The 72089-nt window shown below is 33.6% G+C and overlaps 2 protein-coding genes across 2 annotated transcripts in view; one reads left to right on the top strand and one right to left on the bottom strand.

The window, feature by feature from the left end:
• The first annotated feature begins 23811 nt into the window (after window positions 1-23811).
• Window positions 23812-61111, top strand: LOC111050827 (ejaculatory bulb-specific protein 3). The gene is made up of 3 exons (XM_022337187.2): window positions 23812-24219; window positions 58407-58477; window positions 60049-61111. The coding sequence occupies exons 1-3, from the start codon at window positions 23985-23987 to the stop codon at window positions 60310-60312; spliced, it is 570 nt and encodes a 189-aa protein (XP_022192879.1). The 5' UTR covers window positions 23812-23984; the 3' UTR covers window positions 60313-61111.
• A 10407-nt stretch (window positions 61112-71518) lies between these two features.
• The window catches only part of LOC120349838 (zinc finger protein 239-like), a 2094-nt gene continuing 1523 nt past the window's right edge, over window positions 71519-72089 (bottom strand). The window contains exon 2 of the mRNA XM_039420933.1: window positions 71519-72089. This exon is cut by the window's right edge and continues 407 nt beyond it. Within this exon, the coding sequence (XP_039276867.1) occupies window positions 71556-72089 (534 nt within the window). The 3' untranslated portion in view covers window positions 71519-71555.

The raw sequence follows: 72089 nt of genomic DNA, 5'->3' as shown, positions 1-72089 counted from the left end.
TCCAGCCAAGTATATTTATGAAGCATGAGCATCAGCTTAAAACACAAGAGCAGCATAATTTTTTCGAAACTCCACTCCCATCCCATCATATCGTGAGTTTCAATATCTGTACTTAAAATTTCAAAACAGCATTTGTGTTGAAATTCATTAGTAATAGTATGGATAAAAAACTGTTGTTAATGACCTCTAATATCGTTTTCTCTTATATCTTTATCATATAGTTTTCTATTGATTTTCCTGGATAAAGTTGCTCACAAATTCCTCTCCTCACATGAATTTTGTTTGCATGAAAATGTTTGAAATTAGTGAAAAAACAAAGATATGAGTTAGGAAACAATGAAAGAATGTGAATCAGAGAAAAAATTATTCTTTTGTTCCTATCGGATGTTTCACGACATAACAAGTTTGCTCAATCTGAATTAATTGATATAGCTTTTATTACATAACTGATCGATTTTACACGTTGTTGACACGGATGGTCTGATTCATGCTATTTCTTTTGGAATATAACAATCAACAAAACTTAACAATTTTACAAAAAGAACAGTTTCTCGAACATTATGCGCTCTTAATTTTCATTCATGATTTCCCCACTTTTCTCAGCTCGCATATACCTCCAAGTTGAAGTAGTTTTATTTCGGTTGGGTTTTCAACTGTACAGACGTATCGGACATGTGAAACGTTATCTTAGTGGCCAGCCTTGTTCAACATCGTTCTTCATATTTTCATAATCTGATTTTCCTAATCCTGTTTCTCTATTCTCCTATGATCACGTTGAATTGACCTTTCGTCAATTACATCTCGCGATACGTCACACAGTTGTCTACGCTATTGCAACCACAACAAATATGTTTCAATTGCCAATATTTACAACAATTTCAATTCTCTTCACCATAATGTAAACATATAAGCTAGTTAGCTACTATGCCCGTCACAAATAAACATATTATCTACTGTACCCGTCAGAGTTAACTTAATACCGTTTATTGGATAAACATTTTATCGAAACTAGTTACACAAATTATGTTTGTCACGTGAATGACTGCGAGATTTACTTTAAACTGTCTGCATTCCTTATAAATAGCATCAATGTTTCATGCTACCCCTTCAACAAATGCAGTATATAGTGACAGTCAAACCTCGTCATTTTCTAGTTATCACTAGTCAGCAGTGTTGACCTACTTGTCACGTTCGCAACATTTTCTCCATTAAAACAACTCAAATTAATAAATTATCTCAATTTGATAAATTAAAATCTCTGAGTTCAACATTCTTTCCAACTGGAATAGATTATTGACAACTTTTGAACAAATAAGTTACGTTGTGAATCACGTGTGTCTGTAGCTTTCCATTACGACAGTTTAGCAGCAATTATTTGAAAATGTGGAAACGCTTTCCACCATTTAGTTATCGATGATGATAATAATAAGCGTTTGAACTGTTGACTATCGGTTTTGCAGCCATGCTGCACCAGATTTTTTAAGTGAATAGTTCTATGTTTGATTCGAAATTAGAATAGGATTCAACGGAATTCATAAAAAATTTACTGTTTAAATAAGTTTGATTCGATGAACCAAAAAGTTTTTTCTTTTAGCACTGCTAATTGGAACTAGGGTAAGGTGATTGGTTCTGCAGTTGGCATAATAGCCTCGGATTAGCATTAGAGATAAAGTACGGTAGCTCGGTACTCGGTGATCGTTGAGGCTAGTCCAGCTCATCAACAGTTATGCAATTTGAAATAATGTCTTTGTCGTTCAAACCCATAACGTTCAATCCATTAATTCAATATTTTCATATTTCATATAAACAAGTATAATCAATTAATAGTTTTGGAAGTGCCACTAGCCACTTATTCATTGAAAATGCGAGGAGCTACTTGGGCCTAAGCTTGTTACACCTCACGATGTTTAGCTTCTCTTACTCACATCGAGAGAAATTACTTTTAACACCTTTGTTACAAAGTTTTGCAATCATCAATCTATATCATAGGTGAAATCTATTTCACGAAAGCATGCTCCTGTAAAATAATTTTTATTAAAATAAAGTGGATTTTTTGACAACATTTCAAGTCTCTTCAATCATAGGTAAATTTGAATTCAAGATACAATATAGGCCTACTACAAATGGAGCTATATGATTGGTAGTTGACAGCTGAGTAGTGTGAATGATCCACCCACGTTAAGCATGTCTTCGTCTCGGCCAATGATAGCTCTTCACCTTTTGTTATTTTGAGCCAATCATGTGGCTCCATACTTTTCTACTTAAAATTTCATTTTTCTAACGGTTAATAATTGATAACCTAAAATTAATTATTACCAAGTCTTTATGTTCTCTTTTCATAATAATTTATATTTGGGCTATATCTCTGCAATATCACTCCCACTTCTATATAACAAGTGAAACACATTATATATGACTAATGTTCAATTTCGAAGATGTTCAAATGTCAATAAACTGGAGAAGTATTTCAGTGCTATTCCAAAGTTTCAAGGATTTAAAGCTTCTGGTGATGATGTTGGATTTTGAAGCCTCATGCACTGTAACTATGAAACTATAAGACTCACTCAACTAGATAACATGTGTAAGCAAGATATGGAACGGCGGGAGGAGCCTCCACCAGAATATGCCACCACGATGTGCCTACACCAAATATGTAAGGGGAAAAAACTATGATAACAAGAAAAGAACAGAATAACTAGAACTTTAATTAATGAATCTTTAACATATATACATTTGAACAAAACAAGATTATTTTGATTATAAGACAATATTTGATATGAATTAATGGGGAAAACACTCGCTTGCTGCTAATGAGGATTCAATGTTTGTGGCTATGAAAATTTAAGAACAATGATTCAGTAGTCACCTACCTTTTTGAAATGGCTTCCCACTTTGGCATCCACTGGTATTTCGCGACTTTAGTATTTAAAAAAAAGAACAAATATTAACTGAACCAATGAATAGGCTCAGAACCCGTCTCCCTTAACAATACAATTATTTTTATACTGCCCGATCTGTGACAGAATAATTGTACTATTAAATGAACCGAAATCTAGCCTTTTTCACTGGATCAGCCGGACATAACTATCAGTCCTATCGAACGAGCTCACACACCGACCAAAGTAAAATTTTGAGTATTAGATATAAGCTCAGTCAATGCCAAACATGAAACCATTTCAAGTACATGTACAAGTCCCTGATGATCTGAAACAAGGAAAAATTTTGCCAATTTTCAAGAGCGGTGATTCTGAAAGAGTTGAAAATTATAGACCCATTAGTATTCTAAATGTAATAAGTAAATTTTTGAAAGAGTAGTTTTAAATAGAGATTGTGTAGCAACTGAAATAATTTAAAGTCGTTTTCTCTATGCATTATGGTCACTCAATATCTGTCTCAGGTAGATAACTAACAATATTGATACAACTATAGATAATTTTCTGATACACACTCATCTTCATCATCCGTACCATTTCCAATAATATTCCAGCCAAGTATATTTATGAAGCATGAGTATCAGCTTAAAACACAAGAGCAGAATAATTTTTTCGACACTCCACTCCCATCCCATCATATCGTGAGTTTCAATATCTGTACTTAAAATTTCAAAACAGCATTTGTGTTGAAATTCATTAGTAATAGCATGGATAAAACCAATGCACCTAGAATACATTATTTATTCTAGGTAACTTGGATAAAACACTGTTATTAATTACCTCTTATATCGTTTTCTCTTATATATTTATCATATAGCTTTCTATTGATTTTCCTGGATAAAGTTGCTCACAAATTGTTTTCCTCGCATGAATTTTGTTTGTATGTAATTGTTTGAAATTTGTGAAAAACTGAGATATGAGGTAGGAAACAATGAAAGAATGTGTATTAGAGAAAAATTTATTCTTTTGTTCCTATCGGATGTTTCTCTACATAACAAGCTTGCTCAATCTGAATTAACTGATATAGCTTCTATTACGTAACTGATCGATCTTTCACGTTGTTGACACGGATGGTTTGATTCGTGCTATTCCTATTGGAATATAACAATCACAAAACTTGACAATTTTAAAAAAAGAACAGTTTCTCGAACATTATGCGCTCTTAATTTTCATTCATGATTTCCCCACTTTTCTCAGCTCGCATATACCTCCAAGTTGAAGTAGTTTTATTTCGGTTGGGTTTTCAACTGTACAGACCTATCGGACATGTGAAACGTTATCTTAGTGGCCAGCCTAGTTCAACATCGTTCTTCATATTTTCATAATCTGATTTTCCTAATCCTGTTTCTCTATTCTCCTATGATCACGTTGAATTGACCTTTCGTCAATTACACCTCGCGATACGTCACACAGTTGTCTACGCTATTGCAACCACAACAATATGTTTCAATTGCCAATATTTACAACAATTTCAACTCTCTTCACCATAATGTAAACATATAAGCTAGTTAGCTACTATGCCCGTCACAAATAAACATATTAGCTACTGTACCCGTCAGAGTCAAGTTAATACCGTTTATTGGATAAACATTTTATCGAAACTAGTTACACAAATTATGTTTGTCACGTGAATGACTGCGAGATTTACTTTAAACTGTCTGCATTCCTTATAAATAGCATCAATGTTTCATGCTACCCCTTCAACAAATGCAGTTTATAGTGACAGTCAAACCTCGTCATTTTCTAGTTATCACTAGTCAGCAGTGTTGACCTACTTGTCACGTTCGCAACATTTTCTCCATTAAAACAACTCAAATTAATAAATTATCTCAATTTGATAAATTAAAATCTCTGAGTTCAACATTCTTTCCAACTGGAATAGATTATTGACAACTTTTGAACAAATAAGCTACGTTGTGAATCACGTGTGTCTGTAGCTTTCCATTACGACAGTTTAGCAGCAATTATTTGAAAATGTGGAAACGCTTTCCACCATTTAGTTATCGATGATGATAATAATAAGCTTTTGAACTGTTGACTATCGGTTTTGCAGCCATGCTGCACCAGACTTTTTAAGTGAATAGTTCTATGTTTGATATTAGAATAGGATATTCGAAATTAGAATAGGATTCAACGGAATTCATAAAAACAATTTACTGTTTGAATACATTTGATTCGATGAACCAAGAAGTTTTTTCTTTTAGCACTGCTAATTGGAACTAGGGTAAGGTGATTGGTTCTGCAGTTGGCATAATAGCCTCGGATTAGCATTAGAGATAAAGTACGGTAGCTCGGTACTCCCGTTGTTCAGGTGATCGTTGAGGCTAGTCCAGCTCATCAACAGTTATGCAATTTGAAATAATGTCTTTGTCGTTCAAACCCATAACGTTCAATCCATTAATATTTCATATAAACAAGTATAATCAATTAATAGTTTTGGAAGTGCCACTAGCACTTATTCATTGAAAATGCGAGGAGCTACTTGGGCCTAAGCTTGTTACACCTCACGATGTTTAGCTTCTCTTACTCACATCGAGAGAAATTACTTTTAACACCTTTGTTACAAAGTTTTGCAATCATCAATCTATATCATTGGTGAAATCTATTTCACGAAAGCATGCTCCTGTAAAATAATTTTATTAAAATAAAGTGGATTTTTTGACAACATTTCAAGTCTCTTCAATCATAGGTAAATTTGAATTCAAGATACAATATAGGCCTACTACAAATGGAGCTATATGATTGGTAGTTGACAGCTGAGTAGTGTGAATGATCCACCCACGTTAAGCATGTCTTCGTCTCGGCCAATGATAGCTCTTCACCTTTTGTTATTTTGAGCCAATCATGTGGCTCCATACTTTTCTACTTAGAATTTCATTTTTCTAACGGTTAATAATTGATAACCTAAATTATTACCAAGTCGTTATGTTCTCTTTTCATAATAATTTATATTTGGGCTATATCTCTGCAATATCACTCTCACTTCTATATAACAAGTGAAACACATTATATATGACTAATGTTCAAATTTCGAAGATGTTCAAAAGTCAATAAACTGGAGGAGTATTTCAGTGCTATTCCAAAGTTTCAAGGATTTAATGCTTCTGGTGATGATGTTGAATTTTGAAGCCTCATGCACTGTAACTATGAAACTATAAGACTCACTCAACTAGATAACATGTGTAAGCAAGATATGGAACGGCGGGAGGAGCCTCCACCAGAATATGCCACCACGATGTGCCTACACCAAATATGTAAGGGGAAAAAAACTATGATAACAAGAAAAGAACAGAATAACTAGAACTTTAATTAATGAATCTTTAACATATATACATTTGAACAAAACAAGATTATTTTGATTATAAGACAATATTTGATATGAATTAATGGGGAAAACACTCGCTTGCTGCTAATGAGGATTCAATGTTTGTGGCTATGAAAATTTAAGAACAATGATTCAGTAGTCACCTACCTTTTTGAAATGGCTTCCCACTTTGGCATCCACTGGTATTTCGCGACTTTAGTATTTAAAAAAAAGAACAAATATTAACTGAACCAATGAATAGGCTCAGAACCCGTCTCCCTTAACAATACAATTATTTTTATACTGCCCGATCTGTGACAGAATAATTGTACTATTAAATGAACCGAAATCTAGCCTTTTTCACTGGATCAGCCGGACATAACTATCAGTCCTATCGAACGAGCTCACACACCGACCAAAAGTAAAATTTTGAGTATTAGATATAAGCTCAGTCAATGCCAAACATGAAACCATTTCAAGTACATGTACAAGTCCCTGATGATCTGAAACAAGGAAAAATTTTGCCAATTTTCAAGAGCGGTGATTCTGAAAGAGTTGAAAATTATAGACCCATTAGTATTCTAAATGTAATAAGTAAAATTTTTGAAAGAGTAGTTTTAAATAGGTTATTGATGCACCTGGAAGAAATCAATTTCATATGTGATGAACAGCATGGGTTCCAGAAAGGGAAATCTACTAAGACTGCAATAGTATCCCTTGTTGAAAGACTAATAGATATAATAGATTCAGGTGAGAAGGCAGCCGCAGTATTTCTTGATTTATCCAAAGCTTTTGATTGTGTGAACCATAGAATATTATTGGAAATACTAAAAACTATAGGTGTGAATGGTATAGAACTAAAATGGTTTGAATCATATCTCATAGGTAGAAACCAGTGTGTTGAGCTTACCAAGGTGGATGGGAATGAAATAGTAAAAATTATATCTCAAAAACTGGAGGTCCAGGCTGCAGTACCTCAAGGCTCAATTCTGGGTCCCTTACTGTTTCTGTTGTATGTGAACCAATTACCAAAAGAGTTAGAAGATCACAGAGCTCTGTTGTTTGCTGATGACATATCGCTTATCTTTAACAATTATCTATTAGATAGTTTAGAAATAAATGCTTTTACTGGAGTACAGTCAATGAGTCAATTGTCCAATTCTTGAAGCAAATGCAATTAACAATAAATAGTAAGAAATGTCAATTCCTACAATTCAAAAGTAAATATAATTCAGTAGAGGATAGAGAAATAAATGTGTTTGTAGAGGAAAATTAATTAGACCAAGAAGAGAAAGTAGCATTCTTGGGAATTTTATTGGATAGGAAATTAACATGGCATCCTTACATTGGGAGGATATGTAATAAGATATCCTCTGGGGTATTTGTCCTGCGGCAGCTTGCTAGGCTGAATGATAAAAAAACTACTGTTAACTGCTTACCATGGACTTATACTATCTCATATTAGGTATGATATTTTAGTATGGGGTAATTCATCTCAACAAAATATGGACAGAGTGTTTAAGATTCAAAAGAAGGCACTCGGATGTATAGAGAAAGTGAATAGGTTAGACTCTTGTAGGCCTTTATTTAAAAAGCTTGGTCTATTAACTGTGCCATCTTTGTATGTATATGAAGTTGTAATGCATGTGAAAACGAGTGGTGTGATCCAGAATTCAGATGTTAATGAGTATAATACGCGAAACAGAGCAGATTATCATATAATGGGTCACAATAGTAGGTTATTTGAACAAAAACCAGATTATATTAGTAGGAAATTTTATAACAAGCTACCTCAAATCTTGAAAAGTAATGATGATTTGAAAACGAATATGAAGATGAATAACAAACGTGTCGCACAAGCGACACGTTTGTTATTAAAAACAAAAGAGAAGCTACATTAATTTTGACAACAAATGAATTAAACAATCTTTCTGTCGATGACAAAAATTGTTCAAGGACAAAACCACTGTTCATTAAACTTTTACAATTTAAATCTAAAATCCTGATCAATATGATATAAATATATGATTCATATATATGTACCTTATGACCAGGTAACCATCACACATCCCGCTGAAAGACTCGTCCCTGAGTCTGTAGTCTAGAGGGGAACAAAAAAATAATAAATAATAATTTAACAAAATAATATACTCCGGAAACAAACGTGTGCCTGAATGACTTGATAATGCTACTATACATTGAAATCAAACATTAACATAGAAAGGTAGGTTACTCAAACTGATTACAAGCCACGCTTACAGCAACATAATCAATATTCAATAATATCCAAGTATTGATTTCCAATAAAAAGTAATGGTTATTAGAATAAAACGTCTAGATCACGTTGTACACTTGGAAGCATGTTACTTCTCCAAGATTATCTAGGAATGCAGATTTCTGTTGAAAAAGTTCAAAAATGGACGGCTGGAACATTTCCAATGTCGGCTTCAACAGGTCTATGCCAATAGTTCAGCATAAAAAGTGGATTCAGTTGGCATACAGTAGGAACATTACATAGCGAATTACAGCATTACATCGATCTTTGTTTCAAAGCAATGAATTCTGAATATTTTTACACTCGTTTATAGAATGCAGAGTTCAGCATTTCAAAACGAATTTGTTTTTCCATGCTTGAAGCAAAGAGGGTATAAGTTTCTATATTAATTTGTAGTTTCTTTTTTCTATGCTAGCTAGAAAGAACTGAGCCTACAGAAGAGAAAATCATCAAATCCATGGAATATGATGAGAAATATTGTTTTTTAATTATTGGAAAAATAACGAGTCATTTAGATTCAAGTACTTGTATTATTCTTTTTTGTATTTTTAAGAAAGTCTGTTTATGAAGAAAAAAGTATTCTAGATACAAATTATTATTGTAAGAAGGTAGATGTATTCTTGGCTTGAATTTCTTGAAGTACAAGATAAAGTACAAAATATGGAAGCTGCAAATTTTATTAAAACAAGCGACTCATTGCGCTGTACACTGTTCACGCTTTGAATCACTTTTGCGTTGAAATGGGGTTTGGCTGGAACGCAGCTTGAATTCAAATTTGAGGTTGAAAGGCTGAAAAATATTACAATCACTGTCGCGCACTGGTTGGATTGAGTACACGAGAGTCTTATACTCTATAGTATATCTTGTAATCTATAGTATTATTGAAATAACGAAATAGAATCTGAACCACTTGCATTTTAATCCATGTAACAACCTGTAATCTGATGCACCTGAAGCGTACCTAAACCTGAATAATTACCTCTATTTTGTATTCTACTTTTTTCAATAATCTTGTGAAACAAATATTCATAAATCCGGAAGCTACCTCAAGGAAATGCTTCAAATCACATACTATAATAATTTCCCCATTGTTTTATAAGTTTTCTGTACAGTTTAAAACTTCCTACTCACAGTACATTAAACAGTGACGATTTCCATCGTAAATTATAAATCCAATTAAGAAATGAACTTCCCGACGTCGTAATATTGTTTCAAGTGTATGTGATCCATGGTGGCATAATTTTTTAACATTCACTTACGACCCTGAGATTTGGCACGGTGCTGCATTCCATACGTAATTTCAGCATTGAACTGTATCTGAGATGATTGAAACAAACGTAATTTCTGTATTGAACTGCTTCAAATCCAAATCATCTATCATCTTTCATTGAGTAGTACATTTTTGTGAGCTGTAATGATTTTGTAACCGCATGAAATTCCAATAGCACTTTATGATTGCGGTATTTTTAGGATGATTGGCCTCTCACTTGTCAATTGTCTGCTTGACTTCAATCTATGAGTACCTAATAATCCAATAGCAAGCTAATTGAGAAGGAAGTAGAAGTAGCTTGTAACAAGTGATGTTGATTATGAGTTTTGTGATTTTTATATACGTGGTTTTGATCGAATTGGTTTGTTACGCTTCCGGTCTAGATGCACTTATTCCGGAAAACTGTTTCCCTTTTTTTAAGGAAGAAAACAATAACACAAAGACTGTAATGATTCAAATTATTCTATTTCGTTCAAAGATACGATTGGCTCTCGTCTTTTAGAGAGAGAGAGAGAGAGGGAGAGAGAGAGAGAGTTTAGAGATAGATCGGATGGGTTGAAGCACTTACGGTTAATTTTAGTTCGTTATTTAGTGATTTAGAGAATGGAATTTGAAATAGGTAGAATACTTTTTGATTACTCCTTCCACAAATAATAAATGCGATTTGTGTTTTTGAATTGTACAAAGATTCAAATTCTTCTACTCCATAAAGCCTCTCTCACAAGCCTCCTCCTCAAATTCAGCACCCAGCCACCATCTTCTAAATTTATGGGACACCTGCAAAACAAATTGCGAGTCGTCATGATAGCATTTCCAATATTTCGTGTCATGTCGCACCCCATCAAGAGTTTCAAATGAACCATTACAAAGTCCTCGTCAATTTAGATGTAGTTGATAAGTGATAATAATGTGGAATATCATCTGTTCTATTTTTGGTTTTGAAGCATCTAAATTTGAAAATCTACTTTATGAACATATTAAAGAACTGAAAATTTTGTGAAGTGAAGAGCTACAAGACTTAAACTATTTCGGACTATGTGCAATTCGGGAGAGAAAAATTACAAGTTTATCTTTATTCTCTCTCCTTATCATTTTAATGATCTACTTACTATATGAATGGATAAAGTTGAGAAATCTATCCATATTCAATATTGTTTTATAATTATTATAGAAATTACTGGTACCCTCTTCATATTTTTATATAAACACAACTTTAATTAAACAATTCAAGTAACCCTTTTGAAATAGTTCATTAATCAATATATTTCATTCTTGTTTCCATAAAAAATTCTTCACAAAAAGTTACTGCACTTTATAAAAAGCTGTTTGCGAGTTACTGTACTTGCTTCAGTTGCTGAAGTCCTGCATCTAATGAATCTCTGATGTGCTGTGCAAAAAAGGAAGCATCCTACGGTGCCATTTCATTCTGCCAAAGTGTGAACTTTCCCTCAAAAACCAATGATATTCTTTCTCTGCTCAGCATAACAGAAGTTAGTCCCAGCCATCAAATCTTGATTTTTGGAAGCAATTCATTAATAAAATAAAAACACTACAGTTATTGCAAAAACGTTTTACCAAATCTATACCGATTCTATCCTTTTTTGTCTGAACCAATGCCCTTCCATAATTTCTTCAGTTTTTCATCCGATATCAACTCGAGATAGGAAACTCACATTTGAAAACTTGAAACAAAACGATGAGGGGTGGATCATGCTTTCCATAGTGAGATCGCTTATAAGCTGTCATCATTTGTTTAATTGAAGAACTAGATGTTATTATTCATTATCAATTAGGTTCAAACCTTAAAGTGAATGTTCTGGAGTCAAGATGGGTTTTCTTTTATGCGTAATGGTTCGACGACTAGTCAAGAATCTTTTTATCGCTTTGGGAATGTTCACTATTTCGCAGGCTGCGAACATTGGGGTTTCATTAATGATGATCATTCAAAGATATAATTACTCTCTTATCAAATTATATCGTCAATCATTCAAAGTTCGGAATGTGGGATCCAAGATAGAATCAGCTAATAGAATTTGAATATATACTTTAATTTTATACTTAGGGTCCTTATACCATGAGGATCCGACAATATGATATTCAATAGAATTGAATTCAAAATGTCGAAAAAAATGGCGGATAATCACTAAAAAAACATGTTTTTCACGGTTTTCTCGAAAACTGCTCCAACGATTTTCTTCAAATTCAAACCATGGATAGCAAATTCAAACCATTTATAAGCCCTATCAACTGACATGAGTCTCATTCTGGGAAAATTGCAGGAGCTCCGTAATATTCTTGAGAAAAATGGCGGATAATTACTAAAAAACATTTTTTTCACGATTTTCTCAAAAATGACTTGACCGATTTTTTTTCAAATTCATACCCTGTATAGTTATTTATCAGCTCTATCAACTGGCATGAGTCTCCTCTCTGGGAAACTGGTGGACCACCCCATCCTTGAGAAATGGACTTTGTAGCCTCCTTCTCGTGCATGAGGTAGGTAGGTAAAGCAGTTCATAAAAATCTGGTGTGGCGCACTCACACAACTTTCCTTGCCGTTATGAAAATTGATCAACTGACGCTAGTGTTCCCGCGCATCTATTACAAGATTACTATTCAAAGATTTGAGCCAGCTGGTGACAGGGCAATAACGCTGGAGACACACATGAGGTCTGCTATCTCTTCATAGTGAGTGATTTAATAGAATCAACAATAATTTGCAATTGAATAATCACATTTTCTCGAATTTAAAGCTTATTTTCAATTTTAGGTGAAAATGTTACTGAACATTAATTGTAGAGATTTTCATGCTCAATCTACTCCACTTGATTTTTTTTTTGTTTCAATTGTACCTGAAGCCTGATAATTGGGAATCTATCTGCATTGATGGGGCGGAGCTCCTGAAATTTTTACAGATATGGGACTTGTGGCGTTGATAGCTTATCGATGACTATTTTAGGTATGAATTTGATCAAAATCGTTGGAGCCGTTTCCGAGAAAATCACGAAAAACCCTGTTTTGACAACATTTTCGCCATTTTAGCCGCCATCTTGAATTGCATTTTTTTGATCGAAATTGTTCGTGTCGGATCCTTATAGTGAAAGAACCTTCAGTTCCAAATTTCAAGTCATTCCGTTCATTGGGAGATTAGATATCGTGTACACAGACGCACATACACTCATACACACACACACACAACACACACACACACACACACACACACACACACACACACACACACACACACACACCACACACACACACACACACACACACACACACACACACACACACACACACCACACACACACACACACACACACACAACACACACACACACACACATACAGACCAATACCCAAAAACCAGTTTTTTGGACTCAGGGGACCTCGAAACGTATAGAAATTGGGGTACCTTAATTTTTTTCGGAAAGCAATACTTTCCTTACCTATGGTAATAGGGCAAGGAAAGTAAAAAGAACACATAGTCGAGATATTTCATCTGTAGAACAGCTGTTTTGACGACTCTTGAAAAAATCATCGAATTTCACAATTTACACAAAGGAAATGTACTCTGAAATCAATATTACATATACAGAAGTCTGATCGTAGTTTCAAATATGTTGCCGCCAATCGTCATTATGTTATTCCCCTAAATTATTCTCGTTCAAGAATGTGGCTTACAGTTCAATGAGCAAGGAAAGTTGTGTGAGTGTACCACACCAGATTTTTCTGAAATGTTATACAATCGGCCATTGACCCGTTGCAAAACTCAATTCCTGTCATGTTTGACTGGTTGAAGGTAATTCAGCTAATCTGTATAGGAAGTAAGATTGCAATTCCTGTTTACCGAGTGGATAATACTCTTCTACTGTAGGCCTAATACATTACTGCTGCCAAGTTCAAGGGAGAAAGCAATAGGCCAACTAGTGCAACACTGCCAGACTGCGACCAGACGACGTGCAGTACGTGATTCTATATGCCAAGAGAAAGTCGACACTCAACAGTATAACTGGCTGCTAAGTTCAATGCCAATGCTATAGTAAGATTCTCTTCAAACTGTCAGCATTCCATATCTAGAATGTCAATGCTGACAGTCCAAAGAGACGAATCTCACTCTAGCTGACAAGTACGCTAAAAATTATTGACCTCTAGCTCTTCAATATATTCACAAATTTTAATTGCAGAAAAAGTTAATTATCAATACATCCATGTATTTATTTCATGTAAGGAAATTTAATAAACGAAATTCAGTTATTTCACATCACTATCAATAGTAAACTATTCAAATAACCTTCACTGCAGCATATGGACTGAATAATACAAAATTCATTTGCTAGAAAAATAAATATATCTCGTGAATGACATTTCTAGAAGGAGAAGAAGATGGGATTCAAAATTGAAAATCACTGGAGTGAATTTGCAGTTCGTTACTGTTTGCTAGCTACGCAACAGAAGAACCAATATTATTGATTATTGTTAGAGTGTTTTGGGCTTAATACCTGTGTTCTTCAATAAATAAATAAATAATAAATAAATAGATAAATAGATAAATAAATAAATGAATAAATAAATAGATAAATAGATAAATAAAAAAATTAATTAATTAATCAATATAAATGAAATAATTAATTTATTTATTAATAGCAGCACGACACTTATCTATCCTATTACGAATGGACCTGTCCGTGAAAACTGCCACTACTCTTGCTCCCTGCAAGCCCTTGCACATGGATAATAGTGGCGTCCACTAGGCCTGGCCATTAAGGTGGACACTAGCATCTTGTCTATTATCTCTGTGAGAAGGGAGTATCTGTCTCCCACATATGGCATTTCCATTTTTCTAGTATCCTAGATGACACTTCCCACTACTGGCAGCTATTAGTAGACACAACTATTTTCTGTTTTCAAGGGGTTTTCACACAGTGTCCAGTAATCTCCTACAGTGAGAGTAACTTCATTAAGAGGAAGCAATCTATCAATGAGGAATTCTGACAGATTGGAGTGAATCTCACTTCAGAGATGCTGCATTCCAAGGGCACCCAATTATGGAGTATGAATGGCTAATGAATATTTATTGATACTGAACTTGTATGTAATCACATAGTGGACTCTCAATTTTGCTCACGGCTAATCTTTTATAATAGAGATGAGACCGGATATTGGATATTATAAGGAACCTGCATCAGGTTCTCCACTTCCAATCAACCATTAATCTAGATTCATCAGAAGTTTAAATTTCTTTCGGCACAGATTGGTTCAGATATTGTTGATTGATTCAGTACGTATTTGGGCCAATTCTTTGAATATTGTTTTTGCATTTTCTCTCTCTCTCCCTCCCCAAATTTTAAATGTTTTCTTTTTTTAAAGGGTTGTGTCGAAGAGAGGACCAGGAGTCCTAACTCCGCCCTAATAAAGGCAATTAATCAATCAATCAATCTTTTTACCTCACAAACATTTTCTCTCTATCTAAATATCCAAATATTACTCCTCTCTTCACTCTCTCTCTCACTCCACTACCCTCTTTCTATCTCGATCATGAATCTCTAATCTCCCCGCTGTAACTTTCGTTTTGTTTTTGTTTTCAATTTCCAACCACTCTTCCGTTTCAACCATTCTTCTTCTTCGTTCAAGTGTTTTTCCTTCTTACTGGAACCTCTTCATCCTCTTGATCCTGACTGATTTTATACATAAATTTAATAAATCAGATTCACCAAGTAATATATGTTTACAATTTACATGACTCAATAATGAAATTTCATAATTGATTGAGATATTCAAGTAGTTCATTATATTTTTCTTCATAGCTTACAACCGATTTGGCAACATTACGGAGTTGGAAAAGCATGGAACTATCTGCTTTATCTAATGACATACAAGGATATCAAACCAATATTGGTTAGGGTGGCGACTATAAGACGTAAATCTCATTCTATGTAATTCAAAGTAAACATCCAAATTAACACTTATCTACTTTCTCTTCTCTATGCACACAGTTGTTTAAGAAAGTTGTACATGGAATCGTTGTATTTGTCTAGGAAACGCATACTAATTGCAAATTGACATTTCGCCCAGCAATATTGTAAACTCAGAAATTAAGTTTTAAGACAAATATCAAGATTTTATTTTAAAAAATGAACAACTTCTTCGCGAATGCTCCTGTAAACTGGTTCAGCCTATCTGGCAGCTGAGTAGCTTTCAAATTATTATTGTTTTTACTGGGAAAAAAGGCTCAAACGACATTATTTCGTTTTGCCTGGTGAAGTTGTGAGGGTGAATCTTGATTATATTTTGTGCTGACCATTCAAGGTCGGCAGGATTGTTAGCAGCCAGACACAATTATTGTTGAGAGAGTGCTTGTTAGCACTTCAACTGAGAGAGAGGATAAGAGATTGTGAGAGAAAGAGAGAGTGAAAGAAAATGTGAGAAATGTGAGAGAGAAAGAGTGTTTGTAAGAAAGAGAGTGTGTGTGTGGGGTGAGAAGGAGATGTGAGGGGGTTGAGAGCGAAAAACGGAAACTTATATGCAGATTCACTCACGAACCAACTTGATTTGGAGTCCTTTTACCGCGAAGGCACCTCAGGTGCCCAGGATAAAAGGAACTTGGGGGAGCCACTTACAAAAAATGGTGGGAGTTTTTCAATTGAAAATTGCAAGATAACATTATTCTCTTGACAGGATTATGTCAGATGTTAGTTGATAGAACAATCTTTTCAATACTTCCAATGTTTTTCGTCTTAATTTTACAAGAGTTTTGTTGATCTTGGTATTTTTTCATTTCTTGGCTGCTCTATGGGAGACATTCGGATTATTATACAAATGATAAAGAGACTTATCAAAATGAAATGTAATTGAGAATAGTGTCTTTGAGTAGCCTTTAAAGATATTCTCAGAAGTATATTTTTACATGTATGTATTATATGAAATGGTCAAAATATACAAGTATACTCAGAATTCGGGGTGGAGTTTCATTTTTATTCAAAAGTATAAGGGAGCCAAATACAACAGCAAAAAAGTGAATACAAAAAGAGACCTCCAAAGAAGAACTTGAGTTCTGAATGCAGTTTGATATCAATGCAGAGAGCTTGATAGTAATAAGAACAAAACTTTCTCGGGCAGTAATTGACAAAAAACAGAGATTTCATTAATAGTATTCAAATAAATTTATAAACTTGAACGAAAAACACTCACGATGTTTAATTTAAAGCGTTTCTTATCAAAATAACCGTTAACTGGATGTAAAGCAAAACAGAGCGAGCTAGAATGCATGGCTATTGCTACCTGATATATTGCACTTCCAAGCCTTCAGCAAAACGAGAACACTGATCAAGTTATTAAACGGCAAACCAACTTAACAAGAAACCTCAATTAGGTGTTCTGTAGTCCCCCTTGAGAATATATTTACAATTAAATCGGCCTATCGAATCCCAACAATATTAATGAAAAACAAGTATCTTTCTTTTTGTGGACTTTCTTCCAATGTGGACGAACAAGTCCAAATCAGAAAATTAGTTCAGTACTTTATTATATTTCCACTTGGTAGGTTAAGATCAGATCTTAGATCTTAGTTGATATAAGATTTTAGTTGGCATGTCAAGATCAGTACATCAAGAAAAGTAAGTAATATTCGTTACATGGAGATGGTTTCAGGTGTGGCTTTTTTGAAATTTATGCGGTGAGGTGTAAAAATTGTGAGGTGATTATAGCATTAATGGGATCGGCGACGATGGGATCAAAGTATCTATTTAAAGCGAAATGGCACTGATTCATTCACTCACTCACTCATTCATTCATTCATAATCAGAACTGAGAATCTACTGAACCAAATACGTTCAAATATAGCATGTACGTTCAGTTTGCTATCTAGAGGCGCACTAAGAACGGATTTAAAAAAAAATCCAAGATATGCCCAAAATCTGCGATTTTCCAGCGTGTTTTTGCGTTTTCTCAGCTTCCTCAAAAACAAATTGGCAAAAAATGTTCAAACTTGGTACACAGGCTCAGCTGAGGTATACAAATTTTGTATTGAAATTTAAGTTTCGCCTAAAGTTTAGACGCCTAAGTTCCACTCAAGATCGGCGGTTTTTTAACGTTTTTTAGGTCTTCTCAAGAAATAATTTACAGATCATGTTCAGATTTGGTACAGCAGTTCAGTAGAGGTCAAGAAATGTTGTCTTGGGAGGAATAATTTATATTCCTCAGAGAGTTAATGAGTTGAGAGTAATTCCTTTGATACGGTCAGAAAGTGCAGGACAGGTTTTCAACAATAAGTTTTGGTAAAATACAATAAAATAAAATACAGTTCAGAAGAATTGCTATATTAGATACAGTAGCTTGGTAGGCTGGAGTTTTATGAATTCATTACAATGAGTTCGCCCGAATTTATATAACTCAGATTACAGTTTCAAATTTATTTCGAATTATCTTTAAATTCAACATGAAATGTTCTTTTCTGAATAACAAGACATCCTTCCAAATAACAAAATACAAACAGGAAAATTGAAAATATTATTTATACTGTAATAAGAGATTGCTGGAGAGTCCACGAGCTTATACTACTCTGTTCAAGGGACCACAATATTCTTGAGTTGAGAGAGTTCGCATCAAAATGTTATCTCTTCGATACTCTGAGACTTATATGTGTTATACTCTACATTGGAATTTTAATTACTGAATAGGCTATATAAGATGTGAAATTACCTAGGCCCATTTATATTCTGTTTACTCTGATGAATTATTTTATTATAATCATAAAAGGTGGAGAGAAATGAAATACGTAATTAAAATAGTATCCAATGATAAGTTACTGAATGTATTACTGAATTCCTAGAAATATGAACTTGTCTACTTAACTACAGTTGTTGTAACTCTTGAAAAGCTCCTTCATTGAGGAAATTTGATTTTTGGAAGAAAGAGGAAAACTATTTTAAATTACATCCTCTCTTCTATCAACGATTTATCTAATACTCAATAGAAAACTCACCGTAGCTCTATAGATCGATGGATTGATCAGTTTTCCTCAAGGAAAACTGTATTAGACAGACAAATGGTTTATTTTAACAATCTACTACGCCGTGGGTGATGGCTGGTTGAGTGCCAAGATAATCATAGATTTATAATACCATGTTTACATACAAGTTTACGCCTCAAACTCTATAGCAAAGCGGCGTCTATGCATAGCAAGTTTTTATGAGACATGATTGATAAATATTCCCTCTCAGAATATCATACAGCTATAATAAATATTTTATAAGTTTTTAAACAGTATTTTAATGCGAAAAGAACACCTCTTGAATCGGAACTTGTTATACCTGTTGCGAACCTTGAAGACTCCAACAAGTCGGTCGGAGTGAGCAGCACATTACAATAAGAATGTTATTAGGAGGTACGCCAACTATTTGCTAGTTCCATTGTTCATTTTTACTCTGTAGTGAGAAAGAGGAGAGTGGATATCCTCGCGGTTAGAGTCAGTCATCTCTAATCAAACAGATTAGACAATATAAGCGCATTTCCACGTTCTCCCGGTGTACGGGTGGCCGATTGAGGCCAGCTCAGAGAATATACAATCTAATAATGAAGAGAGAGTATAAGTATAAATGTAATAAGAGTATGGATAATAATGTATGAATAGTAATGTATGGATATATTGTCTAATGTAATGAGAGTATGAATGTAATGTAATGTAGTATAGAATTACATTCTGTACTCTCTGGGCCAGCTTCGCTTACAGAACGTAGTTAAGGTATCAAAATCATTTTTTGCGGTTTAGAATCCTCATAGAACTTCAGATCCATTCATTCTCCCACACTTCTATCATCATCCCCCGTTACCCCACACTCTAACAAAGTTAGAATATCAGATTTTATCATTAACAATAAAAGTTAAGAATTGGATGTAGAGAAAAAATGAAGAAGCACAAGACAAAATTGTTATAATTGATTGACATCTTTAGATCAGTTGGAGAAGCCTTGTCTCTCAGGTAGTGACAATATACAAGTTTCGTTAAATCATGTATAATAGAGAAACGATTTGAAAGTAAGAGTGAGTGACATAGAGAAAGAAAGAAAGAAGAGACAGAGAGAGAGAGAAAAAAAGAGAGAAAGTATTAGAGATAATAATTGAAACATGATAAGTAAGAACAATTTTATTTAATGAAGATGAATTGTTCATTTTGATATGTTTTTACACACAATTTTTTTTCTGAAAATATTAATTTGAAGATTTCAAATATAAGTTATCTTCATTCGAACTCCTCTACTGTAAAATTCAAACTCTAATAACATTTAATTGTAGGAACTGCAATAATAAATTAAGAGTATGTTGGATAGGGAATGAGTTAGAAAGTCGATTATCAGGTATCGAAGAAAATTATTGTAGTCTGTGGAATGATTTGAAAATAAATCATGCAATCTGAATCCAATCTCTAGACAATAAGGTCTGTAGCAGATAAAGCATTATAACTTGAGAAGCAGGATGATTACATTCTTTTCGAAAAATAAATCATCAATTATTTGCAGCGAAAGCTGCCAACCTTGCTAGTATAGAATTTGCAGTAATAGGATTGTTATATTATGCATATACATATTATAATAAATTGTACCCTCAGTACCCTGGAGATTCCAGTTGATCAGGTTTATTTTGGTGCAATACATTTTACTTATTTCTGTCGATACTTGGTGTACTTCTAATATATTATGAAGTTCATGATCACATTCCTTTATTACTTGAATACACTATCAACCTTGAGTATATACTTTGCATATGATCTCACCATTTTTGCATGATATTCAATGATTTCAAAGTTTTTTTGCGTTGGTTTCTGAACGAAGTTACAAAGTTTGAAGGTCGAATAGTTCAAGGATTGGAAAACTGGATATCCTTATAGATATCCTCCTTGAAATCATATCTCTCCATTTTTCTTGTTTATTTTCCACTTCTTTGCAAACACACAAATTCAAATGAGTATTATTTTAATAGTATATTGAGATTCGAGTGATAACTAGAGTAAAAAGTCTCTTGTGAAATTCGTAATTGATTGAAGTTTTGAATTATAAGATTGTGACTGTAGTGAGAGTTTTAATAATTGCAATGTGAAGAAATTCCTCGAGATTAACTGTATTTAACAAATCCAATGATCAGGGGAAACAAGGTTCATCAAGTACCATATTCTATTCCATTTCAAAATTAATTTTGATGTTCACAGTTGAAAAGATCTATTTACTACAAATATGGACTGGTTCACTCAATTTACCTTCAATAGTCGCACTTAATCTACAAGAATAGCCTACTAGAGCTACTTTGTGGGAAATAATAGAACAGGATCCTGTTCAATTCAGTTATCTCGATAACGAATTGCGTATGAATCAAGTAATATCCACATATATACGTTTCTAAATGCCAGCTGCAAATGGGTTTCTATTTTCAAATACTGGAAGTCTATCATTTGAGCACTCCACTCCCAACCACACCATGCACTTAAAAACATAACTACACGAGAATTACTTATGAAAATGTATAAAACTATCCAGGTTATATAACTTTAATAAAAGAAAAAATAGAACTTATGATGTAAGATGGATTACACACGATTTTCAAATAACAATCATGGTTGCTATTATATTTGAGTAGGCTTGTTATCTTTGTTCAGGGTCATTTTTATAATGGATCAACTTTTGATCGGAAGTTAAATGGTGATTACACTCTAACTGGGTGCCACTGAAGATTAAAAGTGTGTATAATTCAAGATCAAAGCCGTGAACTTACATTAAAATTATATTCAGTATTCTATAAAATCCTGGAGGGGATTCGATCTTCTCACTAGAATATATAAATAGATAATAAATAATGCTTGAGTGGATAAGACTAATGAAAGTTCACTCATTGACATTTTTTTGTAATAACTATCTGAAAATTAAGGCATATTAGTCGAAGTCAGATAATTCTGATCGTTCCAATAATATTATATTAGTCATGAATGTGATAATCGATCTCAATTTTCATCACTTTCCGGGATGAAGCAGTGCAGTCTTCCTTATTTTACTATGATTTAAAATCAATATCGGGGACCGAGCTTCGCTCTGGAGTACAAAGCATGAACAATTTATTACGAGAGAAGAAATTATAATAATATGCCTAGTTCATACAGAAATGTTCTATCTAATCACAGTGAATTGAGATTAATTCCCAGAGGAATGCAAAAATTTCCCTCACGGAGGCCCGGTTGCCCAAAAGCCGGTAAAATTTTAATCCTGAATAATTTCACGTGAACCAAATCATAGAAGACCATTTCAAAAAGATAGTTTCACTGGAATTAATCAGGATTAAAAATAACCCGGTTTTTTGCAACCGGCACTAAGTACCTGATTGAATGATTACGAACGTTCAACAGCTGAGTCATAATTTTGACACAGTCCCACACACATGAACTCGCTCACTCACTTCCATCATCAACAGACGACAAAATAATTATCATCAGCTGTTTTTCCAAGGATGAATAATAATTATCATTTTAATGTCCTTCAGCGAGTTTTCCCAGGGATGAGACCTAGAGTAATCGAATTTTTATATTATAAACCTACTATGTTCTGAATTTCGTGAGAATTGTTAGAGCCGTTTTCGAGATCTGGTAAAATACAAACATATGAACAGAAGTTGCTCGTTTAATAGTATAGGAATGATTTGGTCATTTCTTTGATGATAAATCCAATAAAATTTTAATTTTGACACTGAATGGATTTCTGAAGCATTATTTTTGCAGAGAATATTGTATTTTTCAATATGATTCTCCTTTTATAGATGATAGGAGAAGAAAGAATAAGGATTCTTCAATCACTGCCAGAGATTATCTCATGTAATCAATACAATAGCCATTCTACTAACTACTCTAAATAATCATCTAATCAATCATATTTGAAAATTCATGACGGAAAATTTAACAATATTATTTGATAGCATCAATATACTCCTAAGAAAAGCTTAATCAAGAGAAAAATTCGCTAGGAGAACGTATAATTTCATATTCATGCGATAATTTTATTGAGATAGATCTGGGATAAAGATGAGTTAATGATATAATTGAATGGAGATTATTTTACTTGGACGTGATAGCCTGAAGAAAACAGTGAATCTGCAATGAAATAATTTTACCGGAGAACTATGGTTTGAAAAAAGTTTAAATGCTGATTGTTACTGCCTTATCAATAACTTTGAATACGTTAAACATCTGAAGGAAAATTATTGTACTAACACAGCACTATTAATTATTAGAAAGAGCTTGTTACAGTATCATCATAGCCACCTCTAATACAGATAATAATGTATTAGAGGAGGCTATGGTAATATATTTGGTGCATTAGACTTAATAGTTTATCTAGTGATTTACACAAACAAATTTGAAAACTATTCAATTTCCTCTTGAGCCGATCTTGACTCAATGTTCTATATGATCAAGATAATCACTAATTTTACTGCCACAACAGATCAGTACTTACACATTAATTATAACTGTATTGTTGTAAAAGAGTAACTAATTACTGATCAGATTAAAGAGAAACAATAGCAGCGAATCATGGTGATGTTCAGAAGTAATCTACACAAAACCTTCAATCATTAAAGTGTTTTGATTAGATTGAAAATTAAATCAGATTCGATTGAGATGAACCAAGTCAGTGAACTTCTTCAGTGAAATTACTTTCAAGTACTTCACAAGAAATATTCAACTATTGAAGTATCTCAATCAGATTGAAGATTGAATTAGATTTACTAGTTTGAAAAGAATCAATATGGAAAAAATCTGCAGTGTAACTACTATCAAGTAACTCACACATAAGAATCAGAACTAGCAAATCCGTAGAGAAATTATTCTCAAGCTCAAGTTCAAGTATCTTACATAAAAACTCAATTATTGAAGTGTTACAGAAGAGCAGACAAGGGCAAGGTGAGTGAGAGGGTGTGGGTGGACTGGAGGGGGTACTGACCGAGAGGGTAGGGAGAGCATCTAGTCTAGTTCAGCAGTGCTGATCATCAAAAGTCAGCAGTCCCTCCCTGACTGGGCGTCCGCGCGCAAGGCTCAGCAACAGCTGATCTCTTCCTCAGCATTCAGCTGATCAGCTGATCACACTTCCCGCCAATAAAAGCGCGCCGCACACGCCGCTTCCGACTAATCGTGAGTTGTGTGTGTTGGTGCAAGCTAGCAAGAAGCAGGATGAAGTCTCAGCAGCTGTTAGTCTCCTGTTTGTTTATTTGCACTTGGCTTGTGGTGCTTATGGCGCCTTCAGCCAACGCCGCCCCCAAAGAAAAGGACCCCGAACGTAAGGCGCTCTATCGACTTGAGTACATCGATATCGAAAAGGTGCTCGATAACAATCGGATGTTGACGAATTTCATCAGATGCTTCCTGAGGCAAGGTCCTTGCACGCCTGAGGCACGCGACTTTCGAAGTAAGTAAACCAAAAATAGATAGTTTTTTCTTTCGTTTCATCTTGCATTTGTCTCACCTCATGACGAGACAACATCTAAACAATTAACAAACATATATGCTAATATGATATTGCTTTTTGTGTTGTGTAGATAACAATTTATATCCTACATTCAAATTCAACGTACAAACAACAGTGGCTCAACATTCCTTGGAAACCGAAGATCAACATCTTTTCTTCTCAAAATAATTTGAGGTGCCACGATTTCATGTTTATTGTTCGTTTTCAAACCCTCGAGAAAGTTATTCCATTGTTTGAAGATAATTTAAGATAAATTGTTATTACCGATTTTTTTTTCTTTCTAATTGACAATGCTTTGATAGGATTTTGAATCTAGATATGAGTATCCACAAGAAAAAGATCTGTTACTTTCAAGAAGTTATCAAAAATGTCTAGGATGAGTCATGATCGATCATCTTGAACATTGATACAATCAACAATCTATGAACCAATTTACAATAAGAATTCAACATTTCGTTGTATTCAAAGATCAATATGTTCGGTTTTTAATATACTTTAAATTATAGTTACTAAGCACAACAATTCCAGAATGTGGAATGTTATTGGGTTATTATCAGTACTATTAAGAGATGATTCGCAGCTAGCATGTGGAAGATATACAATATGATAAGAACACATAAATCTTATGTAGCTTCTCTACAAATTTATATAATTATACATTTTCTCTACGTCTGAAATATAAATATAGTGATACGTTGAATCAGTATTCTTTCCAGCTTCTTTACATATTATATTATTACACATATTCTCCAAGTCAACAATTCAAATATTTCAAAAAATGGATGATAAAGTAGATCATTACTAGAAATATTCAATCATGATCACTGTTATGGAGCCATATTTGGAATGAAGTTAACAAATTCCGCAGCTAATCAGGTTACTTCATGTGTATTTTCATGTAGTTTACCGTCAAATATCTTCGAAATATTTCCCACACTTTTCATGGTCAACCACTAGCGACTCAATATGTCTCATTTCTATATCATGAAACATCAAATAAAATTTGACATCAGCCAATTATTTATCAAACTAACATTCAGAGAAGCCTGATGGTGCTAACAGAAACAAATTGCCTGAGGGTAGTCTTCAGTTCCATATTTACTGACATTACAACGCTATCTTTCAAATTAATATAATACAGTAATAAGTTGTGTGTGTAGCAGAGATATTCCTGTCAACCAGAGCCGTAACAGATGATACAATGATATGAGTTAAAGGACAAACTATACTCAGATAAAACAGTTATGAGTTGTAAAATCACTTCCCGATGGTTCGGAGCCCACTCATCTCTCCTCTTCATTTTCATTCCTCATTATTCCTCTCCCCCCACGCACAAGCTTAGAGCGTGAGTATCATCCTCAGCAAAAGAGAGAAGATAACAACAAAAATAATAATAATAATAGTATAATTAATTTTAATATAATAAAGCAATTGAAATGGAATGAGGAGCAGAAAGTCAATAATCTCCAACTTCAATCGATATTTCCCCGCAAAAACTTGATATTGTAAACAACCTACAGTTTCAACCTGTTGGCTTATAATTACTATAATAGGGCTCATCACTTTATCAGAGGAATTACACTAATCATAAAATTAATATATTTATGATTATATTAATCTACCGTAAATATCAGGGCTGTCAATCAAAATATTCATACTCTCTCTCTCCTCCTCAGTTTTCTCTTCTATAGGAGACGACATATTTATGTCAGCTTTCACGTCAACATACCATTGTTTACTTGGAGCTCACAATTTTAATTGAAGTAACTTATTCAAATTGAAGTAATTATACAAATGATTGGTGTGTAACACTGTCTTGTGAAGAGCTCAACTAACTTAACTAAGGAATGCACTTGAAAAGAGTTTACTTCCTTCTCCTAGCTGAGCAAGTGTTCCACAAATACATTATTCCAATTGATTACACATTGTTCTTTTCTTGCACATTCACAGGAAACATTGAATATTTGTGTAACATCTAGGCCTTCTTTCCATTGTTTCAAGTTCTCTCTCAGGCTGCTTTCATCATCAATTGAAAGGAATGAGAGGATGATAATTATGTGAATAAATACATCATTATTCATTTATCAAAAATTACATAGATAAGTACAACAGGAAAAGCACAAATAGCACTAATGAGATATTGGTGGAACCATACAAAAATTTTATTAAAAATTTGAATGGATTTTTCTTTTATCATAGAATAAATTGTATTGGTTTTCTTCAAGAAGTTGTGCTCCACCTAGTATAGTTAGTCAATAATCATTAACAACGTTTTGTGAAGCTTTCACATAGGTACTGTATTTCAAATAGATTGTTGAGAAATAAGTCATTGTTCAGTTGAAAGTAGGTGAAAGGTGAAGATGATAATTACAAAAGTACACATTCTTAGATATGGATACTCATATACCAAACAAGTTCATTTTCTCTCAGTTTCCTCATCAGAAACAAACAATATATTAAGTTAATTGTACACCAAGATGCGGAACATCCGAACGGAAGTACCGTAATTCCTCTGTCGCTAACTCCAAGGATGCTAATTATCAACAGCTATGTAAATCTGAGATCGGTAGTTACCTCTGCTCATATATTATTGAAAAGCATCTTCATCAAGTAATGTATCCCTAACTCTTGTACATCAGAAATAGAGTGTTGTTAAACAGTAGGCTATGCTTATAATCATGTTTCATTTCAAGCCATAAAACCTTTATCGTTATAATATTATTACGAAGTAATAATCTTGTTATATTATTAGTCTTATCAAATCTGCACACAAATTATTGAAGAGAACCTTCAAGTAATATATATGCTAAGCCGGCCCATGTACAGCAAAGTTCAAGTAGTGTTGTTGAGGTGTATGCTTATAATCATGTTTCATTTGAAGCTATAAAACCCATCCTATAATTATTATTAAGAAGAGTCTTTCAAAATGTGCTTGTATCCTCTTTTCTCCATCTATTACCGGTGCTTGAAAACCTGTTTGTTTCAAGATGAGGATCTTGTTCTTAAATCTTGAATATTCTTTGGAGTTTATTCTTCTATTGCGCATCGTTTCTCATTATTCAACATTTTTCAGTACTTATAATTGATAATCAACATAAGCCATCGGTTGATTACTCGCAAAGACTTGATAAATGGAATAAATGCAAAATCTTTTAATTATATGTTCAAAGAGTTTGATCTAGAACTCTTAAGAAAATTATTCAGATCTTTGAATAATGAGATTGATTGACAACTCACAAGTTATATGCATTTATAGGTAAAAGGGTCCTGTGTCATTCTACATCACTAGATAATATTAACCTCAATAATATTGAAGTATTCAGAAACTAGAACTCAAAAATTCAACAGAAACAGAGATGTTTTGTAATTCCTCGATATTAAGGTGAAATGAAAGAGATGTTGTCAGTTCCACATATTTCCACAGTTCCAGAGTTCTACATTCTCTTTCATTTCACCTCAAATATCTGGTTGAATACCTTGGTACTGACTTTTCTTCCACCTTATTATTTTCAAACTTGGTAATAATGGTGAAATGGCGCGTTCCACGCTGATATCATGTTCAAAACATCATTGCTCGAAGGCAAAAATGTCTATTTCTCGTATTTGGAGATAGTTTTCACCAAGATCCGATTTTCAACTGATAAAAAGTAGCTCAATTGTGGCATAATGACAGTATTTTATACACATCATTTGACCAATAGGAACTAGTTTTGCTACTTTGATTTCCTCGCTCTGAGCATATATATGTTTCGCATGAATATTGATTGTCATATTATGACATTGGCCAATTCAATTCCAGAATCACACGAGAGTTCAGAAATATTCATATTTTTCCCCCCACAAACAGTGGGAAAGAATATACCAAGGGAACAAGTTATTTTGAATAATTTATGTGACGAATTACTTATATACTCAAATCTTACATTTCAATCGTTCTGCTTTCTTGAGATAGCTGATAATTATCTATACGCTAAAAAATTCCTTGGGATGAAAATGCGAATCGTGTGATTAAAATTCCATGATTTTAATTTAAATAAATGATTATGTTCACCTGAGAAAATTAGCTTCGTTCACTGTTTCTTCAAAGAATAATTATAGAGATTGTGGTTTTTTATTAGACGAAATTATAAGTTACGATTTGTAGGATATCCGATTAGCGCATCCCAGACTATCAATTGAGTGAATAAAACTTTTTGCAACTGTCAGCATTCTTTATTGATAACATCAATTCTTCCCACTCAACTCATGCTGACAGTTCAAATTCAATCTCACTTATGAAGGAATATCAAATATTCCTACCATTTCCATCCGTAATGATAAAGCTTTGTGGTTTTGGTGGGTATGAGCACTAATAATCAACGTAGGTCTAGCGGAGCAGTCAATAATTTCTCAATTCCTCAATCGGTTGATAAGTAAGAACTTGGCCTTTTTTCATACAATATTTTATCCACAAGTAATTTCCATCTACTATATAATTTCCAAAGTCATGTAAAAAAAGGTTTCAAGATTGGAATTTGAAAAAACTGTATTCAATATTATGGGATTGGTCATCCTGTATTCTACTTTCTTCCAATACAGGTTTACATTTAGGAGAGACTCATTCATTCCAGAGGATACCAATATCCCCAACTGAAATTTTAACACGCACGGTATGTGGTTTCCAAAATAGACATCACTGATTGAGGGATTCTAAAACAAGAATATGTAGCGGCATTACACATGAAGATCATTGATGAAGTTGCCTCATTAACAGCATTTCAAATAATGATAGAAATTGCTCAACATTTAAGGTGTACTGTATTATGAATTTAGAAGGGAATGATAGTATTATGGAAAAATAATGAGAGATTGTGAATAGACTGTTATAAATATGAAAGTGAATAGAGTAGAGTACATAATTGAGTATGTAATAGTGAAGTCTTCTTCTTACAAACAAGGATTAGACTAACCTGTTCCTACTCACTTGTAATAGTAAAGTAAAGTATTAAATGATAAGGTGTTGCTCATCAATGGTATAACATGAGTAAACGAGTAAACCTATTAAATTTGAAACTGTTTTGAACCAATAACGAACTTAAGTTCATTGTACCATTTTTAATAAAGTTGACTCCCACTTATAATACTTGCAGTATTTGTGAATGAGTGGAAAAATGGATGAAACTCTACTCCCAATACTCACTTGGAAGACAATATTACGTAGAATATTTTTGTCAACAATAATAAAAAGTCGTTTTATACGTTAGAAACATGCTATTTTGGGAAGTTCAGACAACAGTCGGTTGAAAATTGTCAAGTGTGTTTTGAACTCCGCGTTCAAGACTACAAGACCACTTATCTTTCCACTGGAAAGAAAATAAGTTCACAACTGAAGAAAATCTAAACATTCACGAAGGAATCCACAACTGAAACAAGTTTAATGAGAGTTTAGTTGGTTTTTTAGAGTAAATAAGCGGCAACTTGACAATTTGTATGCAAGCTGGCATCTGATCTTCGAGTACGAGAGTACGCAACTTCCTTTTTCGTAGTAAGAGAAGCAAACCAAGAGTTGCTGCTACTTCTTTTCAATGCTTTCACACAGCCTAAGTAAACTCTCGATCCGGTTTCTCAGTTAACTTCAACTAGAAAAAAACAGTTCAGAAAGAAACAAACAAGATGGGAATGTAAGGAGTTGGTGGAATAAGTTGGCGAAAATAATAAGAAGCCCACGCAGACTTGACAAGTATTCCCTTCAACCGGAAAATGCCGAGAAATTGAGGTTGCAAGAAATGAGGGAAGCATGCAAAATGAATAATGAGAGATCCGTTCACCATGTAAGGTATATAGAATTCAAAAAGGAAATTGAAAAAACTTGGAAGTTAATAAATTAGAAGTACACAATTGATTTTTTGATTTTTTGATTTTTTGATTTTTTGATTTTTTGATTTATTGATTTTAAGAAAATTAGAAGACCACCTACATAACAAAGATGAAGAGTTATTGTGAACTGATTGAACAAAGTAGATAATATCAGAACACAGTAGTAGTCTACCATGGAAATTTGACAAAAAATTCATAAATTAATGACGATCAGAAAATATACTAAAACTGAGTATGGGTGGGGATGGGCGATTGCATATGGGCGTGTGTTGTCTCGTCCAATGACAGCCTTCCACCTTTATTGGTCAGTCAACTACCAATCATATGGCTCCTTTCACTGCAGGCTATAATAGGCTCATCGATGTTCAGTATTCTAGTTAACTTAACATTGACAACGGTGCAGTCTACAATAACCGATACATTTTTCATAGTATTTCAAATAAATAAGTGTTAATGTCAAGTCGTTTTATTTGATATAATTTTTGTTTCATAGTCTCCGAAGGAATTCACTGTTTAATGAATAATCAATGCGACAAGGAAATTTGAATAAAATAAGCTATAAAAATTGAAAAGGAATCTTTTAGAAAAATAATGCGAAAAATAATATTCAAAGCTACTCACTGATTCAACAAAATCTAAAGGTGAAGGTTACAAATTGAAGAAATAGGACTGGAATATATTTTAATCATATAATATCAATTTATGTAAAAACATGAAAGTGGATCAACTCGTATAGTTCCTAATTCCTAGTATTTAACTTAGCTATAAAATTATTTTTCTATTGAAGACTTTAAGTACGGTACTATAGTTTTAGTTTTGTTTTCTTTTTTCTAAAAAACTAATGAAAATGTCAACAAATTTGGCTTAAACTAGAAAACAAGATTTTACTGTTCTATAAGTGGAAGTGGTCCTGATTTGAAAGTGGTTGATAATAGTGTGAATAAGGATAATAAGTACTGATTAATATGGTCTCAGCAACATAAAAACTGACAGGATCTGAAGGAACCTGCATACGTCATTACTTAGGTTGGAAACAAGCGTTCATTTTATTTTTGATAGAACCAATTATTGAGCTATTTAACGTTTAACTTTTTGTCGGATGTTTTGAAAGAGAGAAATATATTTTTCTGAAACTGCCTTTTTTCCAAGACCGGATGAGAGCTAGCTAAATGTATTGGAGCACAGTTCAACATATCCATATAAGGATGAACTTGAGTGAAATCAAGATCAATTATTGGATTGAACAGAAATTAACCATGAAGGAGAAGAAGAGTATCATGTTCTCATACTTCATGAACCTATTAGCTATAATGTTCTTAGGAAAACAATGAAATCGTAAAAAATATAGGTTACGTAATTATACAATATAGGTTGATGTGTTGAGCTATAACAGCCTGGTTCTAATTATTTATCTCATGATGAGAAAGAATATCAGACGCATTCTTACATGGTACTACTTTTCTGCAGAGGAGCCTCAATTTTCAAGTAGGTAGATTAGTATAATGTATATGAGTATTGAACCGTTCAGAACAAATTGAAAATACAATGAATATCAGTTCACAGTATATTGTGAAATGAATTCGTACTATGTTTTAACTTGCTTCATTGATGAATTCATAGTATGTATTGACATGCTCAACAGCATGTTCAAAAATTAGGTTCTCCATTGAAAGCTCAAATACAAGTTCAATAGATCAACCACACATATACAAAATAAATATTGGTTTTTACTTGAGTTTAGGGATGAAATCAAAATAAGATCTTCAATTGAATTCTGTAATATGTAATTGGAAGTTATACATGATTAGATAATGCTGAGCTCAGATTGACTGTGTTCTGCACCAGCAACAATGTGACACTCACAGTTACGCCACTGTTTATACGACTGAGAACTAACAATTTAAAAATAATATGAACAGTTTCCGTGTATTCATCTCAGGAGCGAAAATAGTCCACGTTTGTAAATTATGAAGTGCTTTTCTTTGACGATATCTTTTGTTCATCTTCTCATTCTGTGAAGATGTTTTTACATAGGACTTAGAACCTTACATTATTACGAAATAAGTTACACTCTTAGAATGGTGAAAATCACATGAAAATGTTGTGTATACGAGTTGGATAATAAATTACTAAAACAAAAGACACCTTATTTTGTACTGTTCACTAAGATCAAGAATGCAATATTCAACGATTAATCAATCTGTAGATTCATCACCAGAAACGAAATGATAAGGTATTAATATCTTCTCTTGACATTACTGAAAAATTGTTGAACAAATTGGATACGCTGAGTTGAAGAAATGTTTGGTGATCTCAAATTCAATGACCCTCAAGAGATTCAATCAACATTATCCTTGTTTTTAATTATGCAAATAAACACACGAATTCCTACCTCTTTATTAGCTACGGTTTCATAGCATGTGACCTACATCATCTTCTCCTTCATGCTTTTCCACTTCTTCTAACCTTTCTCCTCATCTTCTTCTTCTCCTCTTTCTTTCGCTCCTTCTTTTAATCCCTCTTCTCCTTTTTCCTCATCTTCTTTTTTTCTTTTTCTTCTTCTGCTTCCTCTTTTTTCTTCCTCTTTCTCTTTTATTTTCCTTCATCATCTTCTTTTTCTCATTTCCCTGTTATTTCACTCTCACCCCTCTCCCATGTTCTTTCCATCACCTTCATTTTAAGCACCATTACTCAAGCAGCACGCATCTCTGTGTAATAATTATTTGCCATGTAACAGTTACGCGTGGAACAATTAGTTATCAAGAAGGCATTGACTTCAATTTGGCGTAGAAAATTCTGGAACTATAAAGTCTACTACAGTGATATTCTCTTTACAAGGTGTCAGCTATTCTCAGATGATAACATCAATGTTGCACATTCGACTAATGCTGACATGCTTACGTGAATCTTACTTTTTACTGAAATGCTGGCTATCATTCGTACATCAATTAATGTATCTTCGCAGCCGTGAAACAACTCTTGGTAACGAGATACATCAGCCTTCATTCAGTGTTTAAAGCTCTCTTATTGAAGTTGATGACCTCTTGAGGAGCCTTCAATATAGATGATGATAAAGGCAATTTTATTCATGTGGCATAGAGTAATCAACTTGACCACTGGATAGTATCAATCTCCAACGGAAAATGCATCTCTGAAGATTCTTCAGCAAAGATCATAGATAATACTGATAAGAGCATACAGATAAATAGCAAGCTGCATGAACGCAAATTATAATTCATCTTTGATCAATCGCTATGAAATGGAAGGTATAATTATATATTATTGATATTCAGTTGTTGATGATCACGAGTCATATTTGCAAGAAAGTTTTTGAATCCGAGTTGACACAATTTGACATAAGAAAAGTATAGTAGGCTACATCATTATCAAGTTCATCCTGTTGATTGAATTGCAATAGGCCTATAGTAAGAGTTACTGTCAGCATTGATGATATTCATAAGATTACACACACTTTAAAGTTAATCTCATTAGAGACATCTAATGGCTCTTAGCAGGAAGAATGTTAATGTTAATTTATCTTGATGAAAATCTCAAAGCCAACTATTAACAATAGCATATTGGAGCATCAGCACTGTGTCTTCATCTACATCTCATTCTCTCTCTCATTCTTCCTCACACTCTTTCTTCTCTCATGATTCTCCTTTTTCTTTCTCTTCCAATAAATCTATTTAAAAAAGTAATCAATCGTTGAACAATCAATCATCCTCATAATTGAATCAAAATTTCAATTTAGATAGACATTATAGTTTTTTTGAGCCGTTGTTTTGAAAGTTTAGTATACAATCGAGTATTGGTTGAGAAGATCGCAATTTAGTTCAAAGAGAATTTAATTGGAAGTTTTTGTCTCAGAGTTTACTGTGGTAGGTCTAATAAACTTATAAAGCATCATTTCACCTACCCAGAAACCCACGCACAACGCACAAACACAATAGAGTACTTTGAAAAGATGGGTTGATTCAATAAAATTTATTAAAGTTTAGTTTCAAGATCCAAGTATAGATTATTCTATAGTGAAAAGGAAACATTAAATGTAATTCGAACATAAGAAGGTTGAATACATTTGTATGAGGGTTTTAGAATAATTCATTGGCTCAACCAATCCGATCTTGAGAAGCTTTCAAACAGATTTCTAAGGAGAATCAAGAAAACTTTAAGCAGATTTTAATGAAGGTTTGATCAATTCCCAAGAAGATAAAAATTTCAAAAATAGGCCTATTATACATTCACGCAATATTTTCTAATAACAATACTTACTGCAGCATCCGATAATTAAATTACGAATGAGTTGAAAGGAAAAAAACTATTATTGAGTTTTTTCTCAATGATAATCCATTCAATTTGTTTTTGTTGAGTCACGCTGACCACTGAAGCTCATCATCTCAAGGTAACCACAAAAAGCACGAGTCCTTTGAACTTGAAACAGAGACTCACAATGGAACATGATATACCACATCACAACTTTCGCGGACTGATTTCATGCACACTGTCGAATGAACTCCCGTTATTAAAGTTGAAAAAAGTTATTGTTTCCGTTCTTCCAATGAGGACAATGAACTGTATCTAACCACAATCTCTCAATTCGACAATCAGAATCGCTATTCAGAAAAGTTCTAACCTATAATGTTTATAACAGTAATACCTATTGTTACTGTAATAAAAGTAACACGCGGAAAAATATATTTCTAATTGGAGGAGCACTGAACATTACATACATTTATACTAAAATACCAATCAACGAGACCTCAGCTCATCTCGAACCCTGAAATTTGAGCATTGAACTCACAATTTTAGAAAATAAGCATTGATCGATGCATATTTCTTATTACTTCACAGGAGAAATTACTCTTATGATAATACGAGTAAATTAACATACGAATATTATTAACATTATTCGTATTAATATACGAATATTATTAACATAATAGCATGAACACTTGCAAAAATCGAACTTCTATTATTAATGAATTTCCACAACCGATACTATCGGTACAACCACACAATGCGATCACAAGCTGATCATACCTACACACTTACTATATCACATCAAACACAAATCATATTTGTGTACACAAACACAAGAATGTACAGATGCATGTACAGAAGATTAACTAGCATGCAAAGAGCATAAATAAAAAACCAAATAAAAATAATTTAATGTATTCAGGAAATAAGAGTTACCAGGCGCATGAATACCGAATAAAATTTGCATGCACCAATAGTAAAACGGCAGTTAATAGGCGGCAACTGTAGGCCAATTCAAAAATATTTATATATATTTATATAAATGTACTAGATTTTGTGTAAAAATTTGTGTAATCTATGTTATCAATATGGCTCGAATGCAAAGAAATTATTAATCATATAATCTAAGCAATATTTTGGCATTTTTTGTAAGATCTATTTGAATTTAATGGCGGAGGATTGGGATATTTAAATTTTATGCTAATTTGAAAGTCGGAAAGAGGATCTGTAAAACTTGAGAAGGAAGAACCAGCACTCGCCAGCCAGATGCCACCATAAGAGGACCCCAAATATTTTAGAGCGAAGTACCTTATTAATAATTTTGTAAAAATTTAAAGTTAAAGTAAATTATTAAATTTCTTAAAAGACTTCGTGATGCTATTGTGAAGCAGAAGTCATTTTCATTTTTAATTAAATTTATAACCCCTTGGAGGAGACGATTCCGGCTACCATATTCCCGGACCACATGGAGTTGGATCGACATCGGCGGCTTACAAGAAGATTTTCGACACGTGAGTGATTAAAATTTGAATTTAGTGATGGGCGCCCTAGTGCTTCGAATTAATCTGATGATCAAAGCTAGCTCGCCGAAAGGGTTATTATAAATTGAGAAATTAATAAGAGTAATACTTGCGCAAGTAAAAATTAGTATTAAAGGTATTTAATTGAAAGAAAAATATATAGATCAATATTTTTAGAAATTTCTATTTAATCAAAGAAGTACGAAATCTAGGCTATCAAACGTATGCATACAATATTTAATTTTTTGCAATACAATTTGCGATAATTTATCATAGTTCTAATTCACTAGATGAATGGCTCTACCTATTCCGTCAGGTGCCGAATCTTGCACCCTGAGATAAAAATATATATTCGATACAAATAAATCTACTAAATACTAGAGATTTTAATATATATATATATTTGGATTATTAGTGGCTAATTTATCAAGCTGATCTTAGAGCACACATTTTTTGATTGAATTATCCAAGTCGACAAGTATTAGCAAGTGCATATCGCAGCTACATGCAAAAGAATGCATATGATTTTAAGATAAAGGCACATGGTAATGATTCGTGCCACAAATCTAGAATATAAAGTTTAGCCTGTGATATTTTTATTGATTTCAAATATTGTTCTATTTTTATATTATATTTTTTATCGCTCTATATATATTTTTTGCCTCGATGATCTTTGCATTATTTGTGTAATATATGTATGAACATTCATGGTGTGCAATTTATTTTTTATTCCTCAACACTATAGTATAAGTATCATATTTATATATATATTTATTATTTATTGAATTACAAGAGTTATAGGAGAGGCCCATATCTAGGCCTATCAAGATTTTTTAAGACTGAATACTATTAGAAAACCACGACCTAATTATATCAAATCTCATGCTTTACCGACTGATGCCAAGCAGGAGGCTAATCGTTATTAAATATAAAGAATAACGTGACACAAAGACATGTCGCCCAACGTGATAGGCCACGGATACGGCACAAAGACATGTCGTACCAACGTGGGACTGATGATGAGAGCCAAGCTCATTGAATAATTATTTGAAATTAAGTCAATAACCATATTGAAAATTATAGATAACTTATACGAGTTTTGAGGAAAACTGGCGAAGGGAAATTTGTATTACTTTTTGGGGAATCAATAGCTTTAAATAAAAAGAAATTATATGTTTTAAAGAAAATTTTATATTATTACTGTAAAAAATATATTTTATAGAGAGAGCTATTATATTTTATGGGCCTAAACTGCTAGTCAGAAATCAATGAATAGTATTATTATATTATAAGAGCTTAAGTAATAAATAGGTTACCTGGCTTGTAATGTCCATAGGCCTATCCTCATTTGTGTCCTTATTAATGCCTTGTTGGCCAAAACTTTCACTTTTTTAACAAACACTTGACACTTAATCCATTTTTAAAATATGAGTCTCTTTTCGTCCACGCAAAGTAAGGTAGCAGACACACTGCAGACGGCGATAGTAGCGGAGATCGACGCTGAGGGGGGCGCGATGGAGTCCAACGCCCAGATCTCTTCAATCACCGCCAAGAATCCTGTGAACAGTAATAAACCGTTAAATGTCTCCCAAGAAGCAATAAGAGGGTTATAGTAGAGGGGATGATCAAGTCATTTTCTAATAGTTTAGAAAAAACAATGACCATGGTAATGAAGGACTTGAAGGCGGAAATGAAGGAAATGCGGGAATCATTGAAGGATACATCGGTAAGAACGGGTAAGGAAACTGCGGACACAATATCAGCATCTACCGCTGAAAATCAAGAACTAATTACAACCGATTTAACAGCAAAAATAGATACTGTCACTTGTGAGTTAACGAAAGAATAGATAACCTACCAGCACAAAACACTTCGCAAATTCATGAAATAGCTCACCCAAATTCTGATATAAATCAAAACATAGTACAACTTAATTCATTGGAGACAGCCGTTGGAGAACAGCAATTATTTTCATCTGAATTAATGCCGAAGTAGTAGATAATGAAACAGAAGCTTCTAGTCATTGGAAACAGGCCCAAGAGAAGTTAATACAACTTGAAAATCAAATACATCAATTTCCGCACGAGAATATAGAGCCTATTCCCATAGCAACGTTTGATTCACTACACAGTTTCAATGAATTAGGCCGTTTTGACAATACAGACCGCTATCTCCAACCTAAAGAATTTATAGATCAGATAAAACTAGTTCAATCATTAACACCCACCTCTTGGAATTTTTGGCGTCTTCGTTTGACTAGTTTATTGATTGGCGACCCCTGATGTTCTTTCGGAGTAGAGCCCATGAATTTACATCATTGGATGAGTTTGTAGCTGTCTTCCTGGAACAGTATTGGAGCAGAAGTAAACAGTTGGACGTGCTAGCGGACATTATATCATGCGATTTCAACCCTAACTTAGACGGTGCATGTACCACTTTCGTCACTGCCCTACAGTTTAAAAATTCTCAATTGAGCGAGCCCATTAATGAATCGGCATTAGCAAGTATTATTTTAAAGAAGCTACCGTATCAAGTTAGAATGGCACTCGCCACACAACCCATTACTGATTGCAAGCAGCTGATAAATCATTTATATGGCATACAGTCTGTGATGGCAATATCAAACCACCGTTCAGACCAGAGATACGCACAAAATCAACATAACTCAAAATTTAATCAGTATAACAGCCAAAATTATGAATCAGTACCATATGATTGCTCACGATCTACCCCTCAATTTAAACGCCGCTATAATCATAATCAAAATAACAGCTGGAATAATAGAAGTTTTCAGAATCGTCAAACAAACCATTATCCACAGCAAACCTATGAAAGAAATTATTATTATGGCCGTGATCGATTTAACACAAATAATGATTACACTCAGAATAATTATAATAGAAATTACAAACCGCCACCTCATCAAATAAGTACAAACTACACATTAGAGCATGCGTCCAGATCAAATCACCAAAAAACACAGAACCCAACACCCAACAACCCGCCACCAGATATACAGAAAACTACAGCTAATAAACCAGGACTATATGATACCCCCGATATAACACCTACAAGCTCCAATGAAACAAACAACGAAAATCAAGAATTTCAGCATCATACACCACCTTTAGAAATGATTTACCGAAAATAGTATTAGAAGAACCGAAGCCAATACCAGATAAACCACCACCAAAAACCAGCTGTAAGCATCAATCCCTACTGAGCATCCTGTTCCCCGCCGACATCCATCACCGCAGGTAGAGCAGCCCGCACATCAAGAGACCGCCACCATACTAACCGCTTTGAAAGTCACACTCGCGCATCAAGAGACCGCCACCGCACCCGGCATCATTCGACCCCACCAAGGCACCCCAATGAACCCAGGATAGAGCCAAGAGGATGACACCAGGGAGGACAGACTACGGAAAGAGGAGCGACCACCGCAAGGCCCGAGACGGAAGCGCCCGAGGACACCGGACGGCGACATCAGGACGAGAGGACGGCATTCGGGAGAGGAGCATGCATCGCAAGGCCCGGAGGCGGAAGAAGCGACGAAGAGGAACCGCGCGCGCCGTGGAAGCCGCATGCACGCTTCAAGAGGCCAAGGAGGATTCCGGACCGGCACCAGGAGGACAGAAGAGATTGCCGACGTCATGCATCCGCGGCACATACGTTTTAAGAGAGCCATCAGCGATGTGACCGGAAAAATAGGCCAAGGAATATGACAAAAAACGGACTGATAGGAATACTATGATTGATTCATGCGCGGATAAAATGGAATGAAGTACCATGGAGATTGATGAAGGATAAACGGTGTCTAGGAGAGTGAAAGAAATAAGAATAATGTGAATAAAATTGAAGTACCTGCTATATGTTAGTGATTATATGTTAAAATGATGATAAATGTTTTGATATGGTGTTTTATATTTGTTATGATGGCTGTGATAATATTGAAAAGTGATGCTATTGATGTTGTATTAAGACCATGTTAGTGTTGGGAATTTGTTGACTGTTGGAATCTTGTATGGTGAAATTATTTGTATTAAGCCGTTTTATGTTTGCTAAAAATGTGATGTTAAGGAAATAATGAAGAGGATAATATTATTGGAATTTTATGCCTATGAAAATCTTGCTTTACAAACTGTTTCCTGATATGATTAAGTTGTTTATAAAGAAACTATGTGGATAGTATTGAAAGAAAATAAATGGAAGGCTTGAATCATTAAAGAAATTATTATTAACGAAAAGGAGTTATTTGAAGAAAGAATACACCAGATACCAGGGCTTTAAATTCATGAAGATAATTATCAATTAGGACAGCCTCACCAACAACAGCAGATAACCTAACGGCCTACATGTCAACAACAGAATGCAAAAATACGGGAAAACCACAACAATTCTACATTAAATATCACAGAATTTGAAATAAATATGATAAGAAATCAAGGAAAACATTATTATCAAACCGATTACTAACCTTCCTTAATAAATTTAATCTTGGTATCGGACCGCGTGGCAACAATCCAATGTTTTAATTCCTTCCAGCCGTTAGAAGCCTGCAATAAGGAAAAGAACAATTTTTAAATATGTAATTAAATTATATACATCAGATAAAAAAGGACACAAGCGGGGATAATAAAATTAAAATTTGTAATTACCTTTTTAAGAAAAAATTGAGCAGTTAGGTTAATAATTATGAAATTCGACAGCAAATTATGTAGAACCAGTGACCAGCTGGGCAAGGCCACCCAATCAAATATGTAATGCCTGTTGAACATATGTTTATGAAAAGTACTGTACCCAAAAGTTATTTATTATTGTTATTATTATATTTATTAATGTCGTATATTTATTTATATGTTTTATATTTATTACTTTTAATTATGCCACGTTTGTTACCTGAAAAGACTTAAAGTGAATACAAGCTACCAAAAAAAAAACCAAAGAGCCATTAGCAAAAGAAAGTATTGTACCTGATGTATAGAAAATTATTTATATTAAGACCTAAGAATACTATAAGATATAAGCCCAGAAGTTTATGAATCGAAATTATTGTCTAAAAGGAATCATTTATGAGAATTATGAAATGTGTGTAGTTAGGTTGGCGGCCCTGCAAGCGGCGAATTTAAAATTACTATGTTTTAAGTGTTGTCAGGAGGAGTACGTTTAGAAGTTTTATTTATGATATTTTATGTGTGTTGAGGAGGAGAATTTGTTATTGTATTTGATAAAGGTATAAAGGAGATGCAGCAAATATGTCTGCGAACTGTGATAGAAGTAGGAGAGTATAATTTATAATAAAGTATAGTGTATATCGATGTATTGAAGGGTGGGTTTTCATTAAAACATTGTGATTCTCAAATATTTTGAATTCAAACCCAGGGGCGCGTGTAACATATTTAAATCTGGGTAGATAAAAGCCCTAACAGAAATAGTAATAGGTCTAAAAATAAAGTAATTGGCTAATATCGCCAAGCAGATAATAACCAAGATTAGATAGCATCAGCTTGTTCTGGCTAAATGGTACAAGAACCTAAAAAGGATTTGAAGGAAGTTTATTGCTCATAAATAGATTATTATATAAAATATTTGAAGATTGAGGTTATGTAGATGTATTCACGGATCGGTGACCTAGAGATCGATCAAACCGAAGAACGTAGAATCTGACCAAAACCCCTTGGCAGAGCTTTATTGCATTCGGATGGTGTGCAATGTGAAAAAACACCCGTCCACGTGGCTAATTATTAGGTAGCATGGAATTAATATTAATGTATAGAATATTAACTAGCATGCAAAGAGCATAAATAAAAAACCAAATAAAAATAATTTAATGTATTCAGGAAATAAGAGTTACCAGGCGCATGAATACCGAATAAATTTGCATGCACCAATAGTAAAACGGCAGTTAATAGGCGGCAACTGTAGGCCAATTCAAAAATATTTATATATATTTATAAATGTACTAGATTTTGTGTAAAAATTTGTGTAATCTATGTTATCAATATGGCTCGAATGCAAAGAAATTATTAATCATATAATCTAAGCAATATTTTGGCATTTTTTGTAAGATCTATTTGAATTTAATGGCGGAGGATTGGGATATTTAAATTTTATGCTAATTGAAAGTCGGAAAGAGGATCTGTAAAACTTGAGAAGGAAGAACCAGCACTCGCCAGCCAGATGCCACCATAAGAGGACCCCAAATATTTTAGAGCGAAGTACCTTATTAATAATTTTGTAAAAAAATTTAAATTTAAAGTAAATTATTAAATTTCTTAAAAGACTTCGTGATGCTATTGTGAAGCAGAAGTCATTTTCATTTTAATTAAATTTATAACCCCTTGGAGGAGACGATTCCGGCTACCATATTCCCGGACCGCATGGAGTTGGATCGACATCGGCGGCTTACAGAAGATTTTCGACACGTGAGTGATTAAATTTGAATTTAGTGATGGGCGCCCTAGTGCTTCGAATTAATCTGATGATCAAAGCTAGCTCGCCGAAAGGGTTATTATAAATGAGAAATTAATAAGAGTAATACTTGCGCAAGTAAAAATTAGTATTAAAGGTATTTAATTGAAAGAAAATATATAGATCAATATTTTAGAAATTTCTATTTAATCAAAGAAGTACGAAATCTAGGCTATCAAACGTATGCATACAATATTTAATTTTTTGCAATACAATTTGCGATAATTTATCATAGTTCTAATTCACTAGATGAATGGCTCTACCTATTCCGTCAGGTGCCGAATCTTGCACCCTGAGATAAAATATATATTCGATACAAATAAATCTACTAAATACTAGAGATTTTAATATATATATATATTTGGATTATTAGTGGCTAATTTATCAAGCTGATCTTAGAGCACACATTTTTTGATTGAATTATCCAAGTCGACAAGTATTAGCAAGTGCATATCGCAGCTACATGCAAAAGAATGCATATGATTTTAAGATAAAGGCACATGGTAATGATTCGTGCCACAAATCTAGAATATAAAGTTTAGCCTGTGATATTTTTATTGATTTCAAATATTGTTCTATTTTTATATTATATTTTTTATCGCTCTATATATATTTTTTGCCTCGATTGATCTTTGCATTATTTGTGTAATATATGTATGAACATTCATGGTGTGCAATTTATTTTTTATTCCTCAACACTATAGTATAAGTATCATATTTATATATATATTTATTATTTATTGAATTACAAGAGTTATAGGAGAGGCCCATATCTAGGCCTATCAAGATTTTTTAAGACTGAATACTATTAGAAAACCACGACCTAATTATATCAAATCTCATGCTTTACCGACTGATGCCAAGCAGGAGGCTAATCGTTATTAAATATAAAGAATAACGTGACACCACTGAAGCACATCATCTCAAGGTAACCACAAAAAGCACGAGTCCTTTGAACTTGAAACAGAGACTCACAATGGAACATGATATACCACATCACAACTTTCGCGGACTGATTTCAAGCACACTGTCGAATGAACTTGCGTTATTAAAGTTGAAAAAAGTTATTGTTTCCGTTCTTCCAATGAGGACAATGAACTGTATCTAAACACAATATCACAATTCGACAATCAGAATCGCTATTCAGAAAAGTTTTCACCTATAATGTTTATAACAGTAATACCTATTGTTACTGTAATAAAAGTAACATGCGGAAAAATATATTTCTAATTGGAGGAGCACTGAACATTACATACATTTATACTAAAATACCAATCAACGAGACCGATCAGCTCATCTCGAACCCTGAAATTTGAGCATTGAACTCACAATTTTAGAAAATAAGCATTGATCGATGCATATTTCTTTTTACTTCACAGGAGAAAACACTCTTATGATAATATTAACATAATAGCATGAACACTTGCAAAAATCGAACTTCTATTATTAATGAATTTCCACAACCGATACTATCGGTACAACCACACAATGCGATCACAAGCTGATCATACCTACACACTTACTATATCACATCAAACACAAATCATATTTGTGTACACAAACACAAGAATGTACAGATGCATGTACAGAAGATTCTAACAACAAACTATACTGTTTTAGAAAATGAGAACACTGTTCGTACCAACGATCTGAACTTGACTGAGGCTCAGGAACAAGTCAGTTCCTCTTGAGAAGGGGGATTTGGTTCTGGGATTTCCCAGGAGCATATAACCGGATGCTGGAATAAACCCACATTATGATGATTAGGTTGTGATCAAGTATCTAATTATTCTGCACTGAGCTTTAATAATAGCTTAAAATCACGTGAAGAGGGCTCAATGTTTCTCGATTTTCAAGAGCAAAACGGTTGATTTAACTGAAATAACTCTACATTGATAGCCTGCATATTTCAGTGAGAAAGTTAATCAATCATTGATCTATTTTCTCAGTTTGTTATGAATTGAATCAGTTGTGAGGGAATACTAAGCACTACTTTGAGAATGGGAGGAAACTAATTTTAACTTAAAAGAGCATCATAAAGGAATCTGAATCTGAATCATCCTCACTATAACTCAAGTATTGATTTTAGAGTATTGACGCGAAGCATTGATATTATGTATGAGGAATCGAATACATTCCATATAATTAAAATCAATTCCGACAGTACGAAGTGGATCTCACTACAGTAGTGAAATCCAAAAGTGAAGAAGTGATTGGATGGGAGCCTTGACAGTGATAACAGATAGGAGTCAACTCCTCCCACTGTCAAGGTCCAACCTACAGGTTTTTAGCAGCAAAACCAACACTGAGCAATTTCAAAAGCAACATTATGAAGTAATAGACCGAATGTCTAGGTCACTTAGACGTGATTTGCAATAATTATTTTTCGAACTTTTACTTTCAGAGCTGGTTCTCAGTGAAAGTATGTATGTACTCATCACATTCTCTCTCTCTCTTCCTTGCTCTTTCTCTCTCTCTCTCTAAATTTCTCTCTTTTTCTCTCTCAATAAATAAATGTCTCTCAATAAAAAAATATATCTCTCGATTTATAAATGACTCTCTCTCTTTTTCTCTCTCGCTCTCTTCCTCTCTCTAATACTTGCACTATTCCTATCATTCTATTCCTTCATCAACCAAATAATTTTCACTGTTCATCGGTACTATCTCACACACTCCATCTCACTCTAACAGACTTTTACTTCACTCTATTCTTGGACTCTCCAATTCCTTCCGTTTGTATGATTCGTCTCTGCAAATAAGGGATTTTAGGTAGACAGGAAGTTGAATACATCACCGTCTTTTATTTATATGTGAGTTATAAAATATTTGAATGACTTATCAATTGAGCATCAACATTAATTTCAGATTCGATTTCCATATAAGAATTCAGTGGTTAATTTCCTGGTTTCGGTGAATCCTGTTCTTTCTTCTAATTTTCATCCGGTTTTTGTTGATTATTGGTTTTGCAACTTGATCATTTCTGAACTCGATTATCTTCTGACGATTTTTTCAATTACTCTTTCACCTTGTAGCTGCTTGCTGGTCTGCGATTTTCTTGGTTAGGCTATTGAACTTGAGAGCTATTCTTTTTGTTCGTCTGATTTTCAAGTATTTAGTATATTCCCACTCTTATTGTTTCTCATGATACAATTTTTTTCCAAAATTCAATCAATTTCATTTCATTTCAAATGGCTCTACTTGGAAAGATCAAATACTAAAAAATACCGGTACTTCTAATAACACTTAAACTATATACACAGCTGACATGAATGAATAGGGAGAAATCGAATTTATAAGTCAATATTGGATGGGTCTATAATATTCCAATAATATAATACAGTATTTCAATCAATTCCATGCCATATTTTGCAGCCGTGGAATAACTCACAGAACGTGGCGAACTCTTACTTTATCACGAACCAATTCGGCTAATGACAGAATTCTATCACTAGCATTAAGAATTTAGAAAATTCAATCAGAATATTCCATGAAAATTCATGGAAACAGTTCTATTAATTTAGTATTTACAAACAACATCAACAACTGCAACAAAACAACAACAATAGTAATTTGAGATTTCATAGAATAGGGCACACATTTTAAAAATAGTTTAGGAATATTCAAGTTTAAGTTGAGTGTTAAGGTGTTCGTTCGAAATCCCATCGGATTGCGTCATAGCCGTTTTTATATGCGTAATTTCGACAAAAAGTAGCACCAAACAAAAACGTGTTTGACTGCAATCTGCCATAGGTCAAGTGTAAAACACTCTCGTGAGTTAATCTGCCTTTGTCCTATCTAACAGTAAGTTTAATCACAGTTTGCAACTTTTTCTCCAAATTCTGGAAAATTTTATGCGATCAGATTTCTAACACACATTGCTACTGTACGCAACATCCACTTCTGTCATTCTCTGGCTTAAAATCTGTGAATTATTATTTATATATTTTCTTGATTATAAATTGATTTAATTTTTGTACAGCAGGAACTTATTTTTAGAATGACTGAGAGAGAAAAACAGGCAAACTCAATATTCCTCTCAAAAAAATATGGTAACAGACATAGTAATAGCTGTTATAGTAACAGCTTTTTAGATGTTATTCAAGTCATTAGCAAATTCATTTGATTGATTACTTCTCGATTTGTACGGTAAATATTTGAAGGAAGAGCATTGAAGTATATTCGGTACATTCGGGATCAATAGATTACATTTCGTAAGAAGCATGGACCACTACTGGTTACAGGTTTTCAACCTACTCCGAAAACTTATTCGCCAGGAAACGATAGTGAACTAAACCAGTACCAGAAGTGATACATCGATTCAAGTTAACTTTTGTGATTTGATTCAGGGAGATGCACTTCAAACTATCAGCATCAACTGAATGGAAAGTGTTAAAGTCATTTATTAGGAATGCTGTCAGTATGGATAAGTGAGTAGAACTTACTCGACTCGAAATTTTAAGGCAAGGAAATGATCAACCGATTCTAACGATAGAATGTAGGAGAACTCATATTGACAACCAATAAACAGCAAAACAAATAGTAGTCGACAGAATATTCAGGAAACATTCCGACCGGTCTTTTTGGTAGATTGTGAAAATATATTGTTGAAATTTTATATATATATATAGTGGAGAGAATTCTGAGTTCCTTGTCAAGGATGAATTTCATTCACTTATTAGCATTTTTCCAGGCCTGAAACTCACAAGCTGCCTACATACAGTATTGCTGTACCATGTACAAAGTGATGTATAGTAGCCTATATACAAATATGTTACAGTATATATAGACAGTACGTGATCAAATTAATGTATAAATAATTTAAGTGTTTGTAGGTCATGTAAAGTGGTCTGGACTCCAAAACTCCAATTCAAACTTCGGACATTACTTAGCAATGGAATCCGAATGATTCCCAGATTCAAACCATGAAAATATATGTGCTAAGGTTACTATTTTGTATGGAGGTAAAGTGAAATTCACTTTATACTGTCAGCATTGCCTATGAATGAACATCAACGCTACCCAATTCAACTATAGCTGACAGATTGGAGGTGGAGGTAATAATAATTATTATTCAAGTAGGCAGTTATCCGTCACGAGATGAACTCGTTTATTTTAGTAGTTCCTAATAAAGAACGGCTCACAAGTATGTAGGTTGAATTGGTCATGATTTTGTTGAAGTTGGTCGAAAATGTTTCCTATTAGGGTGTTAGAAGCTGTATTATAGTGGAATTTGGTTGAAATTGGAGAAATCTAAGGACTATCATCGGAAATTGATCTGAACTTGGCTGAATACACGCTCCTATTTGAAGATTCTGTTAGAAGTAATGTGAATATCATTGTCTTTGTTCCACATTTTTGGAATTCTTTGCTGGTTCAAGTATGACCTCATGCATAATATCAATTATCAATACCATCGTCTTTGTGATATATCTTTGAATGGTTCTATTCTTAAAAACGAATCTTCAAGAAATACATATAATACTAGTAGGTAACCCGTGCTCCGCAAGGGTCTAATTATAACTAAACCTTGACAAACTGAAAACATGACCCACTGAAGTCTTGAAGAATTTTAAATAGGCCTATAACCATCCTCGGTGAAATGAAAATCTATATACAAAATTTCAAATTAATCAGTTGAGTAGTTCAGACGTGATATGATGCTTCATTCGTGTATTTCCTATCTCGTACATGTATAAGCCGATTTTTTCCTTTATTGAACGAGCGATAGCGAAGTTCTCAACGTAAGTTGAGAAGATTGTTGTCATGAAAATGTTTCACAAAATTGAGCACAGGTTACTTCAAGCTTAGGCTATCGCAAGCTGACAACAGTATAGAATCAAACATTGTGAAAAAATCAGTGCTCTTGATTCAAGAATATTACTCATAAATTAGGAAGAACATAAACTCAAAAACTAAATAACAGTATGTATGGCGGATGCAGGTGACTTATTTATTGTATATAATTATTGTTTATTCATAAAATTTAACACATAAAAACTTCTTCAACATAAAGTATATAAGATTCACTTTAAATTATTAGCCTAGCTCTCATCATGAATAACTCAACAAAACAATGCTTCCCATTCAACCGATGCAGTTTGAATTGAAGTTCACTGAAGAAAATTGGATGGAAAACTACTGGCATAGATTAAAACAATCTAAAGTTTTCTTTGCTTCGGGTTTGTTGAATCATGTTCAACTGAGTTGCTTAATTATTTCAATTTTGTTGGACTATATATTCGGTTATTTTATGAGATGATCATTGAAGAAAATTATTCGTTCTTCCCACAGGCACTATTCACGGGGACAAGTTTGCTATAGTGAGATGCACTTTTAGCTGTCAGCATCCCTTGAGAATAACATCAAAGATTCTCATTCAAACAATGCTGACAGTTTAAAGTGGATCTCAGAACTACAACACCTAACTGGAGGCTAAATAAATACTCCATGATCAAAAGATAATAATCACTTGCTGTTAGTTATCAGCTTAGACTAACCAATAAACTCTTGTCTTATCTGTAGTATTAGGTAGACTACCACCTTGCAAAAAAGCTCAAATCTCTAATCAACTTTTGTTTGTCTTTCCACTGTTTCTCCGTCGCAGTTTATCGCAAAATTGTTCAACTTTTTTCAACTTCCTTTTTTGCCGTCTAAAGCTTATTCGGAAGCTGTTTAACTCAGATACACGCAAAAAACAATCTTGGAATGTATGTGAAAAAGTGGTTTAGCTTATTATGTCTAACCAGATCAGATACTACAATGCATTCTTTCCTTTCAGGGGGAAAAGAAACAAAAATTATATGACAAAATTATGCAGTTTTTTGTCATATGAGTTGAAATTTTATTTGATAAAAGCTTCTGTAATTGGAGAAATAAATCTATCACTCTCACATTTGATAAAATTGAAACAAAAATTTTCTCGAATGAAAAATATAATTGTCATGCAAAATCAACAGAAATTTATTCTTGAAGATCGTTTAACTCGTCTCCCACAGTACAAAAAATATTAGAATACAGAAATAATAGTTTATTATAAGTAGGCGAGAGCATTAAATTGATTCATTAAAATTTGATGAGATTTTATACGAAAGTTGAACTTCAAAAACAATTCTTTCCATCATTATCATTATTCCCATTACCCTTACTAATGATTGGAGCTCATGTGGTCATCACATTCAGAATAAATAATCAATTTCCAAATCTCATACAAATAATTATGTGAGTATCACTCTCTTTTGCCAAAAATATAAAAAATGAAGTATTACAACAGGGATTGATTTGATTCCAACTAACTGTACTGATATTATCAAATTCTAGTTCAAGACGTAAGATACAATTCAAATTTTGCTAAACAGTAATATCGCATCCATAGATCATTAGATAACAGTACTGAGGTAAAAAATACTTTCTTTAGGCGTAAGTAGGCGTTTATAAGGAGTAAGATTATAAGTTGAATACAGTGTATATATAGGCAGCCTATGTATACAAGAACATTGTATAAACTACACTCTGAGTACTATAAGTTGTAAATCAGTTACATCAAGTTAATAATGGTTGTGAGGTTGAAGTTTGACAGTTAATTGTGTAAAAATAAGTGCAAACTGGAATACTTTTATTTTAACATAATCTTCCCAAACATGTTTGTATCAAACTCGCAGGTCTGAAAACCTCTATAACAATAGCCTTCAATTGAAAGCTTGACTTGGAGCAATTAGCCTACCGAAGACCCATTGCATAATTCATCACTTTTTTACGTATTTAATCCGATTTTTTCCGTCTGTTGAGTTGAACGATTTTGCATTTTTTATACGATAATGTCCATCTTGCCGTGAAGACGATCCTGACCTTGAAGTTTCCAATGAGCTCACTTCAAGTGTATTTAGAATAATGCTGCACTCACTTGACCCTTTACTCGCAGCTTTGACTTGATTACTATCATTCTTACTCGCATTTAAATGAGAATACTCCAAGATAATGAGTAGCCTTCCAGACTTACTACGTGAGCCAAATAAATTGAGTGTGAGATGAGCAGTATTTTCCTCCCATTATGTAAGTTTCCCGCTTCTTTTCACTACAACGTATTCAAATTCAAGCTGTTACTCAACAATGGATTACAGTGGGCTCTTTGAACAACATATCGTTCGAAAAAACGAGATATCACTCAGATTGGGGACTTCATTTCATTTATTCTCACTACTTGTAGATGCGACTTCTAGTATCGTCAGGTCTAATATATTCTACCATATCAATATTATTGTAAAGCTTGAAAAAAATTATATATTTTTTCTCATACAATTACAAAAAATGATATAATAATTAAGATCGGGCGAGAACAACAGACTCCAAAATTATTCTCCTATCAAGCTTCAATTTCCTAATCTTATTGGTACATGGAAGAAAAATTCAGAAAAAGAAAAGAATACTTTCATTTTTCCATGGGTTTGTAGGTTGCTTTTGATACTAATTTTATAGTTCGATGAATAAAATTGACGGTGATCGGTGATCAAATTGACTTCATCGGATGATTCATTCAACTTATTCTCTACTGTTTTCTTTTCATTTTGAATCTGCAGTTGCATATCAAAAATAGATTGAAAATATTTCAGTTGAAATGAAACTTAATATGGCTCATCAAACACCATTGCATTGAATCAATAATGAGTATATTAAGTCCATCTGCATTGAAATTGAATGAAAATTTATTTCTAGTGAATTACAGTTTTACTTTTGCAACATTTTGTCTCTCAATTCCTACAGTGGATTTTTATTCCACATTTATTCTGAGATTTTCAATGAGTTGGGATCGTGCCTGATTCCATGTAAAATTGATTGGGGAACTTATGCGGAAATACAATAAAGTAGATAAATTTATGCCATATGCGTGATTCAATACTTGGGACGCAAAGGATTCTGTAATATTTTTATCAACAAACAATCGTTTGTGTTGCATTGGTATTTCCTAGTTTCCTACTCTTATCTAACACTTTGATTCGTCATTATGTTTAGATTTATGTTGTGTTGTTGTCAGCATACTATAGTACTTGTGGTAATAGTCATCACTATTTATGCTAAAAATGCGGATGAATTTTAAAAACCGATCGTGACGAAGTTAATATTTTACATTCACATAGCCTTCTCAGCGTTGTCTTCATATTTCTTCTTCTTTTTTTTCTTCTTCTTCTTCTTCTTCTTCTTCTTCTTCTTCTTCTTCTTCTTCTTCTTCTTCTTCTTCTTCTTCTTCTTCTTCTTCTTCTTCTTCTTCTTCTTCTTCTTCTTCTTCTTCTTCTTCTTCTTCTTCTTCTTCTTCTTCTTCTCCTTCTCCTTCATTCTCTTCTTCTTCCTCTTCCTTTTCTACTCATACTCGTTTCCTTTTCTAATATCTTCATCTTCATTGTGCTCTTTTTCTAGTTCTTGCGCCTTCTAATGTTCGGTTCTCTACGGCCTCTTTCACACGATAGGAGACGTGCAACTTGAACACTGAACAGTGTTCACGTTTTTTTGTCGAAGTACATTGAGTCAAATCGTGTCTTTCACATGGTGACTCCTATCCAGGAACCTCGTTTTGTCACGTCTTTTCCCCTCGAGGCAAGCAGAGGCAAGATCTAACAACTATGCCGACGTTTGTTCAAAGTATGACTCATCACTTTTTTCTCAAAGTCTAACTTCCTTAAAAATATACATAGAAGATTTCTGATTTCGGATTTGGATTCAGCGACCCCAAATTCTTTAAAGCGTAAGTCCCGTTTTCGAAAATATCCGAAAACAAGGAAGTTATGGCTGTTTTTAATAAGCTTTCTATTATCATATAATTATACGGTAAAAACGAACAGGTACTGTACTATACAGTACGTAAGTACTCTAGCTATTATAATACATCTTACACTGTATTCGTGTAGGAAATTTGGTAGGTTATTTATCTTGATTTCTGAAAATACCCCAAAATAAGGGAGTAAGATAACTTTGAAAAACCAAAGTTTTCCTGCCGATTGAAGAAACATTAAAAATTAGTCTAAGACATATTATGTCTTAGAATAAAAACGTGTAACAATATCAGATCACTATTCAAGCTATCAAGCTTTTCATAAATTTATTTGTCTCCTCATGGCAGAAGGTTTGCGCCCAACATTTTCACTTAAACATTTCTGTGATTAAATTGTGATAGAGAACATTATCTTATTGATAAATATTTAAGTTCATACTATAGCTGAAAATAATATGCTTTTAATTAAGAAGTGGTTAGATAAGAATACCTTAAGTTTAAATATTGAAAAAACTAATTACATTACTTTCTCTGCAAATAGAGTAGGGCAGCCTAACGAGAATCAAGATTTGGGACTCCATTCTCAGTGCAATTTAAACTTGGGTAATTGTGATTGTCCCACCATTAAAAAGTCAATAATACTAAGTATTTGGGAATTATAATTGATGAAAACCTTAAATGGGATGTTCATATTAAATACATATGTAGAAAAATTAGATATTTATCCTTTAAATTTTACCAAGTTAACAGAATTTTTAATAAGACCACCTGAAAATGATGTATCATGCTCTAGTCAAGTCTATTCTGCAGTATGGCATAGTTGTTTGGGGAGGCTGTTTCAACTGTCATATTGCTGAATTATTTGTAGCACAAAAACTGATAATTAAAACTATATTAAACAAACCCAGGCTCTATCCAACGGATATGGTTTTTAGTGATTTTGAGGTCATGACTATACGTCAATTATACATAAAAACCGTAATTGAGTACTTAATAAATATAGATCCGATTTTCCTCTCACAATAAACTCTACTCTTAATTATTATAATCTAAGGGCCACTGCTAACAAATATGTAACCTATAACACTAATATTGAATGTATAAGGAGGCAATTAATTTACATAGTACTAAAATAATAAACCTCATTCCGAATCACTTTCTCATGGACAATAAGATCAGCGGAAAAATTAACTGGATATAAAAAACTGGACATACAGTAATTTCTTCTTCCATTTAGATATATGACTCGAGATTTCTGCTCCAGCATTTTTTTTTCATTAGTTTTTTCATTTTTCAGTGGACTCGCTTACCTTTATTTTGAGTACCTATTCCTCTGTTTTCTTCCTTCCCCCCATTTCTCCCTTCCTTTTTTCCTCATTACTTCTCTTCTCTTCTTTGCCTGCCTATTACATGGGAAACCATAGTTGGCTAGGTATCTTCCTCTCTTTTTCTCTTCTCCAACACACCCAAACACTAAGTCCATGGTTTTTTATATTTGTAACATTTTATTGTGTTTTTTGTTTCGTAAATCTTTGTAATTTTGTTTTGTCTTGTTTTGTGTGTTTTTAATAAATTGAATTGAAAAATTGAAATTGAATTGATCTTCTAAATCCAGTTACATGTACATCGATTTTCGTAAAATTGATTTTTTTACCGTTCCTATGAATTCTAAGAATTCTATGAATTGTTTATACAGGTTCATCACAGGCCAGGCTGGTCTGAGCTATTCATGACTTTTTTTTCAGTATGCATTATCAACTCAGCAGTTCTAATACACAGACATCACTACTTGGAATGCCATGACATTTTCTATTCTTTCATTTCCTATTATTACCATAGATCGATTCAGATCAGCACAATGTTTATACTGTATGTTCATAATAGATTTTTCTGATTGTAAAACGAAATAGTCAATAATTGCTGGGAATTTAAAGTGATATTCTACGATTTGAACCTGATAAATTGGATTGTTGAATGACAATTGAAATTCAGTGAATTTTACTGTACAACATTCCTTTTCCTCCTATTTTATTGGGTGATGAGTGGAGATGATTTATGATTTCATATTTGGATTCATCTTTTCATAGTTCAATATTTTTTTGGAAAACTAGAACTTTTAAAAATTAAAAATGTTTATGTATAAACTTCTCAGGTGTTCAAAAACTTCTTAAAACCTTTGCCTGTCCCTTTGTGAGGCAGGAGTATTATTATCTTAGTACGTACTATATAATCATATGATAATGGAAAGCTGTATTAAAAACAGCTATAACTCCCTTGTTTTCGGGTATTTTTGAAAATGGGACTTACGCTTTAAAGAATTTGGGGTCGCTGAATCCAAATCTGAAATCAGAAATCTTCTATCTATATTTTTAAGGAAGTTAGACTTTGAGAAAAAGTGATGAGTCATACTTTGAACAAACGTCGCGGAGTTGTTAGATCTGTCGGCTTATTCGTAAGATCCCCATGTGAAAGTACAGGAGAGCTGCAAAATATGAAATATGATCTTCCGTAATATGATACTCCAGGAGCAAGTTCTCTGCCGTGTGAAACTGGCCTACCTCTTCTCTTCCACTATCTCTTCCAACTTTCCCTATTTTTTTCCAATCTCTTCTTCTTGTATTCCTTGCTTCTTAATCTTCGGTTTCCTTTCTCTTCTCGTTTCTTTTGTATCTTCTTCAGGCTTTTCCTTCATATTTATCATTTCTCTGACTTTGTATCTTCTCCTTCTCCATCTCTTTGCATCCTCCTCTCTTATCTTGTTCTACAAACTCGTATATTTTCTTTCTTGGAACTCGCTCTCTCTTCTTGCTCATGATGCTTTACTCACTTTTCTCATCCTTGTTCCTGCCTCTTCCTCTACTTCACCTCCTCCTTCATTGCTTCTTTGCTCTTCGTTTCCATCTCTCATATCTTCTTGACTTCTTATACACACCCTTCTTCTTGTTATCTCTTCTTGCTTATACTACTTACTTTTCTCATATTTTCTTCTCAGTTCTTATTCTTGATTTTGCATCTTCTTCGTGTCCATGCTTCTGCCTATTCTTCTATCTCTGCGTATGCTTTATCACCTTTATTGTCTCTCATTTTATAGCTTCTCTTTTCCTCCTCTTCTTCTCTTATTCACTCTCTGATAAGTTTTTTCCTTCTCGATTTTATTTTTTTAATTCTTTATCCCCTATTGTCGATTATTCTTGATCCATCGCCTTCCAATAATAAATTATTCAAACACTCGCTTTTTCCTCTCTTTTAATTATTGTCTTCTTATCCCGTCTCTATTCCTTATGTTATCTCCCACGCATATCTTTAGTTCTAAGGTCAATGCCACAGTAAACTGTAAGACCTCTTTGCATCTTCAGTGTGAAGGATTTTACGTGAACATTTTCATCTGGTTTCGGTAATTAAAAATCTGTCTTTTCCTCTCCAAAGAATCACCTAAAAGCCAGGCCTTGCTTCAACAATTATTCAGATTTCAATAGATGTGTTAAAGTCTGTAAAGTTACTTGAAAACGCGGAAAAATTAAAGCTCATTTACCATTTACCATTCCGCTTATTTACCGAAATAATACTGACCGAACACCTATTTTGAATGGATAGTTGAATGCAAGGTTCTCCTTTCAAATATACTCTAGTCTTCCGTCTTCAAAATTTATGCTTCGTTATTTTCTAGTCGTGAATCTCATATCATTTCATATCCACCACGGAACGTGCGAAGCTGCAAACTAATCATAAATTTAATGTTGTCTTGTTAGTAGATATACAATATTTTCAACCTTTCACTATAGACAGAGTATGCAACATTGTCAACCTTGAATATTGTTGAGGTATTTATGATCTTGAAGTACTGAATGTTAAGAGAAGTCTGATTTGAATTGATGATGCTCCTAGGATGATCTAGGATATAGATTCATATCTGAGTGTGAATGTATTCTGTCCGAATAGGCCTAGGCTACATTAAATGTATGGAAAAAAGGATATGGAAGAACTTTCTATGTCATGGATGATGATCAAGAGTCATACATAACTAGAAACAAGCTTAAAGAGCACTTCTGTGCTTTTAAAAATTATCAATTTAGTCATTATCAATTGAGTGATAATAATTGAGTCGTTTGGTTATTCCATATATCTTACAAAATCAATTATGAACTCCTTAAAAATCTATTGGATGAAAATTATAGTAAAGCCTAATGATAATGATATTATACAAGCCATCTTAACTCATGCTATTTCTTTTCTTCAGTAAGAAACTGAAGCATCACAAAAACATATATATAGTGTAGCCAATCTAATTTTAACTAAAGCAAGAATTATTGAGGCTGAATCATCAAGTCTTTAAAATTCGTTCATTATTTGTGTGGAAAACATTAGACTGTTTATTCACATTCCAAATAATATTATATAGATCGCGAGAATCTCCGGCTCCAAAGTTGTCATTTTGAAAAACGATTTTCATCAATCATTAGCTTTTACATCTAACTAATAAGTCCCAGTTATATCATAAAAACAATTTGAATAAACAAAGAGATATTCGTTTTGAACAAGGAAAACCGCTTTTAATATTAGAACCTGGGAGCTGGGACTCGTAATTGTCCTTGGAGTACATACATGGTAGTAATATAGACTGCTATATTGGACTACATATAATTCAAGATTGAACGTTATAATTAATTAGGTGGAACGAATTATGTGGACAAAAAATGTATATTATAGTTGTACCTCTAACACCTACAAAGTGATCGAAGCATGACTAAAAAATTAATCTGTTGGCTATTCAAGTAACTTCAAATTATGGGCATAATAATTTATTAAGATCCTAAAGCATAAAGAAAGAATTCAAGTTTTATGAGCTTCTTCAGAAGTTTTCAAGATTTCTCGGACAGAAAAAACTGTGACATTTCAAAAGGCTTGAAAATAAATATTATTAGTTTGTTTGAATTGGAATTTATGGAAGTTTTTTGCTGAGATGATTAGGTCATAATGAAAATAAACTTTGTACTGTAGAATTTGATGGAAGTAATTACTGTACATTTTTCGGAAATATTGGGTAGAAAAAATGTCCTGCTAGAGGAATCAAAACACAACACATTCGTACACTGACTAATCGCTAACTTGAATCTGGTTCAAGTTTGACAGTATAGGCTACTTACATCCATAGCGTTAAGTTCAATATTGATCATAATTACTAGGCCTATATTTCTTCAAAATACAAAATAATATCAATGCTTCTATTTTCAACAACGTAATTTATAAGAACATATCGTACGAATTGTCTTTGATCAAACTTGCAATAAAAAGCACTACAGTATCGATTCTTGAAAAAAGTGGAATATCATTATTTAGTAATAATTACACCTGCATTTGCATGTACAGCTCACTATCAGCAATACTCTAATTGAAAAACTTGATTTTAATTTAGCAACTTTTTAAAATGAGACTGCTCTATGACGCATTTACCTACTGTAGTAGTAAGAACTGTACTATTAGTAGTAAACCTACTTGCAGACTTGTACTTACACTTGAATATACATACAATACACATTATCGTGAACTGGTTTCTTGAGTATCTACAATTATTATGTATTACTGTTCCAGCCTATTTATAACTTATATTCATACCAGTACACTTCTAAGTGAACATCCACTGTGAGTCTACAGTCTACACTAAGTAGTATGCTTTTATCATTTAAATTTATATATGAGCCATAAAAATTGTTAATAATATTATTGAAATTGGTACCAAATAGCCTACACATATCACATTAAGAAAGTTCAAGTACCGGTAAGTCAAGTTGAAGGTAGCTTTTAAAGCAAAGTATCACAGATCGAGGTAGTACCGTACAGAATATTAGGATATGTCAAATTCGATTATCTATTATTGAATAATTATCATTTTAATCGTTAAACGAATGGGTCCCTCTAAAAACGTTGCAGCTGAAAAAATTCATAATGTGATTCTCCAGTGTAAAAACGTTGATGGAATGGTTCCCTGCCCTAATATAATATAGTGCAAACTATAAAATACAGATGTCACTGCTAGGTGAAGAATCATTCTACCAGCGTTTTTACACTGTGAAATATTTTTCAGTTGCAACGTTTTTAGAGGGACCCATTCTTTACAGTGATTATACTTGAAGAATGGATGAGAGAATTTTATTTCATGCCAGAGATATTTAATAATAATATAATATAAGTGAATATATTTAGTTCTTGCATCTTATTTAATCCATCATTTTCATGAATCTATACTTTTTTGTTTTCAGAGCTGCTGCCAAAATTAGCCAAGACGATGTGCAGTGACTGTACAGCTCGACAGAGATACATCATTAAGAAGGTGAGCATCATCTTTGAAGAAAAAATACTTACCTGATCTTTATAGCAATATTTAATATCTGGCATCATCAAGTAGCACAGTAAAGTCAATCATTATTCGTAAAGATTCACTTGAAAATTGAGTGCTGGAATAGAGAATACGAAGTTACAAGAGTGTAAGTGCTCTCTTGAAAATCATTGCTTCCATAACGTATCGCTTGTAATTGGAAAAATCGTCAACACGCACAACTGATATAATACTGTATCTGGAAGCATCAGTATCAGTAATCTACTGGTGCAGTATATTTGTTCCCTAGAAGCATCGTATTTACGTTTTTAAGCACAGTTAGCAGTTGTCTACTAAACAGATGTACAGAGATTAAAGATTGTTTATTTAGTGACGACGCTATATTAATTCATATCGACACTTTGGCGTTTTAATCTACTTCAAAGTATTTTAAGAATATAGTAGTCTCTACTATTCAGTAAATCTTTAAGCCAATCAATATCTGGCCTTATAGATTGGTCCGTCACGGAGATAAGGTTGGCTACTGAAGAGAACGTGGTAGCTAGTTTGCCCTGTCGGTTAATGCAAGAGAAAAATAGCACATCTGCACTACTCCTCTCTATGCTATTCGCAGCCACAATATATTGCCGCCCTATAGAACTCAACGCCTTATAGAACGTTTATTCTATAATATGAAATAAATAGATACAGTAACAGAAAATAAGACACCTCGATGTATTAATAATTTGAGCTTATGTTTAGATAAACTTTTTCAATATTACACATTTTCTTTTGGGCATCAGATACTATTTTCTTTGATATTTGATTATTATATGTAGGCTAAATTATTACTACTATTCATATTATATTATCTTGAGCATCTTAAGTAAGGCCTATGATCACCTAAATAAATAATTTATAGCTCTAATCTATTAAAGTCTGTCCTGGAAGCCGAGAGACGATGTAAACAAACATGCGATTGTAAGAGTGGATCTTTGAGCAGCAATACCAATTCACAGTGTAGTATCTTTGCCGTGGACTGAATTAATTAATTGGAGTGATCCGTGGTCTAGTGGATAGAGTGCTCACGTAGCAGGACAGAGATCCCGGGTTTAAACCCTCTCATTACCAAAAGTTTCTTAACCAGATCACTCCCGTGTTATCGGATGGGCACATTAAATTGTCGGTCCCAGCTTAAGTATGACAGTCGTAAGGCCCATTGACGGCTTAAATTATATATTCAGGCAAAGTGGGACCTTCCCGCAAGGGGCTCCCACCAACAAAAGCCATACGAATTTACTTTTTTTACTGAATTAATTAATAATCAATGGTTAATGGTTTGAATCACAGTACGTGATTCAAAATTGATATTTACAAGTAAATAAAGTCCAGCTATTGAAAGCTTAAATACACCTATATCAGCTCTTCTACATTCACACAAGTGTAAACTTTTATACTATAGCTGTCTCCCCTTTCGATGAACAGGCAATACAACCAATAACCTCGTGATAATATTCTCAATTACACTATGTTCTCATTAATATTTGTCTTTTATGTATTAAGCCGATAAATTTTTTTCTCCACAGGTATTCAAGCACCTGATGGAGGAACGCCCCAAGGAGTGGGAGCTTCTCATGGACAGGTTCGACCCTCAGCGCAAGTACGCCGAACGCCTCGACACATTCATGGTGGACATGACCACACGGGCACCTGTGACGTCATCACCGATGCCATCATCACCTGTGACCTTGACCTCGTCCAGCGTGACCATGAGCAGTACCACGCAGCGCGTGATCGAGATTCTGCGCACTAGCACCGACATGTCCAACGAGAGTAGGCCTGCCTCATGAGATACGGTCATCACACTAGCGCGACTTGAAACTCTTGCTATCAACTGGCTCAAGCGTATATTCAAGATACCTGCTTGACCAGATTATGTATCATAATAAAATTGTGATACACAACATGAAATATCGTTGTACAGGTCTCGAGAATAGTTCTGGCCTTCCCCTATATTCAACCAACCACTGAATCTGTTGTGGTGGGGGTAAAAAGAGCTTGGTAGTCTTTTCCTCATCTCCAAGACCGATCATTCTATTATTCTATTTCGACAGGAGATGTGGCTATTCAATTATCCATTTTTGGAAAATTTGAGCACTAAATAATATATGGGAGTGCGAGAAAATGTGTCTTACTCTCCCACTCCAGCCTGATCAATTTCAGCTTCAGAGGGTTCAGGGGCAAGAACTATTCTCGCGGACGCTATTTGTACCAAGATTGTCTGGTGAGGTATGTTCCAAAGCAATCTAAAATCGAATAATTCCGAAAAATTCTAGAAGCTTCCATTATTTGTATTTTTGTTACGGAACAGGTCTCAAGCGGTTGTGTGATATTAGCTCCAAAATGAAGTTAACTACTTTGAATTACAAAATGGTCAACTTTTGTGGAATAACAAGTAGTTTGTTATGGGGAATTGCACTCGATTAGTGGATCAGTTTTTGTGCAATGAGCAATTCAATGCAATGTATTTCATAATATTTAGAGGTAAATATGGTTATGAAGTTATGATACTGTGATATTTCTATTCTTCCTTATCCAAATCAATGAGATGTACAGAGGAGAAGAATACAATGATAAGTAGCATACCAATACCAAAAAACTTCGAACGTAGGTACCGCAGTTATCGGAACAAGATATTAATAAGAAATAATATTTTATTCATCATAATCAAAACGGGATAGATAAGGTACTGTGATTCATATTCTTCATTCAAATAATTTAAGGAAAACGCCATATGTTAAAGTATAAGTTTCTTTGAGGAATATGACAATCAAAACAATGTTTGTGTTATTTGAAATGTGAATAAATTATACAGTACCTGTTAAAATTGTGCTATGGGTTGGCATTTTTTTTATAAAAGAAATTCTACTGTATTATTCATGTAACTTATAACCCCACTCACAAAATGTCTCTGCTGCTATTCAGATTAATTATTATCCATTGTAGGGTAGCTACCGTTAGCCATCACCTTTTTTATCATATACAATACGGTACCATACCGTAATATTATAATTATAAATTATTCATGGAATGGAAAAAGTGCTGGAATGAATAAATAATAATCATTGATTGATTTTGAAGAAAAGAATTACAACCAGGGTGGTGGAAATTATATTAAAACGTGTAATATATATTGTAATATCACAAAAATAATATAATACATTCAAATCATTGTCATTTACATGTTACAATAATATTGTATCAAACAATCTACAAGTAAAATGTATGAGTTCACGTAAATCTTATCTTCAAATCTAATTAACAATATTATTTATCCATTATTTTTAGGCTAGGCTATAGCGTAAATCAATAGCTTGCTCAATTAATTTTACTATATTATCCTAATAAGATAATTTTCTAAAAAGCACTAGAAGTGCATAGTAAGTAAGGTAGTTCGAATAGATGGACAATGCAATCCATTTATGTCTATTTATCTTAAAAAGTGCGCTAGTGTGAAATATAACCAATGAACTGGACAGTGAATATCAAGTATAAGAAACTAACAAGTTTGTATTGTACATTTATGTGATGTGTTATTTTTACTTTTGCTTCATTCTTGCATGTTATCTTCATTTATTATAATATATAATTATCATAATACGGTTTTATCTTTGAAATGATTAGGTATGTGATTGAATATGAACTTTTTGAAGTTATGTGTGATTCCAATTTAGCTGAATTAGCAGTATATATCATAATATTATTTTATTATTACATTAAATTGTAATGTTAATTTGCTTACTATGTGAAGTATTAGTTTATTGATATATTTATGTTACTTTAGGTTGTAATTTTTGTTACATAATTAAACATTTGAATTGATTTGTTTTCATTATTGCTACCACTCATCATATAATAATTATTATTATACTAGCTGGCCCGGCGAACTTCGTACCGCCAAATATTTAATACATCTCATGACTAACTTTAGCTTGATACACACCTGAGGAGGCGCGATGCGGCATTTTGCATTCAGGTGCTTCTTGCTTATTGGTTTGGATGGAAGCAATCACACACACTGAATCGGGCATGGCGTGGAACGGTGTGATAAGGCAATCTTCGTAAGATCAACACTTTGTATCACCAAGCCGCGCCTACTCAGGTGTGCTTAGCCTTAGCTTAATCTGATGCACTATATTTTTATGAAAATTATCCAACAATCAGTATTTACATTTATATCTCAATATGGACTTCATATGTGCTTAGTTAGGTTCTACGTTCTACGTTAGCCGCTCGGCCGCAATTTCGAAAACATAGGTCTGTAAAATGGATTAATATATAATTATTATTAGCCCCCCTATTGAAATTTCTGGTCGAAAACCATCCCCAATATTCACACAACATATTCCCAAAGTTTCATGCCGTTCTGTCATGTAGTTTTCGAGTCTATAGGGAACAAACAAACTAACACACAAACAGACATTCATTTTTATATATATAGATATAGGTCAGCATAGGTGAGCTGTAAATCACAAAATATTGTTAAGCTTTTTACAAAGGACTATAATTGAATTGAATACGGTAGCTAGGTATCGGTACTAGAGCGTATTCCAACGTTTTTATTTTTCTATAGGATAGTCATCCACGGCAATGAAACATAGACCTAGGTTATGAGGACCAAAAGAGCAGTTTTTTATCAGAAAACATAAGTTATTTAAAAAATATATATTCCAACGTCAAAATCTATTAATATAAGCAGATAAAACGGATCAAAAACATCAATCAATCAAGAATCTTCTTTATTCCACAATACAGCAAGTACAAAAATGATGAATAATATGAAATATAAAATACAAATTAATTAGTACCTGGGCTTTCGACCAGGGAAATCATGCTGTGGACAAATTTTAAATCTTACTCAACATATTGAGGATGGGTATGAGAAGAAGCTGATAACTGGAGTGGCTTTCATAGACCTTACAGCTGCATATGATACTGTCAACCACAGAAAACTGCTCAAGAAACTGTATCACATTACTGGGGATTACAAACTTTCAATGGTGATGGGCTGCTTCTTACAGAACAGAAAATTCTGTGTACAATTGAATGGCAGGATGAGCAGATGGCGTACACAGAAAAATGGTTTGCCACAAGGAAGTGTCTTGTCGCCAATACTGTACAATATTTACACAAATGATTTGCCTATCCCCAACAATGCAAGGCTTTTTATGTATGCAGATGATACAGCAGTTGCAGTTCAAGAAAATAATTTTGAGGATACCTCTCAAAACCTATCCAGTGCATTAGAAGAGTTGGCAATATATTATGATAGTAACTATCTCAAGTCAAATCCTAGCAAGACACAGGTTTGTGCATTTCACCTGCGAAACCGTGATGCAGGAGTTGAGCTGGATATAACATGGAGAGGTAATAGGCTTGAACACTGCAGAACACCCAAGTATCTGGGGGTGGCTCTAGACAGGACACTCTCATTCAAACAGTACTGCCTTAACACAAAGGCTAAAGTGAGTGCCAGAAATAACATCATCCGGAGGCTGACTAATTATGCATGGGGTGCTCATCCTACAACTCTAAGAACATCAGCAATGGCTTTGTGCATCTCAGCTGCAGAATATGCATCTCCGATCTGGCGCTCTTCCTCACATGCGAAGCAAGTTGATGTAGCAGTAAATGACTCTCTGAGGATAGTAACAGGATGTTTGAAACCCACACCAGTTGAAAAACTCTACCCTATTGCAGGAATAGCTCCACCTAATGTGAGGAGAGAAGTGGCTGCTGATGCTGAGAGAGCAAAACAAGAGAATGATCCCCGCCATCCACTCCATGATTATGTCCAGCTAGACCGTCGGCTCAAATCAAGGAAAAGTTTTATGGCAAGAACGAAGGCACTTGACCAATCAAAAGAAGAGAGCCGCTTAAACAGATGGATAAATGTGCTGAACCATTAATATCAAATAGCGCCATATGAAAGAATAAGCGCTGGACATAATCTGGACTACACGATTTGGAGGACTCTCAATAGAATGAGAACCGGAATACCCAGATGTAAGACCAATATGTTGAAATGGGGAATACTTCCTGGCGGGAACGCTCTATGTGAGTGTGGAGTGAGACAGGATCTGGAGCATTTAATGGTCTGCGGGATACTTCAAGTGACATGCACTCCTGATGATTTGATAACAGCCAATGACAAAGCCGTAAAGGTGGCTACACACTGGAAATCTAGTATATAGACTGGTTTATAAATTTTCTCTACTCACTTTATTGATATTGTTAATGCTTTGTTAAATTTATGTTATGGTTTAAATAATAAGTGGTCTGACCTGGACACGGAAACAAACGAACGAACGATTAGTACTTAGATTAGGGTTTCATATTATACATTATGGAATGAGCCTACATGGGCACTGTGGCCTGTGCGTAGACTCGAGTTGGTATTTCAAGTAGAGTGAATCTTATGAAGGGGAAGAAGAAGGAGAGCCTAAATGAATTTAATAGATGAGGGTAATTTCATTCAAATGATTGTCATAGTTTCGTATTGTAGAAAGTCATTCTATATTGTTTATGTGCAGGTAAGTTACTAATCATACAGAGGGGTCCAAAAAATCTATATATTATGGTAGCCTACTCTTTGACATTGAATATATTGGTATAACGCACTGTCAGACAGTTTCAGACCGGCGTACGTAGCCCTAGAGATCGGGTCTCATCGCACTTAACTACGCTCAGTGGCGTATCCAGGGTGGAGGGCATATGGGGATAATGTAGAGACGCTAAATAAGCAACGTCTATTAGAAAGACGTGAATAGAATAGAATAGAATTTTATTGGTCATAAAATATTCACATGAATACATGGACTTCGTCAATTTTTTGACCGAGCGAAGTGAGGTCTAAGATTCAAGTCGACGGTTTGGCATTTCTCTTAATGTTTAAATGTTTATATGTTGCGCATTCACGGCGAAACGCGTTAATAGATTTTCATGAAATTTGACAGGTATGTTCCTTTTTAATTGCGCGTGGACGTATATACAAGGTTTTTGGAAATTTTGCATTTCAAGGATAATATAAAAGGAAAAAGGAGCCTCCTTCATACGTCAATATTAGAGTAAAAATCAGACTATAGAATTATTCATCATAAATAATAATCAGCTGTCGAGTTGACTATAAATTGCATGCTATGACGCATGCAATTCAATATCTCAATGTAACTTGGTAAAAAATTAACAGCTGTGTAGACTATAAATTGCATGCCTCATTGAATGCAATTTTTATGCACTATAGAATAGGATGCAAAGAACTTAAAACTGCTCGTCTGGGCGCCTATAGTGTGGTCTCCACGTTATAATGGCAGTGGATAAAGATAGAAGAATAGCGATGCTGATTCTCTGCATCAATTAATTATATTTCTACACTGTCAAAAAAATTGACATCGTTAAGGACCTAGAAAAGGATAGTACAACCGTCTTTGTCGAATGATAGACAAGGATAGCAAAACCAAAGTTGACAAATACTGTCATTATAACGTGGACCTCACAATAGATGTCTTCTGATTTTCTCGCGCTAAATTCCGGAAAGCGTTATATGAAAATTAAATCTTGTGTAAGCATGATCTGATCAAATAAATAGTTAGTGTATCAGTGTGGATGTGCTTATGGTTTGAGACGTCGTTATAACTGCGCGAGGTCTACTGTTCCCAGAACTACTAGTTTAACACTGAAGTAAGTAAAAAAATCTGGTGTGGCGCACTCACACAACTTTCCTTGCCGTTATGAAAATTGATCAACTGACGCTAGTGTTCCCGCGCATCTCAAGTCTACTATTCAAAGATCTGAGCCAGCTGGTGACAGGGCAATAACGCTGGATACACACGAGATCTGCTATCTCTTCATATTTATAGTGAATGATTTAATAGAATCAACAGTTGCCAACAGTTTGCAATTGAATAATCACATTTTCTCAAATTTCAAGCTTATTTTCAATTTTAGGTGAAAATGTCACTGAACATTAATTGAAGAGATTTTCATGCTCAATCTTTTCCACTCGAAATGTTTCGTTTAAATTATATCTGAGACCTGATAATTGGAAATCTAAATTCAAACTTTGCATAGATGGGGCGGAGCTCCTGAAATTTTTACATATATGGGACTTATGGCAGTTGATAGAGCTTATCAATGACTATTTTAGGTATGAATTTGATCAAAATCGTTGGAGCCATTTACGAGAAAATCGCGAAAACCCCTGTTTTTGACAACATTTTCGCCATTTTAGCCTCCATCTTGAATTGCATTTGATCGAGATTGTTCGTGTCGGATCCTTATAGTGTAAGGACCTTAAGTTCCAAATTTCAAGTCATTCCGTTAATTGGGAGATGAGATATCGTGTACACAGACGCACATACACACACACACACACCCACACAGACCAATACCCAAAAACCACTTTTTTGACTCAGGGATCTTGAAACGTATAGAAATTTAGAAATTTGGGTACCTTAATTTTTTCGGAAAGCAATACTTTCCTTACCTATGGTAGGTAATAGGGCAAGGAAAGAAAAAACACTAAGATCAGTATCAGCACAATACAATAACATATGAATCACATAAAACGATTCCAAAATCTATTCTAAAATAGTCATGTACGGTATACAAACATTCATCAATTAACACTGCTTTTAATATTTTTTAAATAATTGTGTGCATGTGAGTACTTTCAAGTGGTCAGGTGTGGAGTTATATAATTTGATAGATGATGTGAAGGGCCAGATTCTTTGTGATTTAGTATGGCTGTACAACGGAATTCTAAGTTTGTGCCTATTTCTTGTATTCAAACTATGGAAGCTATTAGAATTATACTTATTCAAATTGCCTTCAACATAACATAATATTTTTAAGACATATAACGATGGCAACGTCAAGATACCTAGGTGAATGAAATAGGGTCTACAATGTGCATTATATGGTAGCTTGCATATTATTCTTATTGCCTTCTTTTGAAGGACGACAAAAATTGATTTGGCGTTCACACTGTTTGCCCAAAGCATTATTCCATAAGAAAGGAGACTTTGGATGTGTGCATAATAAATATTCACCAGTACAGACACATCCACAATTACACAAAGTCTCCGTAACATATACAATCCTTTGGCCATTCTACCTGACAAATAATCAATGTGTTCATCCCACGACAGACAAGGGTCAGTAAACACACCTAAAAACTTCAATGGAGTCTCACCCTTAACGTTTCTGAAAGTAAAATTAATGTCAGCGGTTTTACCATCATTGAGAGAAAGATTATTTGCTGCACACCAGTCTTTTAGAACCAAATAACTTTGATTCCTCTCATTATCAAGATCATGCTTGGAGGGGCAATTCATTTTTAAGCCAAAATCATCTGCAAAAAGGTGTAAGTAAAGCTTTACTATTGCTATCCATATTTATTGGCAAATTATTAATATAAATATTAAAGAGAATGGGTCCTAAAATAGAGGCTTGAGGCACGCCACTTAAATAAGACAATACAAGTTGAACTGCACTTCGAGTAAAACCATAAAAATTTAGTTTATCACCTGAAATCTTGTGCTGCACAGTATCAAAGGCTTTGGAAAAATCATATGACCTTAGACCAATAGAATAAATATAAGGGATAAGGAATAAGGAATAAGGGATATTTTTCACCACTCTCTAAGCTGCTAATTACACCACTAACCACATTAAGTATTGGATCATTTGTGCTTCTGCCGGACCGGAAACCAGATTGTTTTTCAGAGAAAATGTTGTTTGACTCAAAATAAAATGACATTTGTTCATACATTAGTCTCAAATACCTTTGAAAAGACAGGAACAATAGCAATCGGTCTGAAATTACCTTTCTCTATTCTTGACCCCTTCTTATGTAGAGGTAAAACTTTAACATTTTTTAGCTCCTCTGGATAAGTGCCACTAGCAACAACACATTCATTGAACAAGTATGCCAATACTTCACATATATTAACAGCTGCTATTTTTAAAATTAAAGCATTTAAACCATAAATATCGAGACACTATTACTCAAATTTAAAATAGTGTCAAATACTTTCTCTACAGTTACAGGCTTAAATGAAAAATGTACACTAGGCTGTTGCAATTTGCTAAAATAGAAAGCTGAATCATTAATACTAACAGGTATATCCTTGCTTATCAGAGAAACAGAATCCACAAAAAAGTTATTGAATTCATCAGAAGTGACATCAACAGCAGTCTGGGATCTGGCCGCATTATTAGCACTGCCGGTGAGACCATTAACAATTCTCCACATTGGTTTATTATTATTAGCTACTTATGATTTTGAGGGTAATCATTCCCAGCAAACGCGGCAGATAACTCTGGGATTGGTGAGATGCCCTAAAGCAAGCTGTACTCTCTTTCAGAAGTGCTTTCTATTTCTTGGGCCGAAGTTCTACAATATTCTGCCTGCAGAAATTAAAAATTTGAGAACCTTCAAAAAATTTAAATCAAAACTAAAGCCTTGGCTTTTCGAAGCTCATCCAAATGATGTTGAGGAATGGTTTATTGTGCTGCATTGAACATGATTATACACCCTTTGAATAATTTTGTATCTCAAAATTCGAGTCCTATTAGGCATTTATAATTTTTTTAATGTGTGAATGTGTGTGTGTGTGTGTGTGTGTGTGTGTGCGCGCTTGAAGAACCAAACGACTCCTGCTTGCACTCAAGTGATATTTCTCTCACTTACTTTGCAAGCTAGTATTTATTCCACTTGCATCAATATGCATATTATACATTATTTTTTGGTTGTACAATGTCAATTAATATAATATATTTGTATTTTCGAAAAGATATATTTTATGTTCATTTGGTCATAATACAAAATTCCCTTTAAATTTTAAAATTTACAGTTTATTATTTATAAACAAATAGGTAATATGCTAGTTATGTATTATATACTTTTTATTTATTTTTAAATGCTTTGTAATAATATTGTATAATGCATAAATATATACTATGTACTATATATCCATATTGTATTGCATTTTGAGCAAGTGAAATAAAATTTATTCTATTCTATTTTATTATGATATTCAATTCTTGTCTTTTTAGTTTCTATTCTGTACGATTTTCTAGCCTTTTTATATGTTGTGAGAATTTCTGGTGTTTTGTAAGTTCTATATAAATGATACAGCCCATCACTCACTGTCTCATATAATGAATTTCTACCACCTAAAGTTAGTTTCCACCATGTGTAGCATGCGGGCTACTCATGCCACACTAAGCTTTGAGTAAAAAAGCCATTGGAATCAAAACAGGAAGATTAAGTTATTTTGTCCTGTTCTCGTTCACATGCAACACCACATGAAGCGTTTTTTTTTTTGCAATATCACGTTTTTCGGTGGATATTTATTTATTTAATCAAGTAGGCAGGGCAGGAAACTCTCCGATTGTTTAATTGATTGTCAACTGATTTCGGGATTGTCAATTCAGTTGAATTGTCAACTGATAATCAGCCAATCGGAAAACTCCCTGCCCTGCCGACTAGTGCAAAAACGCCCGAAAAAATCTTCACGTGGTTTGCCCGTTTTGGACTCCTCTGTAGATATTTTTAGGTTGAGTGGGTAAAGATCAGTTACCGTTCCTATATCATAGAATTAGCTATTTTCATGTACTTTTCAGGTTATGAAAATAAATTATTCGATTTTGATTTTATTATTCCTGATAAGATCTATCAAATAATATTTACAGTTGGAATGTCTACCTTTTACGTATTTTTATTGCAACTACATATTATCCTACCCAATATCAAGTAAATGCAACGATGCTATCGTTCATACTAAAACTAATAACAATAAAGCAATGATTTACTTACTTAAATACATGAATTAACTCTTGTTTCGGCATGATTTTCAAGAATTAACGCCAGACCTGGTGTTAAATACCTTATTTATTTAGGTTTCCAACCATGACATGCACTTCACACACTAACCGCCAATTATGAACTTCGAATAAGATTGTTTTAGTATTTCACATTAAAAATTAATTATATATTTCACATGCAAATAATGCTTGAGTTTTGATTGTTGAATACGCTCTATATTCTTGTCTTATTTCACATTTTTGATCGATACTTAGTGAGGTGGGTACCTTAATATTCAATTAAAATACCATATCTATACTGTGTTGACATTTCTGGAAATATCTTTAAAAACAAGAAAATGTAAGAACAATGATTTAATCTTTTTAATTTTTATAATAATTACCGTTCTTGACAATATAGTTATCAGAATCATGTTTCTATATACAAAATATCAGCATAATATTAAAAATCCTACCTCAAGTGAACCAAACTAATATAACATGGATTTGAATCTCTCAAATTTTGAGTCTACTCTGTTTGAACATGATTTAGTTTGATGATGCAGCACACAACGAAACGGTCGTCACTAACATGAGCTTTAAAAATATTTCTACTTTAAAGTTTACATGTGTGATATATAATAATAAAATGTATTTGAATTGAAATTTAGATATATTTTTGGATGAGCTTACCCTTTGTATTTACTGTAGGCTACATCGTAAGCCTTATCTACACCACGTGCGCAATGCAACATGTTACTGTGAAAACGACATTATAAACTATCAAGTACAGCAGTACCTACTAAGGCTAGTCAATATGTAAGGTTTATTACCTTGGTCAATATAAGAGTAATAGGGTTTTTGAAACTCAACTAATTTAAAATTAATTTGTTTCTATCAAGAATATTATTATTTCTCCAGCATTATTTAGTTCATTTAATCATCTTTTATTTTATTTTCAATCACCTATTGAATTTTGTTTTTCAAATGTGTGAATATTGATACTGATGGGCACGCATCATAAAAAAGATTGAAACCCTACCTTATAGAAATAGACACGGCCAAAAAATGTTGTTTGAAGCCTTTAGCTGTGATGACACAAAAATGTATGGACGACATTTGTGTGCACACACATGTTCAACACACTTGTCTTGTTATTAGTGACCACCTTACTAGGAAACACAGTAAAATTAATTTGAATGAGCACATGTAAAGTCACAAATTTTCAGCTAGTAGTTGTTTCTCCTTTATTATGTGTTCTTATATGTTTTTTCAAAGTACCAGATTGAGCACATTTATAGTCACAATACTTGCAGCTGAAAGGTGTTTCTCCTGTATGTGTTCTAATATGTTTTTTCAAAGTATATGATCCAGCACATTTATAGTCACAATACTTGCAGTTGAAAGGTCTTTCTCCTGTATGTGTTTTGATATGTTCCTTCAAATTACTTGATTGAGCACATTTATAGTCACAAAACTCGCAGATGAAAGGTCTTTCTCCTGTATGTGTTCTGATATGATCCTTCAAATGACTTGATCGAGCACATTTATAGTCACAATACTCGCAGCTGAAAGGTCTTTCTCCTGTATGTGTTCTGATATGTGATTTCAAAGCACTTAATTGAGCACATTTATAGTCACAATACTCGCAGCTGACAGGTGTTTCTCCTGTATGTGTTCTGATATGTTCCTTCAAAGCACTTGATCGAGCACATTTATAGTCACAATACTTGCAGCTGAAAGGTGTTTCTCCTGTATG

The sequence above is a fragment of the Nilaparvata lugens genome, chromosome 2 (genome assembly GCF_014356525.2).
Source record: "Nilaparvata lugens isolate BPH chromosome 2, ASM1435652v1, whole genome shotgun sequence".
In the NCBI taxonomy this organism is placed as follows: domain Eukaryota; kingdom Metazoa; phylum Arthropoda; class Insecta; order Hemiptera; family Delphacidae; genus Nilaparvata; species Nilaparvata lugens.
The sequence above is the reverse complement of the archived record's forward strand: the minus strand, read 5'-3'. Positions and strand labels throughout refer to the sequence as shown.

Excerpts from the sequence above, each read along its gene's own strand:
- LOC111050827 (XM_022337187.2), top strand. The coding sequence starts at position 23,985 with ATGAAGTCTCAGCAGCTGTTAGTCTCCTGTTTGTTTATTTGCACTTGG. Across the intron at positions 24,220-58,406 it reads TGAGGCACGCGACTTTCGAA|AGCTGCTGCCAAAATTAGCC; the intron begins GTAAGTAAACCA and ends TTTTGTTTTCAG. Across the intron at positions 58,478-60,048 it reads AGAGATACATCATTAAGAAG|GTATTCAAGCACCTGATGGA; the intron begins GTGAGCATCATC and ends TTTTCTCCACAG.